At 39.3% G+C, this 72,089-nt stretch overlaps 2 protein-coding genes across 2 annotated transcripts in view; both read left to right on the plus strand.

Annotated features, from left to right (window-relative positions):
• The first annotated feature begins 401 nt into the window (after window positions 1-401).
• Window positions 402-41,984, plus strand: MTCL3 (MTCL family member 3). The gene is made up of 6 exons (XM_065888966.1): window positions 402-1,502; window positions 1,971-2,195; window positions 4,001-4,159; window positions 33,721-33,792; window positions 39,262-40,437; window positions 41,874-41,984. Exons 1-6 carry the CDS (start codon window positions 402-404, stop codon window positions 41,982-41,984), a joined length of 2,844 nt encoding a protein of 947 aa, XP_065745038.1.
• Window positions 41,985-59,256: 17,272 nt separating this feature from the next.
• The window catches only part of KIAA0408 (KIAA0408 ortholog), a 16,032-nt gene continuing 3,199 nt past the window's right edge, over window positions 59,257-72,089 (plus strand). Inside the window, exons 1-4 of the mRNA XM_065888967.1 lie at window positions 59,257-59,391; window positions 69,086-69,445; window positions 69,534-69,613; window positions 71,633-72,089. The exon at window positions 71,633-72,089 is cut by the window's right edge and continues 876 nt beyond it. Of these exons, the coding sequence (XP_065745039.1) occupies window positions 59,257-59,391; window positions 69,086-69,445; window positions 69,534-69,613; window positions 71,633-72,089 (1,032 nt within the window). The remainder of the gene's footprint in view (window positions 59,392-69,085; window positions 69,446-69,533; window positions 69,614-71,632) is intronic.

The raw sequence follows: 72,089 nt of genomic DNA on the forward strand, positions 1-72,089 counted from the left end.
CAAACAAAAAACTCCCTTCCCATCAATTCCTTTCTGATTCCATCCTTGCCATAACCTGCTACCGTGAGAATGGGAGGTTCAGCGGCTTTCAGATCTTCATTTTACTGAGGTGGCGTGAGATGGAGATAGCGCCTCCCTGGGCAAAATGAGAATTGACAGTTCTACATCCTAGTTCTAAAGTCTAGTCTTCTATTAAGCGCCGTCCAAACCTCATTTTCTAGGGCTTCTCTTGTTACGGAAAATCACTCTTTGCTCTGTAACAATGCAGACACGCTGTGTGCTTTCCTTCTTTTGTTTCTGTCCCAGATTAGAAAGGAAGGTTGCTGGCAGTGAGGAGGGAAGAGAGTGATCTGGTGATAGACTATTGTAAATCGCCTCTGATAGATTCTTCCTAGACCGCAATGAGTCAGCCACCGACGGGGGGCGCTGCCCCTGCCACAGCCGCAGCTTCTGCCGCCACAGCTGCCACTGAGGCTCGCTTGCACCCGGAGGGCAGCAGCAGAAAGCAGCAGCGTGCTCAGTCACCCGCTAGACCGAGAGACAATTCGGTCCGACAGACCACCGCGGCCACCCGGTCCCCGGTAGGGGCTGGTACTAAACTCAATTCTATTCGACAGCAGCAGCTGCAGCAGCAGCAGGGCAACAAGACCGTGAGCCGCACGGCGCCGCCGGCCAGCGCCCGAGGAAGCGGAGGAGGGGCGGAGAAGGCCGCGCCCCTGGCGCCCAAGGGGGCCGCGCCGGGAGCTGTCCAGTCCTTGGCTGGTGCTGAAGTGGCCCCCGTGGCGACCCTGGCCCCGGTGGGTGTCAGGAGGCCTGGCGCGTCGGAGGAGCCGCCCCGGGAGCTAGAGCCCGCGTCCTCTAAACTCGGGGAACCCCCTCCTCTCGGAGAAGGAGGAGGAGGGGGTGGGGAAGGAGGAGGAGCCGGCAGCGGCTCTGGGGAAAGGGAGGGGGGCGCTCCGCAGCCGCCGCCGCCGCCCAGGGGCTGGCGAGGGAAAAGCGTACGCGCTCAGCCGAGGGGCGGCAGCGGCGCGGAGGGGGCCTCCCCCTCGCCATCCACCTCCTCTGCGGGCAAAACCCCAGGCTCTGGCAGCAGAAACTCTGGGATTGGCGTTGTGGGGCCTGGCAGCGGTGGCGGAGGGAGCTACTGGAAGGAAGGATGTCTGCAGTCTGAGCTCATCCAGTTCCATCTCAAGAAAGAGCGGGCGGCGGCGGCGGCCGCCGCGGCTCAGATGCACAGTAAGAACGGCGGCGGCGGCAGCAATCGCAGCTCTCCGGTCGCTGGCGCCCCTGCCATTTGTGAGCCCCTCGCAGTCCCTCCCACCTCCCCAATGGCGGCGGCAGCAGAGGGCCCCCAACAGGGCGCAGAGGGCAGCGCGAGCGGCGGCGGCGGCATGCAGGCAGCGGCGCCCCCTTCGTCGCAGCCGCACCCGCAGCAGCTCCAGGAGCAGGAGGAAATGCAGGAGGAGATGGAGAAGCTGCGGGAGGAAAACGAGACTCTCAAGGTGAGGAGGGTGTGGGGGACGGGTTGGAGGAGGGGAGGTGTGGGCCTCGGAGCATTAGGGCGTGTCCTGGCGGGAGTGAGAGGCTGCTAACCTGTTAGGGAGCCTTCAAGAGGGAGGGGAACAGGAAATGAGGGGAGGGGGTCCCTAGGCCCTTTCCGGATCTAAAAGGGCTTTGCGATCAGCAGCGTTAGGTTTTTATTTAGATCCAAATCTGGGCCTTCGTTTCTCCGATTATTATGGTTTGGCTCACTTTTTCACGGACAGAGCTGGAGTAGGAGAGCGAGGGAAGGCCTAAAGAGGGCCCGTTTTTTCTAGTTTCTTCTTGTTCATTCAGCTCTGGGTCATTCCTGTCTCATGGAGAGGGAGCAGTAAAGCTGAGAATTTGGAGCTGGGATGGGGTGTAGACGGTGTATGTCCGAGGGGTGGGAGGCGAAGCTAATTTTGACCCGCGGCCTGTCACCGCCTCAGAACGAGATCGATGAACTGAGGACCGAGATGGACGAGATGAGGGACACTTTCTTCGAGGAGGATGCCTGCCAACTGCAGGAAATGCGCCACGAGTTGGAGAGAGCCAACAAAAACTGCCGGATCCTGCAGTACCGCCTCCGCAAAGCCGAGCGCAAAAGGCTCCGCTACGCGCAGACCGGGGAGATCGACGGGGAGCTGTTGCGCAGCCTGGAGCAGGACCTCAAGGTCTGCGGCGCCGGGGCCCGGGGGGCGCGCGGCAGGGGCGGTGGGTGGGGACTCAGGTCACGGGCGCTTTGCGTTAAAAGGCCTTCAGTGGTGATTGGCAAAGAGCTCTAGGGGCACGGAGTTTCGCAGCGCCAATCACAGAATGTCAAGGTCCCGGAAAGGGAAGAGGAAAAACGGACAGGTGGGTCTGAAGAGCCCTGTGTGGGGGGAGGGTCTTGCAGAGAGCGAGCTCTGCGGGCTGCCCTGGGAGCCACGGTGACGATTACAGAGGTGGTGGGAGGAGGGCGCCTCCTTCCGCGGCGGAAACGGCGTGGCCGAGCGCAGGCCTTGATCTGACTTCCAGAGACTGTCCTCCAAGCGCAGGCCAGATGGAGTCAGGCCCTCTGGAGCAGCGCGGTGAAGACTCCTTCAGTGGAGTTGAAGCCCAGAATAGGAACAGCACTGGGAAGATATTAGAGTTAAGATTTCTCTCTGAAAGCCACCCCCGTCCCCAACGCCTTCTTCCAGAACTCCTTCCTTTCTGTAATTACCACTTAGATAACTCCCAGAAAGGAAGACTGTCCAGCTTGTGGTCCCTTTTGGAAAAGTAAAGGGAGAGTGCGCTAAATGAAAGAACCATGTTTTTAGGGAGGTTGCTTCTTCAGAGTCTCCCCCAGTGGAGAAATTTCAACTTTGAAGTGCGTTTTTTAGGTAGGTGTGGTCTGTTCGTTTGGTTTTACTGTAGGCAGATTCACTGACAACGCAAATCAGATGTTATCTTCATGGTCTGGGACAGCAAACGAAATATAATTTTAATTGTATTAATTTCATGAAGATTTAAAAGCCGAGTGTAATTATCTTGTATTTTTTTTAAAAGAAAGCCATGGGAAAACATTTTATGAAAGCCGTTGTATCATTTCTCTTTTTTTCCTTTTTCTGACATTTGTCAAGTGTTGACTAGGCACCAGGCACTGTGGCAACCATTGTTACTCATATTATTATTTCATTTAGTTCTCAAGGAGAAAAACCTGTAAGGAAGGGATTATAAATAGCATCATTTTACAGGTGCCCACAATGAACCTTTTACGAAAGTTAAGTGCCCAGCCCCTAGCCCTGGAACTTGGCTAGTAGTTGGTCAGGCTGGCTCCCCACTCGGTCCAAAACCACAGCCTGTATCCTGAGCTACAGCACCAGACTGCCCCACTTTTCTTCCAAACCCTAAAATTTCTGAGGTAATCTTAAAACAGGAGGCAAAAATGCACACACTAATTTAAACAAACAAACAAAAGTCTCAAAGACTAAAATATTTCTTAAAACTAAGCACCTGGAATGTTAGGATCAAAATTCAAGCCCCAGACCCTACCTGGGAATATTTTATTTTCTAGTCTTTAAAATAAGTGATAATGGAGGCATCTACCTCATAGTTTTGTTGTGGAATTAGAGACTTGTGAAATCTCTACACGTGATAAAACACAATTGAACATTTATAACCATGATGTCTTGTAGACATTAAGGGAACAGAGTGGAGAGCCAGACTACCTGGCCACTTGTTAGCTGTGTCACCTTGAGCGTATTACTTTACCTTCATGAGACTCAGTTTTCCTCATCTATAAAACAGGAATAATAATAGGATCTATTTCATGGGATTGTTGAGAGAGTTAAATGGTTTATGTATGTGAAATGGCTTATATGTAATGCATCTGGAATGATGTCTGGCATATGGTAGACACTATATACATATTGGTTCTAGTACTTTTAATATAACTTAAGCCCATTTGTTGTATTGTCTTTAATTACAGTTTATTGTTAAAAACACTTAAATTTAGGTAGCAAAGGATGTATCTGTGAGACTTCACCATGAATTGGAAAATGTGGAAGAAAAGCGAACAACAACAGAAGATGAAAATGAGAAACTGAGGCAACAGCTTATAGAAGTTGAGATAGCAAAGCAAGCTCTGCAGAATGAACTGGAAAAAGTGAAGGAGGTTAGTAATCAGTTATCTCATGGCGTGCTATATATATTTAGCTCTTCAAAGAGCGTACCAAAGACTAATATGACTGTTAAAATAATTAAACTTTTTATGATTATAGGACATTTTGTTGTTCTCACCCAATATAGTAACAGATACATGATTTCATACTAATAAATAAGTAGCAAAGAAGAAATTCTGACCTCTACCCTGCCTCTGACTTGACATATATGAGCTGTGACGGATGCTTCGTGTGTGATATCTAAATGGATGTTAATTAAATAAATTACACAGCTATACCAAACACAAAGGATATCAAGAATATGAAGGAATAAGCCTTCTGTTAGTTGAGGGGAAGTGCTAATCCTGTGAGATTACTACTGACTTTCAGGATGAAAAAGACCATAAAGGCCATTCAATCTAATCTGATCATTGTTTGATTCCTTCTTATAACAAAGCCCCCAAATGGTCTAATACTTAGAACTTCACCAGTGACTAGCCCTTAAGATCATCTCCAGCAGCCAATTTTATCACAGCATAGCTCTGTTTAAGGTTTTCTTTGTTTTGAGTTGAAATCTATCTACTTGTAACTTTAATAAATTCATCTCAGTCCTACCCTTTCGGGTACAAGAGTCAGAGTTCTCTTCCACATCAGCTATTAGAAAATTCCTACCATGTTTCCCCTGAATCTTCTCAAAGCACAAAATCAGTATCAAAGAAAATAACGAGAATAAAAGAAACAGAAAGATGTATCGAGAAATAATTAGAACTAACACACCATTGTAGAGCAATTATACTCCAGTAAAGATGTTTAAAAAAAAAGAAAGAAATAGCTTTGTGAAAAGTAACAGTTTGAATTGAAATAATATTCTTCCTTGAAAACTGCCTGAAAATGTACAGTGCAACTTGTGAAAACCATTATTGAGAATTAGCAAATACACACGTGGTCCTCTGGACACTTCCTCTGCTTAAATATGCAGAATTTAAATGAAAATCCTAATCTTCCCATAGACTAACTGAGATATTGGCACATTCCACTGCTGTGTTTATCTCGAAATGGTATAAAAATATAACTACCGTTTAACAGTGAAAATATCAGTTGTCAGTTAAGAATGTGTGGCAGGAATTTGTAGAACACTGTTTCAGTGGGGCAACCTGTTTTGTGATCTAAGTTTCTACTTATATTATCCTGAATTTAAACATTTTTAACATGACAAATTAGGGCAGAATCATTGTACTGGGGCTTCCCTGGTGGCGCAGTGGTTGGGAGTCCGCCTGCCGATGCTGGGGACACGGGTTCGTGCCCCGGTCCGGGAAGATCCCACATGCCGCGGAGTGGCTGGGCCCGCGAGCCATGGCCGCTGAGCCTGCGCGTCCGGAGCCTATGCTCCGCAACGGGAGAGGCCACAGCAGTGAGAGGCCCGCGTACCGCCAAAAAAAAAAAAAAAAAATCATTGTACTGATATGTGATTCTTAGCTAATACCTAAGGGTGGCTGTGTGCTACAGCAGAAAAACATGGCGACTGGGAGTGGTGGGACTATCTTCACCAGTAACTAATTGGGTGACTTAAAAGTCCTCTAACTTCTACTTGCCTCAGTGCAGTTATAAAGTGTTATTTTCAATGAATCTCCACACCTCTTGCAGCTATCATGACTTTTATCATGAAGTCCAGGACATTACCATTAAAGAACAGCATAGATTTTATGCTAAAGTTGAGAGATCAAATATTAAATTAATATAAATATAAGGATAGGTTTCTTCGGTAATAATGTACAGTTGAAGTTTGTGAAAAATTGAAAGTTTGAAAAAATTAAGTAGGTAGCTGTTATTTGGTGGGGCTGTCATAAGAAAGTACTACAAACTGAGTGGCTTAAACAATAGAAGTTTATTTTCTCACAGTTCTGGAGGCTAAAAGTCCAAAATCAAGGTGTTGTCAGGGTTGGTTTCTTCTGAGGGCTGTGAAGGAAGGATCTATTCCAGGCCTCTCTCCTTGGCTTATATACATGCATCTTCACACTCACGTGGCATTCTCCCCATAGCTGTCTATGACCAAATTTCCCCTTCTAGTAAGACACCAGTCAAATTAGATTAGGACCTGCTGTAATGGCTTTATTGTAGCTTGATTGTCTCAGTAAAGACCCTCTCTCCAAATAAGGTCACATTCTGAGGTACTTGCTTGGTATTAGGACTTCAACATGTAAATTGGGGCAGTGGCACAATTCAACCTATAAGAATAGCTCTTAAATACCTTCTTATGGACAAGCAAGAAGAAAGCTCACTGTCAGTTCCATAAGGCTCCATTCCATATTCAGACCTCACTTGCCTTCTTCCATACTCTTTGTTTATCCAATTAAAAATATTCAGGGCTTCCCTGGTGACGCGGTGGTTGAGAGTCCGCCTGCCGATGCAGGGGACGCGGGTTTGTGCCCCAGTCCGGGAAGATCCCACATGCCGTGGAGCGGCTGGGCCCGTGAGCCATGGCCGCTGAGCCTGCACGTCCAGAGCTCGTACTCTGCAACGGGGGAGGCCACAGTGGTGAGAGGCTCGCGCACCGCAAAAAAAAAAAAAAAAAAAAATTCAAGTAAAAACAAACTTCACTGATTATGAGGGATAGAAAAATGCCTCGTGATTTGGCATTATATCAATGTTTTTCAAGTGGATATCTGGAAAGTTGGATTTAAGAATGGCATAAGAGCTTTCTGATTTTCATCCTGTGTCCAGGAAAGGGGGAGATTCCTGTAGACTGGCTGTCCATTAGCCAGAGAGATGAGACTTTTCCCATCTTAAAATAAAAGCCAAGATAATCTGGCTACTAGAAAAAAATGACTGGAATCTGGGGACGTCCTCAGGAGAATCATTGTAAAAATGCATTTCCATTTGTTTTCCACACTTTTTCTTATAACTATTTCCTCCGTCAGGGTTCTAACTCTGAATTAGGAAGATACTCTTGCTGCATTAGGCAGTGTGGGTATATGTTCATGCCAAAGAAGAAATTCTCATCCTCCTTGGACTTATAAAAGCCAAACTCCAATCCCTAATTAGAGACTGCAACAATAAAAGTGTAAAAAATTTAGGAGCAGGTATGCAGGACGTTGGCTTTTAAAGTGACCTTTTATTTTTAAAATGGGCTCTAAAATAGCATTCACAGTTTGAGTAGGTAAGTGGTGATAGGGAAAAGAAATGGAAATAGAGAAGAAGGGAGAGAAAGCAGAAGTTAAATATCTGAAGGATTCTAAATGGTCCAATAAAGGGAAAATGAAATATATTCTGGCAGAAAAGTTCCATAATCATTCACTAGAGGTTGACCTTCATAGTGTTCAGAAATAGAAAAAGTAGTTTAAAAGTAGTTTAGAAATCAGAAATGTTTCATTAAAATTAAGATTTTTGTAATGGTGATTTTGTTATTCTCCAAAAAAATGAATATAAAAACTGAATTGCGGGGCTTCCCTGGTGGCGCAGTGGTTGAGAGTCCGCCTGCCGATGCAGGGGACACGGGTTCATGCCCCGGTCCGGGAAAGATCCCACATGCGGCAGAGCGGCTAGGCCCGTGAGCCATGGCCGCTGAGCCTGCGCGTCTGGAGCCTGTGCTCCGCAACGGGAGAGGCCACAACAGTGAGAGGCCCGCGTACCACAAAAAAAAAAAAAAAAAAAAACTGAATTGCAATCATAACTGGCTTACTTTGTGCGGTGGAGGTTGTGAGTTTGAAGCCTGACTTGTCCCCATCTAACTTCAACAACTTCAGTTAATCATCTGCTCTCTTGTTTGTAAAATGAAAACATATTCAAGTCCTTGGTGAGTGTTAACCACACAACTTTTATCACTTTGAGGCGTTCTACCAGTGGAGAAAACATAACCAGGCCAAGCTTTCCATTATGAAGAAAATGCACTAGTTATGGAGTAAAATCATAAAATGCCCAATAGAATACACTACAGAGAAGCAATCCTCCAACTCGCAGATTTTAGTTTCCTATATGGAGTCATATAGATGTAGAACAGCACAACTGGGAACAGTAGGCCATCTGCTGGAGTTTGGAAACCATTTTCTAAGAGTTGAACTGGCTTCAAGGGTGTTGGCCAATTGCTCTCAGGGCTGGTGGCTGCACAAGGTCCTGTGCACCTGCTCACATCCATCTGCTTGTCTTCTCCCCCTGAGAGCAGGGAGTCGGTACTGGGGGAAAGAAGAGTTGAGCAGAGGCAGGATGGAGGTAATTAGTTGACTCTACTACTACTCATTGCTTGTGTTGAACAGCTGATGTTCTGCCACCTGTAAACCGGAGGGATCTCTTAGGATGCTGCCTTAGAATCTTAATGGCATTCTCATCCTACTTATAAAACATTGATTACTACTGGCATTATGCTTTCTTGCAGTAGAAAAATGCCTTTACCTTTATGTAACCTGGGAAAAATGCTTTTCTATCTTTCAGCATCACAAACAATCAATGAGACAGAAGTTTTTGTAAAAGTTATTTTATGGAAACTACAACTAGCTCTTTGAATGCCAGGATGGGTTAATGCACACGTAATGAGAATATAGAGTAGGCTATATACAGTATGGAGGAGGTTCTATGAGGGGTGAGTCTCTGCTACAGTTAATTGAGGATCACTGCCCTTTCTGAAGTCCTGCTGCTGTGGGAACAACCTTTATTTTCAAAGCTTTGAAAGCCCTGTGCTCTTCAGGAGGAAGGCGTCTTCTCATGTCACCTTTAAAGTCTGGTACTTGGAGAAGCACTGCTGACAGATATTTGAGAAAAGAATGAACCAACAGAGGATCTTTAAAGATGGAAAAGGAAAAAAGAGTAACAGTAACTGAGATGATGATGATGAGAACTCTTTGTTAGATCTTTTTCAGTTCAGAATCTCTTTGTGTCGTCTCATCCCTCACCCCGACCCAAGAATCTTAAAAGAAAATAATTTTCTTAGCTTTTACTGGCCTTTGCTCTAGGGGGCTGTTAACTGGCCTACTGCAATAGCACCATCTATCTTGGGACTTCTGTTTTCTGTGCACTTGGTTAATATGTCCTATGTATTACAATGAACTTTCATTCTAGAACACAAAAATAATTAGTACTATAAATTTCAACAGTCGTGCCTCTGTTTTTTAAAAAAAAATTTTATCGAGTACATAGAGAATATATCTGTTTACTCAGACTCTGTACAGGCAGAACACTTTAATAAACAAATGCTTGTCCTGACTGTTTACAACTACCTACTTATTTTCTTTTCTTTTTTTTTAACATCTTTATTGGGGTATAATTGCTTTACAATGGTGTGTTAGTTTCTGCTTTATAGCAAAGTGAATCAGTTATACATATACATATGTTCCCATATCTCTTCCCTCTTACGTCTCCCTCCCTCCCACCCTACTTATTTTCTTATATAAAATAAAGAACTGATTGTAACCATACTTGGTTTTGATAGGCCATGTTTCAGTTATAAAGTGCAAAAAGAAATACTGAGTGATAAATCAGCAAAGAAGCAGCCCAAAAGACAGTTTAAATGGGGAATTTCTTTAGCATTCAAGTATTTTCCCCTGGTTCTGGTAGTTAACTTATAATTTGAAAAAATGGAACAGTAATCATTGATATTTTTGATGAAATTACTATAAATATTTTGAAATGCATCAATTAAACACTATGACGTTAGTCACATCTTCTCAGAGGCAGTAGTTTGTTGAATAACATAGGCAGGAATAAAAGAAATTAAATTAAAAGCAAAGAATAATGTACCAGGTAAGCATAGAAAAGCTTGTCTTCCAGGTCACCAATTGTTGCATTTTTAAAGATATATTGATTTCGGAATTATAAACCTTATTGGATTTTTTAAATGAAATTACATATGCAATAATATGCACTTTGAAGTGATTCCCAAGACTCATTTGGGTAAATGGCACTTTTCTTTTACCCTGATACCGAGTTCTCAGTAAAAGTGAAGTAGTGAACAGATCAGAAAATCCCTGTTGGCTTATTTTGTGAAAAATATTGATTTTTTTATTATAAACCTCAAATTTCTGGGTTTTGTTTTACATAAAAGTACACATCAGCATTACACACCCTGTACAATGGATCAGATTTCAGTTCTTTTCTTGGCTGGAATTTCAAACTTTATATTCTTGAAACAGTAAGGCACTGTGCAAATGATGAACTCTTACAATAATGGACTAAGCACTTCCCATTGAGTACACATGCAGTTCCCATGGCTTCATAGAAATTGTTTGATAAATGTATTTTGAAATGGTTGTTGCACTTGCTGATAAACCATATCCATGGGCGCTAAGTCTCTCACCCTGGACTCTGCCAGTTTAACAGAGGACCTGGGGCTTTAGGCCGAACTTTGAGTGATCTGCCTCTGAAAACTGAGCAGCTGATCTGTGTTTCGGTATCTTCATGGAAGCATGTTGCCACATAGTTACTGAAGAGTTGTTTACTTCTCTGACTTCTCTATCCAACCTACTTTATTTTTTAATTTATTTATTTATTTTTGGCGGTACGCGGGCCTCTCACTGCTGTGGCCTCTCCCGTTGCGGAGCACAGGCTCCGGACGCGCAGGCTCAGTGGCCATGGCTCACGGGCCCAGCCGCTCCGCGGCATGTGGGATCTTCCCAGACTGGGGCACGAACCCGTGTCCCCTGCATCAGCAAGCGGACTCTCAACCACTGCGCCACCAGGGAAGCCCTCCAACCTACTTTAAAAAGGGGTTTGAAATGGTTCTTGGTAAATCATAACCATTGAAATAAGGGTTTAAAAGTTTGGTCACAGAAGAATTCTGGGAACATGAAGGAAAACTTAGTCCAGGGGATGTACACTGTTAATCTAAGTTTAGTAGCAGTCAAGTCAGGGAGAGAAATATTGAATGAAATTCTTACCTAGCTGTGACCTAATATGGAGGTAACACCAGGTTTCATGAGAGGTCTCCAGAATAACCATGAAGAAAATCAATTACAGTACAGCAGAATGTTGACAATTATAAACAGACTTTATGTGATGATGGATGGCAACCAATGGATGGATGAGCCTTTGTAAAAATTGTCAGTTCTCACCTTTGTAAAAATTGTCAGTTCTCACCTATACACTTAATAAATTAGGAATTTAAATTTTGCAGAAAATAAACTTAAGACATTTTGTCATTAGCTGCGAATTTGAGGGTGACTTATTAAAAATCACATAATGTCATGGAGTCTAGAAACTGACTTTAAAATCTCACCTCTCATTCCCTGTTATGTTGAGCAAATAATTTGAAATTTTTAGGCCTCAGTTTCTTTATCCATAAATGCAGAAATTAAACTGAATGCTCTCAAAGGTCTCTATGAAAATGTCATTTTCGACATTATCAGTTACCCATCTCTGTGCTTCCTGAAAGTTCTGTTCATAGTCAGGATGCCACTTCATATCACTACTATTATTTTATTACTGTAATTTTTTGTATATTCAATCAACAGGTATTTATTGAACAGTAATTTATTATCTGCTAGAATGTGACCATATGGATACCATGGAGGCTACAAATATACAGATATCAGGGGATTTCCTTGGTGGTCCAGTGGTTAAGACTCTGTGCTTCCACTGCAGTGGAATATATACACTGGGCAGAATATATACACTGGGCAGTAAGTATATACACACACACACACACACACACACACACACACACACACACACACACACAGAGATATCAGAATATTGCATTAAACTGAGAGTTTGCACTCACTGAGGGCTCTGCTGAAGGGTTTTCAACCACAGAGACCAAGACCTACAACACTCTCTCTGGTTGTTGCTACTATTCAGCATTCAAGGACCTGGTTTAGTGTTGAAATCAGAACTGAAGACCCGATGTACAGGGCTGAGAATAAGTGAAGCTTTCTGAATAATCTGAGCCCCACTTTGTATGTAGTCTTAGTTCTCCAACCCAGGAGGCCAATAAGACATCACGATGACCAAAGAATTCACCATCTTTTCCAATAAGAAATAAACCAGAGTATTGAATGATGGTACCTAGACATTCTAGGTTGTGCGGAAGGTCTCTGAGGTGAGTTCTTTAAACGTATGATTCTCTGCAGTGAAATCTGCCACCGGAAGGCTGCCAGGTTCTCACCCTATGGTGTGTGGCACAAGTTAATGAGTGCTGGTCATCAGTTAAACATCCATACATTTGTCTTTAGCTATTATTAAAATAATATGAGATTTCTCTGATGTTTTTTGAAGGTGAAAGTCTTTATGTTTCCAAGAGCATAATAAGAATCTTTTTGAGGTCCTTTGGCCTTTGTTGTGTGTGTGACAGACAAAAACCTCATGTAGAACCAGCCCCCATTAAACAACCTAGTCCCTTCCTTACTCAGGGGTGTCGTTGTGACCTAACTTGTCCCTGTGGTGCTTTTAGGCTTTGAGGCAGTAATTATCAACACTGTTCTCTACCACTGCCGTCTACCCACGGCCACCCTTGGCTGCCTGAGAACGGCCCTGCCTCTAGCAGTGGCAGAAAATAGCATCTACTCTCTGTCTCAGCCTTTTCCATGAGGCTAAAATCCCAAGACTTTGATCTGACTTTAGTTTAGCAAATATTTTTAAACAAACGTTTACTGAGTATGTGTATAGTGTGTATAAGGGAATAACAGTTAATGTCGCCATGAGAGTAGTAGTCTTTCCTATCAGAAAGTTAATTACTTTCTGATAGAAAAGACAACCTTGTAGAGGTTGTATTTGACAGCAGAGTATTTGCTGAATACTGAGTACTGAATACTTTGATGTTCATTGTCTCGGTGTGGTGAACACTATGAAAACAGGGCCCTACCTATTTTGATCACTGTGGCACCTTCAGCGTCCAGTTCAGTGCCTGGCTTGTAGTCAGTTAGATCATATATTCTGTAATATTATAACAACTTCTATTTCATATTTAATTTGTCTAGAACTTTTTCCTGCACTAGAGTGTAAATTCCCTGAGGTTAAGGACTAAATCTGTCTTACTCATCATTGTATCTACAACAACCAGTAGTTGTTGACAAAATTTGACAAACAACAAATAATTTTGAAAGAGAGAGTGAATGGAAATTAAGAGAGGTGTTTCAGGCCCTATTTTGCAGAGAGAACAAAAAATGTGACTCAGAATCAGGGCTCTTTCCATGGTGCTGAGGCTATACAAATAAGATGAGAAGGAAGCAGATGACTAACTCCAGCCTCACCCCACTTCCAGAATTAGAGGTCTCTTGAGATTTTTGCTACCTCCTAGAAATTTCCAGGCTTCTACCTTGCTTCTCGCAAACCCCAGTTATTCTCCAGAAGCAGCAACTCTTCCCTGAAACAAGTTCTCATAGGCTTCTTGGGAGGGGGAATGAGGACGGGAGTTCAAAAACAAGAGGACGACTCTGATATCCGGGGTATCAGTTCTGCAGTTTAACTTCTGTGTTCTTTGGTGAGAAAGTGTGAACTGCATGTTTAGAGAATGGGAGAAGGCTGCAGATCCTTTCACTCCCCAAAACTGTCTAAATTTGCTTTCAATTTTCAATGTTTGGGACAGTCAATTCAGCAGTTAATTTGGCTGGGGAGATGTGGAAAATTACCCCAGGGCTGCAGTTGTTCAATAGCTACCAGTGTTGAGTACTAATTATAAGCCAGTCACTTTATGTATCATTGTGTTGTTAATAGTTTCATTTTAGAGCTGAACACTCAATGCTCAGAAAGCAGGCCAGGTCCACACTAGTCCGTCTGCCTCCAAGCCCATGGTCTCCACTAGCCAGCTTGGCCTCACTGCAGGGACTCAGGCTGCCCCTTCCGTCTTCTTCCTGACCCACACATGACCTGCCCTCGGTAGGGACCTCAGTACTCCTAGAATCTTTAAGTTCTGTACCTGTAGCACACATTTAGGGATTGCTCTGGGCAGGCTTTGAGAGAATACTTCCAAGGTGTGTCTATAGGAAAAATCTATTTTATCTCACAAAAAGGGAGTCTTCGGAGGAAAAAAAAACAAAAACAAACAACTAAGAACATAAAGCTAGAAAAATGTTTTCAGGTCTGTTGATCCTGGCTCTTCTTTTTACAGATTTAATACCTGTGTTACTTCAGATAGGTTATTTAATGGCTGATTCTCAATTTAATCACCTCTTAAAGGAAAATAAATATTTTCCATATACAGTCTATTCACAAGGATAACAGGAGGTAACATGGATGAAAGTGTGAAAAACTGTAAGGTATGATATAGACATCAGATTTTGTTGTTGTTAGTATAAAAATATAATATGTGTTAATAATATTATTATCACATAGCTCTAGATTAACTGATTGAGACAGCTCCTAGAAAGAAATTTTAAGAAAAACTGTAAGGTATGATATAGACATCAGATTTTGTTGTTGTTAGTATAAAAATATAATATGTGTTAATAATATTATTATTATCACATAGCTCTAGATTAACTGATTGAGACAGCTCCTAGAAAGAAATTTTAAGTCCATGAGGTTGAAACTTTAGATCTATCTAGGGTGCTTGTTCTTTTACACAGGCCTTTGAAACACTTTTGCTTTCTCTTTTCCCATGAATGTCTGCTACTTTCTGAAGTTCCCCCTTACATCTAGCTTCACTATGGAACCATTCTAACTTCAGTCTGTCCTGAGGTATGAGGCATGGGGCATGTCGGAAGTCCTTGCTGCTTCACCATCCATTAGCTCACATTTGCAATGGTTTTGGGGACATGCTTACAACAAGGCTGCACTGTCTGCCCCTGCATCCATCAAAGGGGCTCACAGCACTAATTTGTCTGGATAAATGTTTCTCTCCTACCTTTGCTGCCCTATAAACATTCTTCTTAAAAAGAAACATCTTAGCAGGGAGTAGAGGGCTCTTGTATTCAAGCACAAGATACTTTAGATTGTTTTGTAGCTTTTGTTGACTCCACAGCTAAATTCTATGCTCTCTGAATTTAAGAACCATATTTCATTTAATTCACACACACACACACCGTTATACATACAAAAGCTATCAATAAATGCACAGGCAAGGGAAGCAGTGTTTCAGAAGACATGATTGCTGTCAGAAGAGCCCAGCTTTAGCTCCTAAAATTAGAATTTACTTGGTTCCTCTGTTTTCCAATACTTGTGTTACATTTGAGTAAATATAACATGCAATTTCACTGTATATTAGGAAGTATTTTCCAAATTTAAAATTCAGTCATATATTGAATATTTTATACTTGATTGCATTTTAATGGAAATACAGTCACTTATTTGATGTCTGTTCTGATTCTGATTTTTACATTTCAGGGTCAGTTAAAGTGATCTTTATCCAGATGGTAAATGACATTTGAAGATGACATTTAAAGATGTCATTTAGCTGCTCTCCTGACATTTTCCATTTTATACTTATATATTTTACTTAATGGAGCCATCTATATTCAGCATGACAACTCAGAAGCGCTTAAAATTAAAAATTCAAAGTGTTCTATATTCATCTTCTGGCTAGCTCAGTTATTTCTAATTTGTCTAGCCCATCAATCATAGTGGTAAATAAAATTAAGTACATTATTTTTTCTTTCCTTCACAAAGTAAGCATTCTTACATTGGCCAAGAGCCTTGAATAATAGTAGAAATAATTAGACAACCCAACTGATTATTGCATTCAAGTGCATAATGAGTGACTAATATGTTGGTATGTGATTATATCCACTGCCTCCTTGCACATGGAAAAAGGGTTTTCATAGAACTTTATGAAACGGTAGCCATCTGTTTGTATTTAGGAGGATCTGTTATATGGAAAGTATTGTCCTTCAAGGATAAAATGCAATTATCAAATTCATTTACTTAGAGATAAGGCTAAATTAGAATAATTATGTTCTACAGTGATTCAGAAGATAAATTTTTAAAAAGTTTTAAAGACATTTTTAATTCTACTAGTGTTAACTCTGAGTTTTGTTTTTTGTTTTTTAATACATAGCAAACAGCTTTAATACAACCAGTTAGCATTTGGTTGACTTCACATAGGAACACAGAATGAAATTTTTGAGTCAAAGTTTTTTCTTCTCATATTATATATTTTTTTCCATTAGCTTCTGGCATTTGTTTTGCAGTGGAGAAGCGTGTGATTGGTCTGACTTTGAGTCCTTTGTATATCAAATTATTTTCTCTCTGCATGTTTATTTTTCTTTACCCTTTGTGTAAATCAGTGTCCTTCAGTAGGAAGTAAAATTCACCCTAGATGGCGCAAATGAATAGGATTATTCACAGTGGTGTAGGTAGGATTAAGGGAACAAACGCTTAATTTGAGCTGGTGAGGCATTCAGAGAAGACTAGCAACAACACTTGGAAGCCATCAGTACCTCTAGAGATGAGGACATTGCTGAGGAAATAGTGTTACAGGGGCCAGTAAAAGCTGGAACTGTGGAGAGGATCCACCTAGTGGGAGCTGTCATCTGGAGGGGTCTTAGCTACTACTAAGATGTGGTGTTGAAAAAAGTGAGGGAGCAAGGAGAATCCCCCTGAACTCTCTCTCTTCCTGCCCTCTATCCCTCAGCATTTCTGCCAGTGCCTTCAATTGGCCAAACCCAAATAGAAGGTAATTGATAGGGGAAGGAGCCTGGGTAAAATGGTCTGCAAAGGTCAAGTTCTCAAAGAACAGAGCAGGGCAGAGAAGGGGCAAGAATGAATCTGGACAGCTGAAGGAGAATAACCAGTTTATAAACACTGCCAGGGCATATCTAGGTGATGGTCTTTGTAATATACCCAAAATGTATAGACCCTTTAATTGGAAAATTAACATCTATTTATTAATTATTTCAGAGGAACTTTCTTGTAGTTTAAGCTTGATAATCACATATGCTCTATTTTTTCCCTAGGATTTTCTTTACTTTGTACTTCTTATACCTATTTTTCTCATCCTTTCACCTTTTTTATCCTTTTCACCTGTGTTGGATGATTTCTCAAGTTTGTTCTTAATATCACTGAGTTAATTGCTGTGTTCGTCACGTCATGCTCTTTAAAGATTCCAGTGCAAAATTTAATTTTTGCATTGAATTTTAGTGTCCTTTGTGAATTTTCTTATTCCCAACAGCTCCCTATTTCAGAGATGAATCTCTTCTATGACGTTCTATTTTTGGTTCATAGAGGCCATATTTATTATCATATTAAGAGTAAGATTATTAAGAATTTATTATCATATTAAGCAGTTTTCAAAGCTGCTTTCTGTACTTTGAAAATTATTTCAAAATAATATTCAGACCGTTTTTTTGTTTTTTTCCTTTCTTTTTATCTGAACTTTTTCTTTTCTTTTCTTTCTTTCTTTATTTTTGGCCATGCCGCATGGCTTCCAGGATCTTAGTTCCCCACCAGGGATGGAACCCAGGCCCATAGCGGTGAAAGCACTGAGTCTTAACCACTGGACCGCCAGGGAATTCCCGGAATAGTTGTTTAAAATTGACCCAATACATTTTATTTTAACAGCTTTATTAAGGTGTAATTTACATATCATAAATTCGCTTGTTTTAAGTGTACAATTTAATGTTTTTTAGTAAATGTGCAGAATTGTGCACCCATCTCCGTAATCAATTTTTGAATATTTCTATCACTGCACAGAGATTCCTAGCGGCCATTTGCAGTCACCTTCTCTTCTCACCCCTGACCTCAGTCGAGCACTAATATGTTTTCTACATCTATAGCTTTGTATTTTCTGAATATTTCATATAATTGTAATCATACCATATGTGGCCTTTTGCATCTGGCTCCTTTCACTTAGCCTAATGTTTTGATTTGTTTTGTTTTATATTTTATTAAAGTATAGTTTATTTACAATGTGTTAGTTTCTGCTGTACAGCAAAGTGATTCAGTTATACATATATATACATATTCTTTTCCATTGTGGTTTATTACAGGATATTGAATATAGTTCCCTGTGCCATACAGTAGGACCTTGTTTATCTATAGTAGTTTGTATCTGCTAATCCCAAACTCCTAATTTATCCCTCCCCCACACCTTTTCTCTTTGGTAACCCTAAGTCTGTTTCTGTTTCTTAAATAGTTCATTTGTGTCATATTTTATATTCCACATATAAGTGATATCATATGGCATTTGTCTTTGTCTTTCTGACTTACTTCACATAGTATGCTAATCTCTAGGTCCATCCATGTTGCTGCAAATTAACCTAATGTTTTTGAGCTTGATTCTTCTTGTAGCGTGTATCAATACTTCATTCCTTTTTATTTCCAAATAATACTCAATTGTGTGTGTGTGTGTGTGTGTATATATATGTATGCATCACATTGTTTACCCATTCATTAGTTGATGGACATTGGATTTTTTTTCATTTTTATTAATAATGCTGCTATGAGCCTTCACATATAAGTTTTTGTGTGAACCTGTGTTTCAATATCTTTAAATAGATATCTAAGAGTAGAATTTATGGGTCATATGATGTATTTATGTTTAACTTTTTAAAGAAACTGCCAAACTTCTTTTCAAAGTGGCTGTGCCAACCACTTTACATTCTCACCAGCAATGGAGGAGAGTTCCAATTTATCAACATCCTTGTGAACACTTATTACCTACCTTTTTTATTATAGCTATTTTATTGAACGTTGAGCGGGATACCTTTGTGGTTTAAATTTGTGTTTCCCCAATGATGCTGAACATCTTTTCATGTGCTTCTTTTCCATTCATATATCTTTTGTGCAATACCTATTCAGTTTTCTGTTTATTTTGAATTGGATTATTAGTCTACATATTCTTGAGTTCAAATTTAAGCTCTTTATATATTCTGGATACAAGCCTTTTATCAGATGTATGATTTGCAATGTTTTCTTCTGTGGATTGTCTTCACTTTTTTAATGGTGCTTTTTAAAATCCAAAAGTTTTACATTTTGATGAAGTCCGATTTATAAAAGTTTTCTCTTTTATCACCTGTGCTTTTGGTGTCACATCTAAGACATCTTCACCTAACCCACAGGAAAATCATCCTATTGGGTTTTTTTTTTTCCTAAGAGTTTCCTAGTTTTAGAAATTACACTCAGGTCTACGATCAATTTTGAATTAACTTATGTGTATGGTGTGAGTTAGGTTTCTAAATTCATCTTTTTGCATGTGGAGTTCCAGTTGCCCCAGCACCATTTGTGGAAAAGACTATCCTTTCCCTATTGAAGTGTCTTTGTCCAATGCACTTTCGTCTCTTTTTCTAATTTTTGTTTCTTTTTAGAAACTGTTATCATTGAATGTCAGATTTTCTTTTTAAATTCAATCTTGGCTCAAGACACTCACTGTGTAACTTTTTCTTAGTCCCCCTTGGTGCCTGTTCTCAGATCCAAAGCTGTGGTGCAACTTCATATGCACAACTCCAACCCAATTTCTGTTGGCTAGTAGACATTCATCTTTTTGGCCTATTCTGAAAGAACATAGGAAAGTCTACTACTGCAGCACTCAGGTACACTGACTATGAGGAAAATTTGAATCTTAGAAACATTTGAAGCAGCTTGTAGTTGTTCTTTGCCTACTTTAGTGTAAGAAAAACAATAAACCCCAATATAGGTGCCCCCAAGGCTTTTCTGTGTATGCTTCTACCCATGATGCCCTGGATAAGGAAAGAGTATATCTCTTGATTCATTACACAATTAATTATCTAGCTCCTTCCCTACTTGGTTCCTACTTGTTTTGGAGTTTTAATAACCAGAGAGCTGCTGATCGCAAAGGGGCCAGGCCATTTCTCCAGATACATGGTAAAGTAGAGCTTGTGCAATATTTTTGCGTGTATTGGGGAAAGTAGGGATGTGGAAGTGTTGGCTGCCTCGTTGTTTGGGTTTATTTTAATAACTTTATTGAGGTATGTTTTATATATCATATAGTTCAGCAGTCCCCAACCTTTTTGGCACCAGGAACCGGTTTCGTGGAAGACAATTTTTCCACGGACCAGGGTAGGGGGGGATGGTTTCGGGATGATTCAAGCACATTACACTTATTGTGCACTTCATTTCTATTATTATTACCTTGTAACATATAATGAAATAATTATATAACTCATCATAATGCAGAATCAGTGGGAACCCTGAGCTTCTTTTCCGGCAACTAGATGGTCCCATCTGGGGGTGATGCGAGACAGTGACACCCAAAGCGTGTTGCTTATGTCCAGTCTACTCCGTAAGATGCAGCTTCATTGTCACTTGCCACTCACTGTTAGGGCTTTGATATGAGTCTGCAAACAGCTGATTTATTATGGTCTCCGTGCAGTCAGACCTCTCTGCTAATGATAACCTGTATTTGCATCTGCTCCCCAGCGCTAGCGTCACTGCCTCAGCTCCACCTCAGATCATCAGGCATTAGATTCTCTTAAGGAGCGTGCAACCAAGATCCCTCGCATGCACAGTTCGCAGTAGGGTTTCTGCCCCTATGAGAATCTAATGTCCCCACTGATCTGACAGGAGGTGGAGCTCAGGCGGTAATGCGAGCGATGGGGAGCGGCTGTAAATACAGATGAAGCTTCGCTCGCTCGTCTGCTGCCCACCTCCTGCTGTGCAGCCCGGTTCCTAACAGGCTACAGACCTGTATCAGTCTGTGGCCCGGGTACTGGGGACCCCGATATAGTTAACCCGTTAACAGCTGTACAATTCAATGTTTTTTTCTTTAGCAAAATTTCCAAGTTGTACAATTATTACAATAAATCGGTGTTAGAACAGTTTTATCACCTCGGTAGGATCCCTCATGCCCATTTACTGTTAATCCCCAACCACTAATCTACTTTCTATATCTATTGACTTCCCTTTTCTAGACATTTCATATAAACAAAATCATACAGTGTATGATTTCTGCCTGGCTTCTTTCACTTAACATAATGTTTTTGAGGCTCATCTGTGTCATATCATGTATCAGTAGTTCATTTTTTATTACTGAATAGTATTCTATTACATGGATACTACACTTTATGTATCTACTCATCAGTAGGTGGACATCTAGGTTGTTCCCATTTGAGCTATTATGAATAATGCTTAATATTCTTGTGCAAGTCCTTGGTGAATATAAGTTTTCATTTTTCTTGGATATATACTTAAGAGTGGAATTGCTGAGTCATATGGCAAACTTGTATTTAACTTTTAAGAAACAGGGATGTCTAGTCCTGATTCATCTGCAGCTCCAATTCTTTTGTTTCAGACCGTAAAGGCTACATATAAGATACAGTATTTCTTTGTTGAATTCCACTGATGCTATCACTGAAGGAAAATTTTCTCAGATTCTGACAAATGCTTGACCATTAATCTTAGTTTCCAGTCTTACTGCATGTACATTTTAATCTTTGCCTTCAAGTATATTTTAATAGGAAGAAAGAGATAGCTTCGTGTCATGTTATCCCAAATTCTTTTAATTAGAGTAACAATGTGAACAGGGTAGATTTTCTTTAAGAAATAATACGTTAGGAAATGAATCTGGTTCATCTGTGATTACCTTCCATAACTTCCTTAATATGTGGAATATTTTCTTCCTATTCCGGTGGTAGCTCGTGCTCTATGTTCATGCATGTATCTTCCAGGTACTTATTTATTATTTATAAAGGGACTAATGTATATGTAGCTGTTAAGTTGCTCTCATGTCTAAAGAAGATGTGTGTGAATATATGTGCATTCTTTAACATTGTATTAAGGAATTAAGTAAATTTATTTAGCCTAAAATATGGTACTTGTTTTTGTTCAAATTAAAATTTCAGAAATTTAGTGATTTTCCGTTTATTCCAAAGTAACTTTGAAATGAGCTGATTTGATCAAAAACAGTACACTTCCAAAGGATATCAAGATATCCCTTAATATAAAGTAAAATAAGATTATAACTTATTTCAGTGAGCGTGTGTTCTCATATCTCTAATAGACTTCAAACTATGTGTTTGGTATATGGATAGAGGTTACAGAGATTCTGACTATCTTTGTGTTTTAGAATTCACTGAGCAATTTTTAAGATGTGTAGAAATTCTTTCCAGGACCTAAAACACATACATGTGTACACATGCACATACTCTCACATGGTCCGATGCATACACACACATATTTACATATGCATGTATGCACATAGACATACACACACACTCATACTCACTTGCTCTATGAATGTGCATATATACATGCAAACAAAACAGTCTGTGGATGTATTATTTGCTTTTAAAAGTTTGGATTTAGTTCTTTGTGCTTTTAAATATACTCTGTGAATTTTTTTTAAACCAATTACTTCTGCTTCTACTTTCTCTATCTTTAAAAATGGTAAAAGGCCAACTTCCCAGGAATAAGTTGATTATCATTGAATTAAACCATGGAAACAAGATTTTTTTCCAATCCATTTAAGAGTTGTGGAGAAAATATTCTATGATTATACTTTATTCATGATTTTTACTTGATGCATGTGTTGAGGTTACAGAGATTTTGATTGGCATGCTCTATTTATAAATGTTTTCATGTTATTTCAACTACATGTCTAGTACATACCTATTATATTCTAATAAAAGAATATGTAGGCAGAATCTTCTTGTAGCAATCAAGAAAAATACAGGCAAGGACAGAACAAAAAGAATTGTTAGCGTACTAGACCAGTAAACCCAAATTAATAATGAAATTTAATATGAATAAATGTGATGTCTTACAATTTGATTTTTTTTAATTTACAGAAATACAAAAAGGAGAGAAATATATTCATAGCTATTTACACAAAATAGGCTTAGGGAGTTAAGTTGACTGTAAGCTAGACATGAAACCATGTCACACGATGAATGCTTGAAAGTACTGGGTATTATATACAGATGTGATCACTCCCTTCTAAACGAAAGGATTTAATATAGAAGATAAAGTAGATTTATTCTTTGAATCACTTTAAGTGATTTCTACTTTAAGTGGATTTGAGATGAAAATAAAGACATTTTATCCATTAGAGCCATTTGTAAAGGGATTGTATTGCCTGCCTCCTACTGAAGCAAGCTCCTGGAAGAGCACAGGCAGGGTCTAGGTGGTATAGAAAGCATTCCTGTAAGGTACTGAATGGAAGATTGAGTTTCCTGGGCTCCTTCCACATATGTGACCTTAGCAGTCCAGAGCAGAGTTTGATCATTCTGCTGTCACTCGGGGGTCAAACAGGTTATATGAATGAGTGAGGCTATCTGTGTTGAGTGATGGGGCTAAGTGGATATTGTGTATGTCTCAGTAGTCAGTTCCAATCTAAGGTTGCCACGCCATAATCAGGACCCAACTTTATCAGGTCTTCCAATTTTTCAACTGAAACTAGAAATCTTAATTTTTAAAATGTAAACTGTCCACATTTTAAAATTTAGCAACTAATTCCAAAATTTTTAAAGCACAATTATGGGCTATCACTTTTTAACTTAGTTTAGGAATTATCTCAGAAACTTGCTTCTACTCCCCCGCCTCCGAAGTGCATTTTGGGAATTACTGAATACTCTGACCTTTGAAATTTTATCACGAAATATCTAAATGTATGACTGTGTAAAGAATAATTTTAAAGCACCTGTGTAATACCCACCCCTTAGCATCCTGTCATCTTTAATGGCACATCAAACATATTTCTTACAAGATTCTAAAGTTGATACAAAAATGATGTTAATATCACTGCATTAATTAAGTAGAAGATGGTCGATACACAATATAAAAACTGGACAAATCATTATTTTAACGTACAAATGCTGGCCGCGATTTTTTTCTTTGCCTTATTATAGAGAAAAGCCATAAGAAACTGCTTTCACTGCCCAGCCATAATTTTCTAAATGCATTTTAATTTCTAACTGCATTTTAATTACTAAATGCAATGGTGCTTAGAACTCAATTCATTAACTAGAGCAAATTAGAAGGGAATATAAATCTCCGCATTTGCTGATGACATTCATCGCTTAGTAAGCATGCATTTACTGTGGATCAAGTATCTAAGACAAAATATTTTTTTAATGATTATTACTTCAAAAGTCATTAACCAGGCTCTCAGATTTAAAAAAAATAGTCTCAACTGAGAAAGCTTCCAGTCCTGTATCTATTCATTTGTGTGGGACTTTCTGGGGCCTTTTCAGGATATACCTATCCAAGTGTAATATGTGATATGAGTATCAGAGAAGCACTCTTATCATGTTGCCTTTGCTTTTTTAAAGCTAGGTGGTCTTGTTTGGGGATCAGTTTATTATTGATAATTTGGAAGACCTTCTAACAACCTACACCCTACTCCAATAGAGGATTTCTAAAATGATGTAAGAGATTCTTGTATCAGAAACTCTCTCACCAGTAGCCTTGAACCCTTTGAATATCTTCAAGTAGCTTAGAGAATACAGAGACTAATTCTGTCTAAGGAACAGGAGGTGTTTGGTCATATAGTATAAGGCACGCAATGGAAGGCAGGGAATTATTGGGTCCAAACCTAACTTTTAAAAGGGATGTTTTTTACAAAGATTTTATAAGCCCCAACTATTATGGTATTATCTCCAGTTTCCTCCCCATTTCATTTCCTCTAGTTCTATAGCAACCACATCCCATTAATGGGAGAAACCTTCATTTTTTTCCCTTCTGACATCACATGGTCCTCCAGACCTTTTGGATTTTCTGGAGTTAAGTTCAGTATTTTGCTTTTCAAGTTTCTGGCTTACCTAAATTTCACTGTACTAATTATGGAAAATGAGTTCCAATCTAACAACATTTAAGCACTAGTAACAAGTAATATTCTAGGAGGAGAGCAGAAGAGATCTAAAATAACGACTGGCACCAAAGAATGACTTTTAAAAAGGAAAGACACTATGCAGCTCTAGAGCCATTCAAAGCCACGTGGCCCTGAGGAGATAATCCTGACTCCCACGTAGGCAAAAGTTCTAACGTTTTCTCTTTCGTTGGTGGTTTGGTTTGATAGCATGCTCTACAGAATTCACACATTAAGATTCTTTAGCAATAAAGAATTTATACAACTCTATATTCAGTCTGACCTCTGTTTTGGATATCTACATCAGCACAAAGGGAGAAGGATGAAGGAGCCAAGAAAAGGAAAATTCATCAGATTCTTTTATTTTTAAAAAACCCTTTAAATAACAAGGGACATGATCCCAGCTATTTCAATTTGGCATTGGTTCGAAGTAGAGCAGAAAACTAGCTTTTCCAGCTTTTAAAAGTGTTTACTTAGGCATTCACTGTAGGTAAGAAAATATAAGTTTTGAAGCCTCATAACTCAGAAGGGGCCTGGGCTTATGGGACAGAAGGAGAAGATAACCTTCTGGCAAAAGAGGGTTGATTTATTCTTGCAGATGTGGGTCTCCACCTCCATGACACACACTCTGTATGCCAGATACACCTCTCCATGTGTGACATGTACCTCTGTGATAATATTCAGAAGGGGATCCCCATCTTCCCCAAGAATGAAAAATGCAGTTTTTTAAATAAATACTAATACTAATAAATATTAGTATTTTCTGGGAACAAATCCCAGATTTAAATTGTTGATGAATTTTCTTCCCCAATTCTTCCCAAGTTGTTTCTTGGAATAGATTTATTAATGACAACTTTCTTTTCCTCTCTTCTCTATTCTATTCCTTTCTAAATTCTGGCTTTTTAAACTAACAATCAGTAGGAGTTTGGGAAATCTAGTCCTTAAACTGCAACTGAGAATTTTCTCAATACAGCTTTCTTTGAATTGTTTATGTTTCAACTCTGTAAATTGACTTAATTAGGAAGTTTTGTAAAATTATTTTTCTTCCCTTGCCTAAGAAAACTATAGAAACAAAAGGACAAATAAAATTGACAGATATAAATTAGAAACCTAGATCCAGGGAAGCACTGTAAAGATGTATACATCACTTCTTCTGAAAAAGGAAGAATAAAAGCTAAGTTCAAATAGAAGAAGTACTTCAAAAATGTGCTGAGCCAGACCCTGTATTAAGCTTGACTGTTAGGATGAACTTTATTAGCATTTAACTTGTATCACGCCTTCGGTGCTAATTAAACACCTTCTTCTATTAAAAGAAGCATCTTAAGAGAAGCATCTACCTTTTAGAACTGAAAGGGAAGCTTTTATGATAACTTATTTAAAGCTCAGTTTTATTAAAAAAATATTTTATGGAATCAAAATATTGACAAAAGTAGGGGAAAAATAAAAACAAAGAAAGTACATTGACTTGCTTTTATTCCTATGTTTTGTGATCCTCCCTTCAGCTCTTTTACCTAGCCTTTTACGTATGTCTTTTGTTTTTCTGGGATTTGAATAAAGGATTTTTTAAAATAAATATCAACTGAATATTTTTCAAACTCAATGATGAAAAATATTTGGTAAATGTAATAGCTGTTTATGTGCAACAAACTATCACAAAACTTAGTGGCATTAAACTATCATTTATTTGCCTAATTCTTTTGCCCTCTGTATGGATTATTCTGGTCTCAGTTGGGTCCCCGAATATATTTGTGGTCAGCTGACAGTCAGTTGGGAAGCTCTACTTCTGGGAGTTGGCTGGCTGTTGGCTAGGACAATGGGAATAACTAGGCCATGTGACTCTTTTCATCCAGCAGGCTATCCCGGACTTGTCACATGGGGCAGCATGTTTCCAAGAGAGAATGAGCAGAAATGTGCACGATCTCTTGAGGGTAGAGTCAGAACTAGCATGTCATCTTTCCCACCACATGTTACTCCTGCTGTATTTTATTGGTCAAAGCAGGTCACAAGGCCAGCCCAGTTTGAAGAGGTGCAGAAAAAGACTCTGCCTCTTAATGGGGCACATTGTAAATGGACTATTTACTGGGAGGGGAAAAATACAGCCAGTTTTGTAAACAGTTTTACTGTGGAAAGCCTTTATCACTAATAAAGTCTTAAGTCTAATGTATAAGAGACACTGGTAGGAACCCAAAGGTTAGGTTCCTTTATGCCCATAATTTCCAGATTATGTTTTGTAAATCCTTGGTGAATTATATTACATGGGAAGTAACTTAGTTCACATAAGAATTATCACATTGATGTTTCTCCAAGGCTAGGGAAAGTGAAAGAGTATGGAGAGTCATTGACTTGGTTCCTTCCACGACTGAGAGCTAAGAAGAGGTCACTTAAGAATGCACTTTGGTGTAGAGTGTCTTGATCCGGGCTTGAGGGCAGGAAGAGAAGCAGAGACTCTGTAGACTTCCAGGGCCAGGGGCAGAAGAGAAACTGTTATATAGAGGTGCTGATGAGAAGAAGCCACAAAGGCAGATAGGCCATCAAAGAGTGTTGGTACCAAATATCCTTTACAAAATGATTTTGAGACCTAGAATCTTAATTTATCACGCTGGGAAAGTGAATTGGTAAAAATCAAAAAAAGTATTAGAACAGAGCAAAGGTGTATCATATGTCCCATTTTAAATACTTTTCAGCTCATACATTTTTTACTCTTTATGTTGAAAAGGTTGAGACACTTTGTTTTTCTAAGCTTTAAATGGAACTTTTAAAATGGACTTATTTGTTTGTTTTAACCTACCAATTTCTTGGATTAGGATGCTTCAAAAACAAAGCTACGTAAAAAATAAGGTCGAAGTAGCTGTTTTCTCATTCAACTGACATTGTCTGAGCAACTCCTTTGTGCCAGGTATATTTCTAAGAGCCAGAGCTATCACAGAACATTACAAAGGCCCTGCATGGGTGGAACTCACATCCCAGAATGAGACAGACATGAAACAGATACACACGTCAGAGGGTGAGAGGAGGTCTGGAGAAAAATAAAGCAGAGTTAGGAAGACAAGGAATGTGTGGAGAAGAGAGGAGAGGAGGTATTTTATAGGGGCTTCCCTGTTTTTTTATACCAAGTGGTCTGGGAAGGCCTCTCTAATCAGGGACCCTGAATGAGCTATGGGAGTGGGTGGTGAGAGTGTATGAAGGAAGAGTGTTGCAGGCAGAGGAAAGGCCCAATCTGGAGCATGCTTGGCATGTTTGAGGAACCACAGGGATGTTGGTGACACTGGAGCCGGGAAAGCAGAGGAGGAGTGAGGTGGGGGTGAGGCTGGAGAGCTTGTTTGGGGTGGGGGGCAGGGCTGACCACATAGTGCAGGGTTGTGGTTCAGAGCCAGCTGTACATTTTACCCACTGTGGGAGCTTGGAAAAAATTCCTGAGCCCAACCCCAGAATCTATTGAAATTTGTCTGGGTTGAAGCCTGATCATGTCTTTTTAAAATGGTACCAGGACAAATCCAGTGTGAGTCAAGGTCTCCTGTGCCTTAGTAAAGCATGGCTCTGACTGAGCGAGCTGGAAAACCACTGGAAGATTTGCCAAAGAGTCACAAGACCTGATCATCCTAGCATGCCTCCTTCACCCACATTCCCTTTGCTTCTCAAGATCATGTCTTGTATAAAGCTTGGGACCCTGCCTCATACGTTGAGGGGAGAGAGTGGAGAATGTGGTCGTGGGCAAGATCTCTGGGTGCTCTTACCTGCCCCTCCTCTGCCAGGTGTCAAGGATGTAACACACAAGGCAAGGAGGAGGACTTCTAGGGACAAGAGCCTCTCCTGTTCCCTTTCAAATTGGGTTGCTATAACAAAATCCCACCGACTGGTTGGCTTATAAACAACAGAAATTTATTTCTCACAGTTTGGGAAGTCCCAGCTCAGCATGCCAGCATGGCCAAGTGAGAGCCCTCTTCCAGGTCACAAACTTGTATACTTATATGGCAGAAGAGGCTCAAGAGCTCCGTGGGGTCTCTTTTAAAAGGGCGCTAATCCCATTGTTGAGGGCTCCACTCTCATGATCTCAGCACCTCCCAAAGGTCCTGCCTCCTGTTACCACCATCTTAGGCATTAGGATTTCAACATATGAACTTTGAGGAGACACAAGCATTCAGATGGTAGCAGAGCCAGAGTTCCTGGCTCTTCAAGTTCTCCTCCAGCCTTCAGTCAGAAATCCCCATGCCTCACTTTCAATGTCACCCTGAAGTCACAAGCATTCACAGGATGACTGTGAGAACCAGTGAGTGTGTATGTCACTTCTGCTGACTTCTGTGTTGACAATAGAAAAACACATTGCTCATGTGTAATATATATAAACTAGTGCCTCAAACCCATGCAGCTATGATGTAATAGCATACAGAAGGATATGCCCAGAAATAATATAACCCTCTACTTGTTTTGGAGTAGCAGTGGGATGTAATTGTTCAGAGCAAAAGCTGTGAAGCTGGATAACTTACATCCTGGCTCTAACACTTGCCAGCTAAGTGGTTTATCCTTTGTGTGCTTTGGATAATGGTGGCACACTCCTAAGACTGGTAAGATTAAATGAATGGATACATATTAAGTACTTAGGGAAGTACATGGCACACATTTAGTGCTCCATAAATCCTATATTAATACAGTTATAGTTTCCTTCTTGATTTAATCACCGTACAAATGGATCCCTCTTTAATTTTATTAAAAACATAGGAGATTTTTGTACAAATAATATGTATAAAAATAACATTTTAGACGGGTTCTTCTCTGTTGTTTAATTGCTAAAAGCACAAAGAGATCACATATTAAGAAGTGTACCAGATTTTAATCGAGAAAGAAAGTCAGTCTCAAAACATTTTAGAACACAAATCCAATTTATATAATTGCTGTGCAAACAATTTTTGGTAAAACTTTCTAATTCCTGGCCTTCACGTGGATAAAAAGAACCGCAGTCTCTTTTGGATAGCTGAGGATGGGAATGCAAAGGATTAAGACGTGGGCAAGACATGTTTTCAACATATTTATCTAGAGAGCCACCTGAAGTGCCTACTTTGAGAACAAAGATGAAAATGTGAGATTTAGCTCTAGCCTCCTAAACTGGTCCCCTTATAGAGGTTCCTAGATTTAGTGCATGAATGTGGGATGGTATGATTAGAGGGGGCGGTGACAAAATTTTATCCTCATGGGAAAGAGACTGTTTAGACTTACCTTATTTCTCCAGCTTTCTCTTCCCAAATGAATCTCTCATCTTTGTTTCATTGGGGTCAGAAAGTTAATAAAAACTTATAGGAATACGAAAAGATGATTAAATATTTATTGAAAATTTAAATGTGATACTTAAAGGTACAGGTAGTCCTGGGGGTTCATTAAAGGCAATATATTTTTATTTAGGGGGAAACCTTCTCTCAGAGCTTTATTTGAATTTGACCCACCACTTGAGTGATGTTTAAATAAAAGTAAAATAGAAAATGCCTCTTAAGAAAGGATGGCCTAGTTTGAGCATTTCTCCTGTATTAATTTAGAGGGCTCATTTTTTGTTTGTTTGTTTGTTTGTTTTTTTTTTTTTTGCGGTATGTGGGCCTCTCACTATTGGGGCCTCTCCCGTTGCGGAGCACAGGCTCCGGACGCGCAGGCCCAGCGGCCATGGCTCATGGGCCCAGCCGCTCCGCGGCATGTGGGATCTTCCCGGACCGGGGCACGAACCTGTGTCCCCTGCATCGGCAGGCAGACTCTCAACCACTGCACCACCAGGGAAGCCCTAGAGGGCTCATTTTTACATTGCCCACAGGATAAAATCTAAATTTCTCATCTCCACAAGCTGGCCTCAGTCCCTGAAGCGTCTTCTTCTATCTCATCTCTATAGTGTCTCTGTCTCCATTCATCTGTAAGGCATGCTTATTCCTCCACACCTTTGCCCTTGCTGTTTACTTGGTTTTATTTCTGTTGAAATGTTGCACGTCCTTCAAAGGTCAGCGCTCTTGGGTGATTTTCTCTGATTTCCCCACATCTGGAACCATAGCTGTTTCTTTGCTCTCTCAATCGTTTGTTTGTTCTTTATTCATAAATGCTGTTAACTCTGTCTACTGTTTTAACTAATTATCTGCATTCTTTTTACCATCATAAACAGTTAGCTCTTTGGGAGGAGAGTAAAATATTTCTCATATTTGTATAACCATACTGTACCATATATATGCCAGAACTCAACAAATATATGTGGAATGAATGAAAAACAAACTCCCCCACAAAAGTTCTCAGAACCAGAGCATACTTTCCCTCATTTCACTTGCATGTCATCCCTTTACTTCATGGTCATTTGGACTACCACCTTTGTGTCTTTGTATTTCTTCTATGACAATCTGATTATGGATACTCCTTTAATAATAATTTAATAATGAAATTTAACTAATCTAATAATGTAATTTAATCATGATTTAATTTAATTATTCTAATTAATTGGATAATTAAATTTAGTAAATTAATAACTTAGTAATTAAACCTCTTAATACTTCTAATTGACCTTAGGACAATAATTTGACTTGATGAGGTAAAATCCAAACTTTATTCAATGTCCTTCAAGATCTGATAGTAAATCCCATGTCACCCTCTCCTCACACTTTGTTACAGCCATCCCAAATTTCTTTGTGTTCCAGAAATGGTCTACGTGGAATGCTTTGTTCTTCCCTTCGACCTCCTCTCCATCTTTAGGTGTGTTAGTCCTCGTCTACCAGATTCAAGATAAGCTGTTACTTCTTTCTGGAAATCATCTCTAGTTCCCCATACCATCTCCAGCCCTAGACTGGATTAAGCCTTTCTTCTTTGTGATCTAGTAAATAATAAAGATCAGAAAGACTTGGGTCAAGATCTGATGTTGCTACTTACCAAGTAGTGAATTTAGACCAATGCTTCTCACAGTTCATCATGCATCAGAATCACCTGGAGAGCTGGTTAAATTGTGGCTCACTAGGCCCCATCTCCAGAGTTTCTGATTCAGTAGTTCTGGGATGGGTCCCGAGAATTTGCATTTATCACAAGTTACCAAATGACACTGATGATGTTGTTCTGGGGATCGTACTTTGAGAACCACTGATTTAAATAATCTAGTTAATCTCTCTAAGCTTTAGTGTTACCATCTGCAAAAGGAGACTAAAGGGGTGTTTTAAGAATTAGTTGGGGTAATGTATATAAAGTGTTTGACATGAATTAGTCCTCAATCAATGCCAGTTAATACTGCTTCTGCATTATCATTGCTTTCATCACACTGTATTAAATTGCAGACTGAACTGACCATTTGCCAAGTAAATCAGGAACTTCATAATGAGCAGAGACTGTGCTGTTTTTATTATGGTACCTTATGAAGCGCATTAGTAAGCGCTAAAAAAACATATAATGGAGTAAATTCAAAGTGAGAGCATTCCATAAATATTTAACAAAATAAACTTAGGTGGTTCTTTGTAGGTAGCCCCTATACAGAATGTTCCAGGATTCCCTAGTTCAGCTCTCACTATATTCTTGGTTTTCTTGAGACTGTTTTTGCTGCTTGGTTCCTAAATCACTTTTGGTTATGGTGAATCAGTCCCCACAGCTTCTGTTTCTAAGAAAATTATACAAGCAACATGGAGAATGTCTGTGAACTAGAAATAAATAACCACGTAGACTATTCATTCGGCTCTGTAGTTTCCTTTTTATACTGAATGAAAGCAGTTGCAGCACGAACGTATGCCAGCCTTTAACACTGGAACTGGGTTAGAAATGAACACGTGAAGAATTTAATTTGCAGGTCTTGGCAAATTCATGAAGCCTGCTCTTTAGAGAAACCGTGCCTCCTTTTCCTGTCAGCCTGTACCGCTGTCCTCCTCTTTGACCTCAGAATCTCATGTTTCATATGCACTCATTAGTTCAGCCAATATTGTTTTCAACGTCTGCTGTGTGGCAGCTATTACTCTCATGGTGGTGATGCCACACTAGGACAAAGTCCCTTCTTTACAGAACCTAAAGCACGGCATTTGCCAACTTGTACCTTGTTTGCATCCCTGTCTCCCACGCTAAATTGTGAGCTTACTAATGGTAGGTACATTATTTAATTGTGTATCCAGCTCAGTATTTGGTACATGGTAGATATTCATACATGCAGTTACTGTTCATACAGAGGAACTTTAACAGTGGTGAGAAATGGAACTGAGCACCAGAGATCAATACTGCTGGTCCATGAAAGGATTTGATACTAGATGTGTATTTTTTGACCTACAAAGTGTTATTTGTTTGAATTTCAATTAGAGCCAGCCAATAAAATGGGGGAGATTTTACGTAAAAATCCAGATCTCCGGCTTCTTTTGAAAAAGCCTACATTCCTAATTCCCTCTCAGCCGGCTCCTTTAGATGGAGCATGCCATCTCCATTTTACTATAACCCCTACTATTCCCTACTGTATTACATGTGTGTGGAAGAGTGTATATGAACATGTGTATCATGTTTGTCTACATGCATATGTGGTGAGGAAAGAATGAAATTGTTCAAATTCTACATAAATCCACTGAAAGTTTGTCTTTATAAGCTTATAACAACCTAAGTCCAACTGCAAATAATACCGTATTCCTTTCTTTTCTTTAATGATGTAGAATGCTAACAAGGATTTCTTTCATTTGAATAATATAATATATTGAGTTATCAATCTAAATTTTCTCCAAATTGCTTTTCTGCGTTTTTATAGTAGGTTTCCTGTATTTCCCAAATCACCTTGATAATTGCCAGCTACTCTTCTATTGTGATATATATCCCCATCCAAAGTAAAATATATCTAAATCTATCTGGTTTGGTTTTCTTTCCCTCCCTTATGGCTATTAAACTAACACTTTTCATTTGGCTCGGTTTTATCATAGGAAATTAGGATACTTAAAAATATAAAATTGAATTAAAATTGTAGTTTACCAAACTAAATCTATTCATGCTTTATTTCAGCTATCTTTAAAGAGAAGAGGAAGCAAAGATTTGCCAAAATCTGAAAAGAAGGCTCAACAGACTCCCACAGAGGTATGTGGAAATAAAATTTCAGCTAGTACATCAAACATCTCTAAATGTATATAATAATAAGCTACCTCTATAAGTAGACACAGTAACCAGATACACTCATGTAAAACAGAGTTAAATTATGCATATCAATTCTGTAGCTGTAGATGCAGGAGACAATATAAAGCATTCAGTATCTTTTCTTTAAAAGCTAGCGCTAACATCCCTGTTATTATTGCTTTTGCATTGTAAGCACACAGCAGAATGTCATTAGTACTTTATGTGTTGCTACATTTAAGAACTGTACCCATGGTGCTGATCTTGTTCACTCATAATTAATAAGGACAATAGAATAGCTATTCCTATAGTATCAGGAGAGAGTAAAGAAAGGAATGTTGTAGGAAGGGTGGCAGAGGGGAGAGAGAGACTCCTGATGGCTTTGGAGAGTCCTAGAATGAAGTAGTTCTCTCTACCAATGACTGGGGAAGCAAAAGAAAGGAAATTAAATAATAAAAATAAAACTTAAAACATGTCTTCAACATGGGCTTGTTAAGAGACTTAGAAACACAGCCACAGTAAAGACTAGGTCTACTTTTAGGGTGAGCAGAGGTGCTGGTGGATGTAATAAAGGAGATTTTAAAACAGAAGAGGAAATATTTAGGGACAGCTATGATATTATGGCTCGTTAAAAATACTTGGCTAGGGCTCCCCTGGTGGCACAGTGGTTGAGAGTCTGCCTGCCGATGCAGGGGACACGGGTTCGTGCCCCGGTCCGGGAAGATCCCACATGCTGCGGAGTGGCTGGGCCCGTGAGCCATGGCCACTGAGCCTGCGTGTCCGGAGCCTGTGCTCCGCAATGGGAGAGGCCACAACAGTGAGAGGCCCGTGTACCGCAAAAAAAAAAAAAAAAAAAAAAAACTTGGCTAGATACTGATTTTTAAATGTGTAAGTTGGGATCTACAGGACTGTAGCATATGTACTTTTTTTTATTCTTACAAGGGGTTTTCTCATTAGATAATAATTTTAACTAAAGCAATACTTAAATATTCAAAATTTGAAAAAGTTCATCTCACTCATTTTTTTAAAAGCATAACATATTAATTGTTAATTTTCCTCTTCCTCGCTCTCCCTGCTCTGTCCTTGGTTAATTTTTCCCCTGGTGCTGGACATGAACATTTATAGGCCTCAGCAGTTCTAGAATTCCAGAGTCTCCTACCAAAATCATCTTCTTTTTGCACCTTTCTCATCATCCCCTTAATAAGTTCATATATGCTCTGTCACCACAACTCTCCCACTGTGTCTTTGCCATAATTTTATGCATCAGTTCTCTTCCCCACCTCACTGAGGGAGAGGTGCTATATGCTCCCCATTCTAAAAATCTTAAGTCAGCTTTAATCAACAGTTTATTTTTTTTAACTCATGTTTGTCCTATTCTTTTGTCCTATTCTTATACTTCCCATGGTAAAGCTTATTTATTTTTTTCAACAGCATTCTCTAATCCAGGAATTCTTAACTGTTTGTTCCTGGCTCTGTGGACCCCCACTCCATGTGTACAGGGGCACTTTTCTGCAAAAGACATATGCAGCTTTCATCAACTTCTCAGTGGGACCTGGGGCCTTACAACAGTCAAGACACGTTGCAATCCACCAGTTTTTATTTCGTGCACATAAATGTCCTGGGAAATTTGCAAGGACGCTATTATGGCCTTTGAAGTCCCTGCTATCATTTTCAGTTCATTTATTTTCAGAGGTTATTACCTGTCTTTTTTCAAAAACCCACCCCAGAAGATTGACTGGACTGTCTCAGATGGGAGATCTCAATTATAAAATAGTCCATAGTTGATTCTATTGCTCGGTCAAGGCTGAGGACCATTGAGTCACATACTTACGTTAGGGCAAGCATCCTATATTGTTGTAACTCGTATTTACATATTCATCTCCCGTGCTTAGCCAGGGCATATTGTAGGCGGGGGCCATCTTACTCAGCTTGCACTCATCGGTGTCTAGTGTCTGGCACTCTGCAGCGGGATCAATATGCACTTTTGAATACTCCCATGTCCCCCTTTTCTAGATGAGCCATATGAAATTGCAACATGCTGTTGTTCTGACCTACACGAATGGCAATTTCGTATGGTTCAACCTGCTATTATTTATGTAGCTTTTTATTTCATTTTATTCAGTTTCTTCTTTGTATTCCTCACATGTTCCTCCAGCAGCACAGTGACTTTATATACTGAGAAATGGTATTGCATAGCAGTTAAAAACAGTAACTTTAGGGTCAGGTTGCCTACATGGGAATCTCTGCCACATACCAGCTGCATGGCCTTAGACAAGCTGTTTCCTCATCCTTAAAATGGGGTCATAATAGAGAGTTGTACAGATTAAATGAGTTAGTATATGTAATTTATCAGAGTGCAACTTAGCTTCCAGTAGTGGCTAGGTTAAAGCCAAGCTCAGTTCACTGCTTTGGGCCCTCATCATCTTTATGTTCCCCTTCCTCTTAACGTCATCTGTATCTTCTCAAGACTGAGTCTTTAACATACACAAAAATAAGAGACAGCTTGCTTCACATCTCAAAGCTTTGTAATGTTTCTTGACTGGCATTCACTGTGAAAAACAGGAGCAAGCGTTTCTGATCAGTTACATTTCAACGAGGCACTTTCCAAACAATCTCTGATTTTAATGATTTCGCATTTATATATGGGATTTCCCTGCCCAGTTCCAAACGGAGCCTACAATAGTTAGGTTATAGGATGAGGAGGCAAGGCACATTGGCATACAGGATTCTTAAACCTTGGACATTGCGGAAACTACCATACTTGGTATCTTGAAAAGACTTCTCTTAAAATAAATAAAATAATCATCATGCCCATCATTCTCCTTCCTTCTTTATCACGGCTTTGTTACATGCAATATAGGTCCAACTCTTAAAATACTTTTCATGTTTTCATCCCTTTGGGCAGGAGAGCTTACACGTACACAAATCAAATATCCTCCTCTTTTATATTTGCTTTACATAGTCCAGCGAAGTGTTATTCTGTTCCAGTCTGTGATTTATATCACATCCATTGCCGTTTTGATTAGATTCAAAATGCAGTATTATAACATTTTTTTTTCTTACTAGCAAATAAAGGCCTTGCCTTGCAATCAAGGACTTTGATAGAACATGCAGTCCAGCTAGCTTCCCAGTCTCACCTGCTCTTACTTCCCAGCAGAGCCTAGTCTAGATAAAAGCAGATTTGATATGCATATTGTTGGACAACTTTCTATTCAAACATTATTTCTAATTCTGGCTTTAGTGACCTTTGACTCTCCTGCTCTGTGCTCCAACTTTTAATCATTTCTTCTCAGTCTCCCTTTCTTTTTTTCTCCTCTTTGATTGCCTCTGAAGCCATTGCAATAGCTTCAATCATCACCTCTATGCATCTCATCCTCATGTCCTCCCCTCTGGGCCTAAGCTGTCCTCTAGGTCCAGCGCTGTAATCTTGGTAATCTTGGGCCTGAGATTCCACATGCCTGTTGATAGATGTTTCCACTGGGTATCCCTCCACCGACACACCTCAAAGGCAGCATTTTAATGTACTTAAATCCATATTCTTCCCATAAAACTTGATCCTCTTTGTTCAGTCTCTGTCCCTATTATTGGCAACACATCCATCAAGACACCCAAGCTCAAAACATTGGGGTTATCTTTGACTCTTCTGCTGATGTGATATTAGACATTGTAATACGTCCTTGGTTTCATCCTCACAGAATTAGTTCAGGGACCCGAACACATAGTCTCTTGCAGGGCAGCTTCTTTCTTTGCTTGTGAAACGGATTCTCACATCGAATCTATCTGTGACATATATTCTTATCCTTTTTCACTATGCTCCTGGAGTTCTCTCAGTTCTCTGTGCTTCTCTCTTTTCTTCTAAACCCCTTCTAAAGGGAAGCATACAAGCCAGCACATCTGATTTTGTTATTTCACCTCATTGCCCTACTTTTTTCCTCTCATGCATCTTTTCACGCAACATGTGCAGTGGAAAAAATATGATTTTTGGAATCAGTCTGAATACAGATGTGCTCTGTCACATTAATTTGCGCTCTACCAAAGTAGACATAGCTGCCTTGTCTGCAAAGTAGACATAGTATATCATCTTCCTCGTGGGGCTCATGTGAGGATATAATGATATAAGGAATGTGATATTCAGGCTCTGCACACTCAGCAACTCTCATACTAATTCTTATTAGTGGATGGGAGCATAGGAGCCCAGTGCCCTGCTCTCCATCTCTTCTCTCGCAAAAGCTCTGGGCCACATTTATTGAGCATCTCTGGCAGGAGCTCATTATTCTCCTCACCTTCACCATCAGTGGTTGCTACTTTTTTACCAGAATTCATCTCAAACACAGCTGACTCAGTGCTGGAAAAGAACGGCATTTTTAAGTCCACAGAAGTTACATGGTATGCCCAAAGTGCATACTTAAAAGAGAGTTTTGGGAAATTGTCTTTGGGAAATATGTCCTTGGATATAATAATGTGTTTTTATATTAGCTCTCTGAGAAAGAGTTGATTTCCATTTTTCTGTTTGTAGTTTTCCGTTTAGTTAATGATTAGGGTTTGAAGGTTGTCCTAGAATGTGTGAGAAGAACTTCTACAGGGTCTACGCCATCATCCTTTTACCAGGCAGAACCAGTTCTATCCATTTCAGACTGATGGAAATAAATCCAATTTTAAAATTGATCTAGATGGAACACTTACCAATTTCTTCTTGGATGGACCATTCCAAGTGTTAAACTTTCCCTACTTTAAAGCCCTTTAAAAACAATTCTCCCTTGAATAAAGATGGGGGACAGATGACTTGCTGTATGGCCGAGTGATCATGTACCGAACTAAGCTTTAGTGTCAGAACCGAATTCCAGTTTCATCTTTGTCCTTTGCCACTTATGAGCTATGTAACCTTGAACAAGCTATCGAACATCTTTAAACCAGGAATTTGAATACCTACTCATAAGCTTACTCTGCACGTTAAATTAGGTCATACGTGTGAAGAACTTTACAGTATCTGGCTGAGAGTCAGAGCTCAATAAAAGGCAGTGAGTACATATTAAGCTACATGCTCCTTCCAGGGAAGAGGTTTCATATTTACTACAGTCAGGGGAACTCAAACCATGAGAAAAACAAAACAAACAAAATGAACATTGTTGAAAATGACAGCCAAACAGTTGTATGCAGTGAGAACGTATAATTCTCTGAATAGTGATGACCACAGTTTTTCTTTTTATATTCCCTTCTCTTTTGGTTTCCAGGATGTAACATTGTCCTAGTCTTTCCTCTGCCAAAGAATTTAAATGATTTGGGAAAAATGTACAGCATCTACTTCTCTGTCTCTCTGTCTCATTAAATCTTATTTACAAGAAAAAGGAGTTAGTTTTGCAGGTGTCCCTTTTTGGTTGTTTTATTTACATAAAAATGATCTCCTGTCCGCTTCCCTTTTTTTTTTCCCCAAATGAGGAGGACAATGAAGATCTGAAATGCCAGCTGCAGTTCGTGAAGGAAGAAGCTGCTTTGATGAGAAAGAAAATGGCCAAGATTGATAAAGAAAAGGACAGATTCGAACACGAGCTCCAGAAGTACAGATCCTTTTATGGGGATCTGGACAGTCCTTTGCCTAAAGGAGAAGCCGGGGGGCCTCCCAGCACCAGAGAGGCTGAGCTCAAGCTGCGGCTGAGGCTGGTGGAGGAAGAAGCCAACATCCTCGGCAGAAAAATCGTCGAACTGGAGGTGGAGAACAGAGGCCTGAAGGCGGAACTGGATGACCTGAAGGGCGACGACTTTAACGGCTCGGCCAACCCCCTCCTGCGGGAGCAGAGCGAATCCCTGTCGGAGCTGCGGCAGCACCTGCAGCTGGTGGAAGACGAGACGGAGCTGCTGCGGAGGAACGTGGCCGACCTGGAGGAGCAGAACAAGCGCATCACGGCGGAGCTCAACAAGTACAAGTACAAGTCGGGCGGCCACGAGAGCGCGCGGCACCACGACAGCGCCAAGACCGAGGCCCTGCAGGAGGAGCTGAAGGCGGCTCGCCTGCAGATCAACGAGCTCAGCGGCAAGGTCATGCAGCTGCAGTACGAGAACCGCGTGCTCATGTCCAACATGCAGCGCTACGACCTGGCCTCGCACCTGGGCATCCGCGGCAGCCCGCGTGACAGCGACGCCGAGAGCGATGCGGGCAAGAAGGAGAGCGACGACGACTCGCGGCCGCCACACCGCAAGCGCGAAGGGCCCATCGGCGGCGAGAGCGACTCGGAGGAGGTGCGCAACATCCGCTGCCTCACGCCCACCCGCTCCTTCTACGCCGCGCCCGGGCCCTGGCCCAAGAGCTTCTCTGACCGGCAGCAGATGAAGGACATCCGCTCGGAGGCCGAGCGCCTGGGCAAGACCATCGACCGGCTCATCGCTGACACCAGCACCATCATCACCGAGGCGCGCATCTACGTGGCCAACGGGGACCTGTTCGGACTGATGGACGAGGAGGACGATGGCAGCCGCATCCGCGAGCACGAGCTGCTCTACCGCATCAATGCGCAGATGAAGGCCTTCCGCAAGGAGCTGCAGACCTTCATCGACCGCCTCGAGGTGCCCAAGTCCGCGGATGACGCCGGCGCCGAGGAGCCCATATCCGTGAGTCAGGTACAGTTCTGCCTATTGCGAGCCACGGCGATGGCGAGGCTGGTCCGCGGAGCCGCGGTCCCTGGAGGGGCGACTCCGCGCACCGACCTCCAAGCCCCGCTTTAGGGAAGTCCCAGCTCAGAGCCTCTCTGGGCTTGGAAGCCCCATGGCGCACTTGTTCTTTCGCACTGTCCTTCTTCAGGCCTGAGGTTTTCGTAATCCAATCAGCAACTATTCTCCCTCTGTTTTGCTTAAAAGGGAAATTTACCCGCCTCCCCCTCTCTCCACCCCCCACCCCCAGTTTTTGTGTAAAGATGAAAGGATTTCTAAAATATATGATTATTGAAGGTCCACATTTTCAATATTACTCTACTGATTCTAACAGATTGAGCTGCAAGAAGATTCCGAATAGAAATCTTCAATTGCTCATCTGTGGTTTTCGAGCCGAGATTCAAATTAAGCTTAAAATATTTTCAAATCACTAAATGATCAGGATTGATGCATAACTCCTGGAAAGAATGTAGAAACCAGAGGTAAAGAGAGATGATATTGTGTCTGGATCCCTACCAAGAGGAGCAAATAGGAGCCGCTGATGTACCTACCACACGTCGAAGTAACATGATCTTTATTTCTAGAGAAAATCACTGTCGGCTCTATAACGGAGAATCTCAGGACTGGGGAAGGAGTGTTATACCTTAGCTTTAAGGCAACACTAATTCAGAGAAATAGTAATAACTATTCCCGAACAGGGAAAACCAGCATTTTTCCTTCATCCTAATTGTAGAGGCACACCCGATGAGTTGGACTGATCTGCTCTAGCCAGGTATGGTGGCCAAAGACTGATGCATTTTGTCAGGGTTAAGCACGGAAGAGAGTTTATAAAGCAAACAGGCAGTGCTACTCCTCTAGCAAGGCTGGTATCTTGTATCCGTTGGAGAACCCACGGAAGAACAACAGCATGCATGGCTTTTAAGACACGCAAGAGGGTTAAACTTAAAAATCAGTTTATACACAGAAGCATGATATTAGATTAACTGCCTGTTAGTCACAACTAGAAAAATTGCAACCCTATCGCTTATCTATCTCGCATGCTGCTTTGCTTTGCTATTTAAAAAAAAAAACAAACTTTTATAATAAAACTTGTTGAATTTCGAAATAGTAAAGATTTTTTTTCCTCTATGTATTATATCACATAGTTGGTTTTTAATTTCCTAGTTTCAGATTTTTGAATACTTTGAGTATGTGGCTTTTCAATTATACTCTCAGGGTGAAGAGATAGAAATCAGAGTGAGAGAAAGTACTGTACATAATAGTAGGTTTTCAGACTTTGTAAATATATATAAGGGAGGGTTCTCTATTGTAAGTTGAATGAATGCTTAGATTAGTTGATATAAACTTAAGTTTTAAAAATTATTATTAATGAATTCTTCTTTTTGTCTTTGCATTTACCTTCCCAGATGTTCCAGCCTATCATTTTACTTATTCTCATTCTTGTATTATTTTCATCACTTTCTTACACAACAATATTTAAACTTGTCTTCCTTTTTACACTGTTTTTTGTACTGTAAATCTCTCATCATTTACCATTCATTGTAGTATTTTCAGTTTGTTTGTTTTGTTCACCCTTCAAGACAAGAAGTAAAAGAAGTATAATTTCTGTAGTAACCAATGCTGTAAAAACACTGAAGACTGCTTATTTCTTTAAAAAGACACATCTTACCACTACTAAATTCAATAAGAAGCCTGAGCATTAAATGTTTCAGGTAAGGGAGTAAGTATGACTTCTCTTTTTATAAATCATTTTAATTTTTACTTCTTTCTTTTACATCTTGATTTGCACTCTTCTTAAATCACTGTAAGAATGACTGTAAAAATTGCCTAGGTCTCTCAATTATTTCTCAGTATTTGACTATTATGATAATTCAAAAGCTGGACATTCACAAGTTGGTCACATCTTAGAAAACATATAGACTTATAAAGTACTTTTACTAGGTTGCAACAGACTAACAACATAATTTTGATAACCAATAAATATCAATGAAAATTATGGTGAACAAATGAAATGTGACCATCATGGGAACTAAACTATTTATTGTGACACTGATGGTGTTCTGTCTAAAAAGAGGTGTTTGGAAGCATGAGAGTGGATTAGGCCTTAGTTCATTGAGAAAGTAATTGTCTGCATCCTACTACATTTAAACAGCTTCAACCATTCCAACCAAACCAACCATTTCTGCATTTACCTGTTATACTTGGAGCCATATATTGCCAATCAAGTTTTTGCCTGGAGTCCTGTCCTCTATAATAGGTTACCACACAGACCTGCTTCTGGGGCAGGAAGTATGCTAGAAATACAGTATATTAAATATTTTGAGTAGGGAAAAGAATAGTCATTCTGTAGAATTTCATTAAATCACAGTCCAAAGCCAGTAGCATAGTTCCAGTGGGAGTTGCTCTCTAGACAAACTTACTTTGGTGAACCTCAACATTATCCTTTCTCCTCCTACCTAAAGTGGCCTGGATAGGTTTCCTGTACCCAGAAGGTCCTATTCTGCCAACCTCATTGGCAATTTACAGAGTGGAAAGCTGGACTGCACTACCGTCACCAAGATTCAGAAATACTAGCACTCGTTGACGTCACAGACGTAGAGATACTTGTATGTTGGTTGGTGGATATGAAAATCTGTAGTAAAGTGAAGTGTCTTGCCCTCAGCATAAAAAATAATATATGGAAAATCTTTGCTCTAATACAAAATTTGGTACTGGCAACAGTCTTTTGAGTCCTCATCCCCCAGCACGTCAGTTTCCCTTTGAGTATTAATTTAATAAAAAGAAAAACTACATAATAGTTTAAAATTTAGTTTATAATACCTGCTCTTAATATCCATGGTTTTCAGTTTCATTTTGGTTTTCATTTTGTTTTGTTTTGAGGGAAGGAGAGACCGGGAGTGAGGAGTGGTTGACCAACAGTTCAAATCTGTCACTACGGACTTGCGGCTTTTTGTCTTAGAAATTCAAATGGCTAGATAGAACGTCATGACAAGAACAATGAAATAACATAAATGCTATACTTAATTATTCAAGTGTTACTTTTTAAAAATTTTCATCTCAGGAAAAGCAACCACTTTAAAAATCAAAATTTGTCTGTTAGATCCTTGGTCAACCCCTAGACCACCATCTCAGAGGAACCATTTTGGCAATGGAAGTGGAACTGAAGGTAAATGTTTGAGGCTGAAATTTATCTGAAATATTTATTGCCTTGGGAGCCAGATACAGCCAGCTAAGCAATGACTCTCAGCTACCTATGGAGCATTTGGTAGCTTATGGAGGTGTTGCCAGTTCCAGTCACAATGACTGGAAGCTCATTGGCATTTAGAGGAAAGGGATCAGAATTTCAAATAATTGTCCTGCCCAGATTCCTAACATTATCCCTCTGGGGAAGCATGGCATGCAGTGCGCTTGTTCACTTCAGAAGGATCGTGGATATTCAGTACCCTGTGTGGCTTTAAGAAACTGGCTTTAGAATTGAAACTTTCTTTACCACAAAGAGAATCAAGAACTAAATATCTAGATCAGTGGTTTTCAACCTTAGCCATACATCAGAATTCCTGGCATGCTTTTAGAATTGAGACCCTACTTCACACTAATTGAAACTGAATGTATGAGCCCAAGCATTTATATATGTATTTTTTAAGCTCCCGAGAACTAATTCTTTAGATGTTTGAATTATCAAAAATATGTAGATACAACTTATACCAAGGTAATAGTAAACCATGTGATAATAGCTGTATAGAATCATCAGTTGTCTAGGTTTTAGTAGACCTTAAAGTTCCAGGCATTCATTAGATATCCGTATCCTCTCTAGGGCATTTCCACCTTTGTCATATAGCCTTTGCCACAAGTCCTCTAATGACAAAGCAGTTCTCTTTCCACACTGGTGATAGTGTTAGAAAACTCCCCTTTCATTCATACAGGTGTTTAAAGCGAACAATATCAGAGAAGACGAATAGGAATAGTACATGACAGAAAGGAGAACCGAGGTCAGTATTGTGTGTGTGCAGGGTCACACACACACTTGGAGATACAGACACATGTGAATGCTGAATTAAAGCCTCAAGATGATCTCACACACACACCCCAACAAACCACCACTTTGTCATTATACAGTCATCTCTGCTACAAAGCTTCCCCATGTGATCCACAGAGAGGATATGGTGTCCCAGCAAGAATGATGGATGCCAACTGATTCTACCCTCCAAACCCAGACGAGAAAGCATACAAATGGAGCAAAAAGATAGAGCATGGATCCTTTGTCTACCTAACAAACTTTTTTTTTTTTTTGCGGTATGTGGGCCTCTCACTGTTGGGGCCTCTCCCCTTGCGGAGCACAGGCTCCGGATGCGCAGGCTCAGCGGCCATGGCTCACGGGTCCAGCAGCTCCGTGGCATATGGGATCTTCCCAGACCGGGGCACGAACCTGTGTCCCTTACATCGGCAGGAGGACTCTCAACCACTGCGCCACCAGGAAAGCCCCTACTTAACAAACATTTTGAAGTGTCCCTATGTTAGGTATAGAGGAAATTGAGGTTCAGTTTCTACTTTTTCACAGCTTTCAATTGATTGATTGACCAGGACAGACATGTAAACAGCTAACTCTGACAGGTACTATTATTGAAGTGCAAAAAAAGGTTTGTGGTTGAAATTTATTATTCATTGCATACCTGAGAGCATGTTAGATTTCCCTAAGAGAACACAATAAAATCCCTAGGCATTCTTGGATGGAATAATACCATAAATCAATGCAGGGCTGGTACATATACCTCAACAATATCTTGTGACCTGAACAAGAAAGGAGATGCCAACCAAGGGATGGCTGGGCTAACCAAAACACCAGCCTTGCCCTCAGATCTCTTGTGAGGAATTAAAGTCATCCTGGCAACAAGGGTATTAATCTTACCTATGGCTTCCTAAGGCGTTGACTTTATAGAAGAATTTCATGACAATTTTGAACTCCATCCAGGCTCTTTATATATGCAACCCCAGTAAGATAATGATGAGGGGAAACAGGACAGACAGGAGGCTCTTTCTAACTGTGCTCTACCCACTGCATAGCCGGCTTCTCAGTTTGTGCCTGTGTGTACGCACACACCTCTACACACTGTGGTGTACAATAGGAAATGCACCTAGTGTCAGAGAATTCAGACCTGCATCTATCTTAGGGGCCTGCTGGGAGCCGGTAGTTGGAAGGTGGTCTCAGCAGACTGCCAGCAGGCACAAGGTGACCTTGTCCCTTGCTTTCTTCTCCCTGGCACTTCAGGCTGTTCTGTGAGCACCAAGGATCTAGGGTGCATCTCTCCCTTTCACCACAGGGCATAGTCACGGGAAGAAAAGTTAACAAAGATGGCACCCAAGACCTCAGAAAGAGAGTCCCCAATATCTCCTTCCCCTCCCCTTTGATCCTGTTCCTTGCATTATCTTTGTTGTATAAAGCTAGCTCTAAAAGAGGAACACCCAGGCTTCTTTGTTCATGAAGAAAACAAAATCCTCCAATTATTGAGACAAGGAATCTTCTCATATTTGCACCTTTGAATCTGTGCTATTTAAACATCACACTGAAAATAAGTTCAAACAAACAAAAAATTCCTTTGTGTGCACATTCTTGGGTGTAGGAAGGAGTGTCTTTGGTAATTTGGCCTAGATTTAAGAAAAAAAAATTCAATTGGCTACTTTTAAGCAGAACAGGCTCAAACTCATAAAACAAGGGAAAATTCAGTGCTCAGCCTGGAATGTGTATTGGCTTGCATTCTCCAGCCTTCATTTCAATCTGTGTGGTAGAGTGGGATGCGGTTATTTCATCAGCTGCCGATGAAGTTTGGAATGTCAATTTGGTAGCTAAGCCTTAACTCTAAATATTCACGCAGTGTTGGTAGCTATATTCTTATAGAACCACAGCCCACTTTCCTCTGGTAGAGTCATGCTTTGGGTGAGATGCTCTAATTGAATGTAAGGATTGAAGAGAAAGTGGTAGAGGGTAATATCAGAAAGTGGGAAAAGCTGACAGCACTTCTAGGAACCACTTTCAAGTAGAGTGCTGTTATCATCTCGCTTGATCAGAGAACAGGAGCAGCAAAGGCAACACTTGCCTGTTAAAAATAAGGAAAAATCTCCACCTTTCACTTTCCACTGTCAGACGAGGCTGTGATGTCTCAAAGAACCTCATCTTATCTTATGACTCAGATGTTTATGTTTACTAAGCTTAAATGTATTGACATTTCTTGATTATTCAATTTCATTGTTACAATTATAAAAGGTTTTTTTAGTTCATAGTTATCTGAGTTTTCCTATAGCTAGATCAAATACCATGAAAATCCAACATCTGAAGATAAAATTGTAAGATTTTATAAATTCATAAAATTTACTATAAGAGTATATAATCAGTGGTGTTCCGCAGTTTTTCAGCCTTTCAAAAAATATTCATGTAACTGTTTTGACTTGTGGATGAGAATGTTTCTTTGAATGTTGTCTAAACCAAAATTTCTGTTTAGGGTATTTCAAGTTCAGTTCATAGTATTTTGCTTTTGTTTTGATTCTTTTTCTTTTAAACTATCAGAACATTTTTGGGCATATTGGGTAAATAATTTAAAAGTTTTCTCTTGTACCAAGATAGATATTAAATAAACAGTATGTTGGAGGATTGCACTAATTGAAAAACTAGAGCCTTTCAGAAACGTTTAGAAGAGTTAGTTACTCATTTCACAAAATGGGAAGGGACCCTGAAGTATTCAGGAATGATACGACTATTTCAGGAGCTTTGTTATACTGCCGACTCCAAAGATGGAACTCTGGAAATCATTGATTCTGAAAAAGTGTGCTTTACATGTTTTTTTTTCTGTAGTCTCTTCTGAGTGTTTTGGGTTGAGCTGCTTATAAAATCTGTGTTAACAAGCAAGAGGCATAAGTGATCATTGAAGGCTGACAAACATTTGTTCCTTTCTGAGATTCTTCATAATGTACCTGTGAAGTCAGCAAGTCAGCTCTTTGAGTTCATGTTGAAAGTTCCTGCCTTAACCTACGTGTTTGAAAATTTAAAGAGTCTGAGGGGCAGAGAGAAGCTCATCAGTTTGTCCACTTGCCTCAAATGGCTTAGTAAGGAAAGAGAATTTAAGAGCTTTTTAAAAAAAATACCTTATAGTGTCTTTTATTTGTTAATGTCAGAAAACTCAGTTTAGCATCTAGTTTGTAATTCCCTTCTTTATCATGAACATGTGCGATTTTTGTACAATCCATTCCCTTTGTCATTCCCTCTGTATTATTAACTCCTGGACAGATAAAACAGACTTAGACTATTTAAATAGACATCCTATGTGTCAGCCTAGATCAGTTGTTTAGAACTTTGAAGGGGGGAGGGGATGGTGGTTAACATAATGAATCAGCAAAATTAATTTATTCTGGATTTTGGAATCTGAGCTCCTTTACCTGAAAGGAAATGTGTATCTGCAGAAGCACCAGAACCACTGCATGGAAGGTCTTAGCATTATTCTACCTGCTTAGACTCCATGTAGTGGAAAAAGCCCCAGGAAAGCAGCCAGAGGAGGTAGTTGAAGGAAAATGAGGATCCCCCAGCAATGGACCTTCAAATCTTGGAGTGAGAAAGCTCTCCAGGAAGAGAAACTCATGCCTCTGGTCACACTTGTCACTTTCGAGGGAATGTGATTTATTCCCAAGTAGCTATTTGTTTGAAGTACTCATATTTGTGGAAAGTAGATGGATTAAAAACAGTAGGGTAGATGCAAAATAATTGGAAAAGAAAGAATGAAAGAATCTTACTGTACAAAATATTTCAGTGGCAACGACAACAAAAGAATATAGTGTAAGGGCCAAGCATAGGCGTCAGGGCATTGTTAGAGTCTCTGTGGACTTAACTAAGAGATCTTGGTGTAGAGAGTGGGTCCAGCTGTCTCTGCAGAAGTCCTCTGATTGGAGTGGACCCAAGGCTACACTGAAGTGTGACTGTGGGCCTCCCTTCCTGGACCCTCATCTCCAGATCCTTTACCATAGCCTTCTCACATCATGATGCCATATTCCTTTGCACCTGGGCACCAAGACCTCTCACATTAGCCCCTCAAAATCTAGCACCACTCATACAGTTCCTCTTTTTGATCTTCCGTCTCTCTCCCTGCTCCACGGCCCACGAATGAAAAAGACTACTTTCCCCGGGCTCCGATCAAAGCTTACCTATATTGACTGTTCCTTCCAGCCCTTTTGTGTGTTAGCTGTTCCTTTTTTTCTTTTAGATGGGTTTGTAATCACAGCAATTGAGTTATCTAAACTTCAATTGGTTCCTCTTTAGAGTTTCTAGTTCCTTGTTACACTGCTCTGCACTTCGATCAATCATCTTTCTTACTCCTTTAGCATTTTTATTACCTCCTCTTTGAACTAGGGGTCTAGTAGTCTGGAGAGATGTTTCACTGTTTGTTCTTTCAGGGGATTTCTCTTGTTCTTTTAATTGGGAGTAGCAGCTCTCCTTTTCTGAGCAAAGTTGTGACTAGCCAGTAATCGCTTCCTTTGTCAATGGCATTTGATTAGACAATTACTAAAAATATAATGCTGTCTCCTATTTCTGGTAGAAGATATAGGTGGGGTAGCAACACCCTTGGATGGGGCAGGACGGGGAGAATATGGATCAGTTCCTTTGTCCTTCAAATTATACTCCCTAAATGGCCTCTCTTAGCCCTGCTTTCCTGCTAGAACTTCCTAACAGAAGTGACTCAGGGTGGCCCTCTTGTGGTGGAAAGGCATTCCCAAGGCCCTTTTCTGGAATGAAATGAGAGGTAGCCCTACAACAGTTCCTGTATCACTTAGCTTTTCTTGTCATCATTATCAATATCTCCCAAGTAAAGAATCTGGAAATAATATAGTGAGATGCTAAAAACAAATTTGAAAACTGTAAGGAAGATCTGTCTCTAGTCTTAAATAGCTCACGTTTAAAAAATATTTTATTGTTTTGTTTCTTCAAAACATAGACCAGTACTTTAAAAAATAAAATAAAACAGATAGTTTGAAACTGTTTCTTTTGAATATTTCTGTCATCTGGAAATGCCTGTACATAATCCCCATGACAGATTTGCTTGGCTAAAAAATCTGTTGACATGTCACCATCCCTCAGAATAGGAGAGACAGCCAGCATCCCGTGATTCTAGGGAAAAACATTCAGCACTGGGAAAATAGCACGTTAGCTGAAACACAACAACCTAAGCATGTAACGTCCATGGATAATAAATACTTTGTGTGTGACTCTCATCATTTTATAATCTAAAACAGATTCTGCTAAGTGTCAACCTATTTCTTTCACTAACACAGAGTCCGAACTCTGTCATTCTAGGACTCAAATAACACAGGACCAAGTTTCACAGACTCAGCTGTAGAACTTTATAAAAATTAAGAAAACTGGGCCTCACCACTGGATGATCTAGTTCAGAAAGTGGAGGAAAGTTCCAGCTTTAGGAACTTTTAAATAATTCTTTGAGCGATTGCAGGGTGCAGCAAGGCCTGAGAGTAACACAACACGGAACTGTGGTCCCCTTGGTGGAACGCTGTGGAGATTAACAGGAGAAGCACCCCACATTTGCTTATAAGTTTGTTTCAAGGAATACTCAGGAAGTGGACAGTCATGCTGCAGGTCACATTTCAGGGATCTTCAGAGTTGATGGAGCTTGTTGAGATCAAAGATTTGTCTTATTCTTCTTCCAGTCCTCAGGATCTAACACTACAGCTGGCCCAGAGCTGGTGCTCACAAATATTTGTTAAGTGGAATGTTAATTGGAATGCCCAAGACCTCTCCCTAAGAATGGAAGATCGTTTCATGTTCAAGAGAGTTCTGCTAAACAACTGAGATGTATCGTAAAGAGCTTTGAAAATTGTAAATGCCACATGTAATAGCTTCTTTTTTTTGGCTGCGTTGGGTCTTCGTTGCTGCACGGGCTTTCTCTAGTTGCAGCACGGGCTTTCTCTAGTTGCAGCGAGCAGGGGCTACCTTTTGTTGCGGTGCGCGGGCTTCTCTGCAGTGGCTTCTCGTTGCGGAGCACGGGCCCTGGAACGCGCGGGCATAGTAGTAGTTGTGGCACACGGACTTAGCTGCTCCGCGGCATGTGGGATCTTCCCGGACCAGGGATCAAACCCGTGTCCCCTGCAGTGGCAGGCGATTCTTAACCACTGCGCCACCAGCGAAGTCCCCTACCTTCTAAATTATAATATGCTATAAGAATGAGTTCCGTTTTTCAAAGTAATCTCTTTTCCAATTTTTTCCGTATCGTTTACAATGAAAATAGAAATACAATACCCCTTTAACTGGTAAATATGTTTAAAGAGTAAAAGAAGAAGGGGCTGAAAAACTATACAAGCAAGAAATCAGAAGCCACCCAGTGTAAAGAGATTAAATAAATAACTGCTTCGTGGTGCTTCAAGAGCATCCTTCAGACAGAAAACTGTAAATTAAATGTGCAGTGGGATACTAAAGGCAAAGTTGGTGCATTTATCCCTAGATTTTCTTCTATCACTAATTTAAAATTCTTTTGTCTTCGTATTCTGACCGAGGATTTACATTATTGAAGGATACAAACCTCTTTAAATAAATGGCCATGAAGATAAATACTCTGTTATATGACTCCTGTGTTATACTTGGAAGATGAAGTATTAGCTCCCTCATTTAGGACTTAGAAGAGAACTGAATTTAAGATTTAATAAAGCCAGAAATAAATGTCTCACGCCTCAAACTCTTATCCCTGGGTTCTATTCCCTTCCTTGAGCTCCTTGGAATTTTAAACTTTAAGGCACTCCTCCAGGAATTAGAAGACCTGGATTCTATTCCTGGCATTGCTAGTTAGTGCCTTTGTGACCTTGAGCAAATGGCTTAACATCAGGGCCTCTTTCCTCAGCTGTAAAATTAGAAGCGTGGCTAGATGATTTCAGGGGTTCTTTCTGGCTCTAAAATTCTGTAAGTCTGGAAACACCTGCTAGTGACATTTATGCACTCATTGCTCTTTCCCCCTTTCCAAAATGTTTTAGTTTGTGGCTTAATAACATCATTTATATAGATCTTTTCAAACCCTTTCCAGGATTTTCTTTTTTTGTTTCTTGATAGCAGCTCGTGTTTCTACATTTACTTTGCATTAAGAATTGTTACATGCATTTCTTTACATATTTGTTATACACTGAAATAGGATTAGTATGACATCAGATATGAATGATTCCTCCAAATTCTCTCTAATATATAGAGCAATAATTTGAGTCACTTTCGTATTTGAAGGTTTAAATGGATTAACAGTGACCTGGATTGTGCAACAAATTGCATTTTTTTCCATAAGGCTTTCAGCCATTTGACACCTGCTTGAAAATGTCAGGCGCTTCAAGATGTCTGAATATCACTATAGGGCTGGGTATACCAGCATCTGTTTTCAAAATCCATTCGTTTTATGTACATAACAGCAGGAACTTTTTAAAACAAGGCTTTCTTAGAAGTTTTTAGTGGAAAGGTTCAGAAATACCTGAGCTGAGTATTTATTGCCTTTGTATGCAGTCATCTAATTGCATTGCTTTATTTCTCTGGGGTATGAAATATAGCATGGAAATTTTAGCTAATATACATAAAACTTATTCAACAGAAAGGGTTGGTAACTACAGTTAATGGTAGACTTGGGAGAAATTCTGTCAAGGTTTTTTGTGCCTAGTTTTTTATTCTATTTTTGATATAATTTGAGGTCAACTTTACCATGACAAGAAGCAGATGAAGCACCTGCAATAACTAATTCCTGGGACATCCATGAAAAAGGGCATTGAAACAGGTACTATTGAGGGATGGTATAGAGGATAGCACAGCGTAATTCCTCCTGTAATTAGCTACAGATTATCTGAAGTTCTGATGGGGTGTAGAAAACAGTCTTAATTTGATTTACCAATGACACATGGAAATTAAGAGGTCTGGAGCGGAAGAGAGGTCCGGAGTGTCCTGATAAGGGCAAAGGCAGAATGAACTAACATTTCTTAAGTGCCTGGCACTGTAAGTACCCCCTCATACTCTTACAACATCCTTACAAAGTAAATATAATTATCCCCTTACAGAAGTAACAAACTCGAAGTTCACACTGATAAGTAGTGGCAGTAATTTGAAACCAATATCTCTGTGACAAAATTCCAGGGTCTTCAGTTAGAGAAACCGGTTCCAAGACCTACTTCTCTGCGTGGTCAGTTTCTGTGAATTTTGGCAAGATACTCTGCCTCCTTGAACCTTGGTTTTATCAGTAAACTTGGGTTAATATCTACAGACACATTTTCTGTGAGAGTGAGCTAAGATAAAGATACATTAGATATTAGAAGTACTTAGCACAGAGCCTTGCAGAGAGCTGTCTCTCCATGAGTCATCACCGTTATTACTCTATTATTGTTGTTGTTATTGCTTTTGAGATTTGGGGCCAGGGGATGGCGGCTGCTTTTTTTTTTTTTTTTTTGCTTTTGATGCCAGGCTTTCAAAACACAGAGTATGATTTCATTCAATTGTCCTACATGTGCTAAAGTCCTACTATGAGCAGGTTATTCTTAGTAAACTTTTTAACTCCCCATGAAATATTTATCTGGAATCTGGAAGCAGGCAAAAATAATGTGACAGGGATTATTAAATGCTTTAATGACCACACAGACTTTAGACTTGAGGATGAGCCCTTATTATTTAAAATTTTATGTAGCTTATTTGCTGAATTAGGTTGCAGCATACCTTCATTGAAAACAAGTACATGGGTATCTCATTGGTTTTTTCCTTACCACAATAAGTATCATCCTTTCCCATGGGCTCTGATTTCCACTAGCAGAAAGACATCACCATCACTATAGATACAAGCAGCAAGCTGCCACAGAATCACAAAGAACTAGAAGGCTGGTCTTCATATATGCTATTTCTACTTTATTTCAAGACAGAAGTTTGATACCTTTTCACAAATCTTTTGCGATTATATACATAAAATTTCTGCACATATTCTGCCACATCCAGAGACCAACTTCCAAAGGCACCGCAAAGTACATTTTGAAAAGGGGAAAGAGAGAGGTAGGCAAAGAGATGATTCTTGCCTGTAAAAAAGGAGTTAACTTTTCCAAATAAATGGAATGTAAAATTGGCCATTGTCATTGTGTGATATTAACACCGGCTCTTTTGGCAAGTTTGGAAATACTGGGCTCCCTTATAAAAGTTAAAAATGTCCTGGACCTGGAGTTGTTTACCCAGAGTGGGAGCTGCTCTAAAGTTACAGAGCTCTGGTTGGAAGAGATGGCTTGAAGGCCGCCTCCGAGAAACTGACGTCACAGTAGCCTCAGCTGCTGCTGTGACATTAGCTGAGCAGCTTTTTGATCTGTGAGATGGTGGAGGTTTCAAAGGGACTTGTCAGTATCTCTCTGTTGAATGGTTGGACTCATTTTGCATCCCCATTTTGTGCAAAGAAGCAAGAGTCACCGTGCTGAGACTTTTCTCTTTTAAAACAACCGGCTGTCCTCCCATTGCTAGATTGACCAGTGGTCGGACATCCATAGGATTTCTCCCCAAAGCAAAAAGGTATGTTTCTTTCTGGCAGTTTGAAAGCGAGTGACTAATTGTGGCAAAATATAGAGGGGCCGCTGTTGACATATTTGAAACTGTAGATACTTGTTTAAGTAGAGGGTGATTTCAACATCTGCCTGATTCAGTGTCTGTGTCTTGGCTTAAAAACAGTGGGGCAGGGTGTGTAACGGATTTTACTGACTCCCAGGGAAGAGAAGGTCCAGCTGCTGTGAGTGGATTTCCTGACTCCGGACTGATGGTACCATATGCTCTCTGAGACTGTTTTTGAAACACTGCTTCCCAGTACTTTGAACACCACTTTCCCTACCATAAGATTTCACTAAATTTATTTTTTAGAACACTATTTTCATTAGGATGAAGACTTTTTAACATTTGCAAAGTAAAGTTCACAACCCTTGAAATTGCTGGTATTTGAAAATTGCAGTGAAAAATAAGTCAGTGAAATTTCATCCAAGTTGATGGTTTGCTTACTGCATGATAAGTGTTTCTGTGATTTGAGTTGAAGTGCATGCCATTCATAATGGGTTAATCTGCAATTAGGAGGGAACCTTACCACTACAGCTTCTACTGTTTAAGCTGGTTAAGTTTAGGTGTTTGTTTATCCAAGCCAAATGCGTCTTTCAAAGCTTTTATGAGCTAAGAGAAGTAAAATCGGTGCCCCTGTATGTTGGATATTTTCTAGTGTGAATATATAACTGGAGAGAAAACAAGGAGAAGATAATAAAATGAAAAGGCAAAATTGATTTCTTCAGAATTGCATGTGGTAGTATTCCTTTGACCTTATTGGAATATGAGGAACGATGCTGAAGTAGCAAGAAATAGCAATTTCTCAAAATTCCCTTTTGCTTTGTAACAAAATCAAGTCATAGTTTTCTTTGCAAAAATGCATTCGCCAGTGAACAGTAGGGGAGGAATAAGGTCTTATAATCAGTTGAAATGATGCAAGTGATTCATAATAGCCTAGAGAAAGGGCTAGAGAATCTTGGAGGCAAATGGTGCATAACTTTGATGGGTATAGACCTGGGAATTCCTAATTCTTCAAAGTTAAGAGGAAGCAAAGCATCTCCAAGGCAAATGATGGTTCTAGGAATTGTGAGATTGGCAGTACCTACTGTGTGTGGCATTCCTATTGGAATATGTAACCTCCTACAAGTGAAAATTTTTCAATTATATGAAAAGCAGTATGTTTATAAAAAGGAAAGCAGAGAGCAAGAAACAAACACTCTGAACAAAACTCTCAGAAGAGAGAAGTTACAATCGAGTCAACTCCCCTAACGCTGTTTCATTTGTTTGGCTAAAGTCCAGTTTTCAATGGGGGAGATGAAGGTTGAAATGGTAACAACCAAGGTGTAGTAAGAAGGGAGCACCCCTCAGACAAAGAAGTGTTACCATGACCTACTTGAGGCTAACATGGGAAGTAGAAATGATTTATTGTGAAACTCCTGTGTTGATCTTAAATTCTGCTTCCTAGTAGGGCCGGAAGGTTAGCAGAACTATTTTCCTCCCATCACCATACTTATGCAACCCACTCACAACCCTCTACAATTCTGGCTTCCGGCCTTGGGGAGGGGGAAGTAGGTTAAAATGGATTATGTAATGCTCACTTAGAGTTGTTGGGGGAAGAACGTGTGCATGACTAAGTAGTGCAGCTCCCTCTGTCCTTTTATATTTGCTCTAATCAAATTTTATTCTGAATGAAATTCTGGAGGGAGTGAAATGAAATGGAGAGTGAAGGGTGCAGATTGCAGAAATTCTTCCTTATCTCCCACAGAGATACCAATATCTGTGGGCGAAAACAAGTGACAACTAGGAACAAAGAGAACTTTTATATTTGCCTCAGCAGAAAGCACTGAAATTGAGTTTTTGAATCGGCTGAGCCATTTTACCCCATAACTTATCATTACAGAACGTTATGTCCCTACAAGATTGCTCTATTAGTTGGATTTTTTTTCACATTTAGGGAGAATTATAACAAAAGCAGTTTTATATAAGATTTGTCTATTCAAATTTTTGCTAACAATAAAAACATTTCCTAAATATTTAACCTGCCTTGTATTCTTAAAATATTTGAAAAATACTGAGGGCAAAGGAAAACTGTTAAAAATATGAGTTCACAAAATTACACTTGCTTCTGTGAATTTTCTAATGAAATCAAAATCAGTTTTATTCTAGAGGAAGATAAATAAAAGGAAGGAGGGTAGGGGGAACACAAAATAAAAGGAAGGAGGGTAGGGGAAACACAAAACAGGAGGGAGACAAGGGCAGAAGGAAGAAACCAAGAAACAGGCATTTACTGAGCATCCATTATGATCCAAAACAGTGTTAGTCGCTTTGATTAAGCATTCTCTTTCGTGCACATTTAATTCTCCCAAAACTCTATGGACCCCACTTTATTTTTAGAGAAAGCAATATATTCAGCCATATTACATTTGACATTTATGACAAGTCATAGATACTAGAAAGGCGAAATAAACCCTCCCACAGAAATTGGCACAGATATTGCCCTATAGGAATTTTCTTTCCAAGGCTTGTTTTTTATCCATAACCATTACATTTTAAGGCACTCGATACTGCTCTGGTCCTGGAAAGGGGAAGCCCTGTAGATTGGCCCTTCTTCGTATTAAGTGATGAATTTGGCTCTTTGCAATTAAGTGCAGGATTCTGTCTGCTTCGGGAACATTATCTGGGTTCATGTATAGTCCTGTTACCAGGAGCAAGCCTGATTGAGGGTTTTCCTGGATGATCTCCTTCAGGTAGGTAAAAACGAAAAGGGTCTGGTGCCCTTTCAACCTGACCTGGAAGTGGTTCAAGAAGAGTTAGAAATAAAAAGAAAAATTGGAGCCATTTGCTACATAATTGTAGGAGAAACTTCATGATGATTTCTGAACATTTACAGTGTTTAAAGACAGAAGGAAACATGGAGTATCATAGCACCTCTTCTCCAGGTAGCTTGAAATTAGTCTGCTCTCTTTCTGTAACACCTTTGGTTAAATCTGCAACTACCTCTTGATGTCTTAAACCACTTCACTCTTCCTAAGAAGTTTCAATGTTAAATACCTGCTAGTCAGCAAGATAGTTTCAGCTCACAGTTAATTACATATAGTTTAAAGCAGTCTGCAGTCTCTGAAAATTAGCACCATCTGCATTTCCTGCAAATACTTATTAGATGAACCTAGAAATTAATAGGTAATCAAGATCAATAACAGATTCACCAAAATACAAAATTCTGTACATTCTTTACTATCTTCATTTTGTTATGTCTCCATCGACACATTTATTTTGGGGCAACTTGCATTTGCTTTGGCAGGTACTTGTGGTCACTGTCTCACAGGATTGGAGGGTAGCAAAAGGAAGGAAGGGTGACAAAGAGGATGGAAAGTGAGATTAGAAAAAAGACATGGCTGAGTGGATAAAATGAGACGTGATAGTGTTTTTAATGGCTAAATCTGACATTACTTGTTTTTCTTGGCTGAATTAGTCATAGTTTTGTGAGTGCCAAAGAAATAGGTAAGGATGATCAAAGTATCTGTAGCAAAATTTTTGAGAGAAGAGTAACCATATAGATCCCAATATTATTAGGCTGTTTTTGAGGGTGGAGCCCTGCATATAGCACTGACATTTTAAAATCCTTGTTAGTCTATTATAATTCATTAATAGATTGCAACTCAAAAATACATGCTTGGAACAGTTTACCACTTGGATATGCATGTTCAGAGCAGTCTGACAAAACTTGAAAGTCTTCAGTGTTTATCTTATATTTGGGATATAAAATATGCGGCCGTCTTCTATGACTGCAGAATGGGGCTTGCTTCCTGGTTATGTGGGCTTCGTTAGACAATGCCAGAACCCAGGCAGCTACTGAGTCTCGAGAACTTTGCTCAAAATTAGCATCAGCTACCACCTGGTAAGTTAAGGCATTTTGGTCATGGCCAAATTGGCTTTTTTTTGACCAACTCTTCAGCTTTTTAAAAGCTAAAGAGTTAAGACTTCTTATAGGCGTGATTATCTTAGAAGGAGATTCAAACATTTTAAATGTGCTTTTCTACCCATTAAAAAATGTATCTGACTTTAGTAATAAAAATATTTTCAGTGGATGTCAGCACAAGATTTTTTAAAGCAAAAAATAGGGGAAATTTTATATTTCTCAAACCAATTTGCAGTCCATATGTCATTTAATCTTCGTAATAACCCTGTGGATACCCCCCATTTTAATATAAATAAATCTCAGAAATTTTAGGTGATTTATAACAGAGTTACCAATCAGGTATTTTAAAGTGCATCTTCAGATCCTGAATGAACACATGCCCTAAATGCTAGAAATCTAATTATTTCAGTCACTCCTTAATATGATCAAGAATTTCCCTGCAAACTGATGAAAACATTTTTTTTCATTTCTCCGTATTCAGTATGAGAAGATAGGTTCTGATATATAGTCTATTAGAAGGAAAAAAGAGCATGGATAAATGTTAACATATGGCTTTCAGGATAATTTTGCTGCTTTTACATTTTACTTGATGAAATAAAATAATGACAATTTTTTTTATGCTTTAGTTTGGTGTCTTGCTGATACGTCAGTCCCAGACTTACTACCAACATTGGGGTCTTATTGATACAGTAATCACGTTTGCCACAAGCTTGAACTCTATGAGTGTAAAATTGAGATTGTAGCCCAAAACCGCCTCAGGACTTTAAGTCACGGAAATGTATAATCTGGTTGCATCAGAACAGAAGGAGTAATTCCATTGCAGCAGAATCTACCACAGTTGTGTAGATGTGACTAAATAGTTGAATTTCATACTTCCACTCTTAGATATTCATGAAAAGTTCTATGTTTAGATTAGGTGGTGAGTTAAAGGAATACTTAATATCTCACACATGCATTTAACTGTCCTGTCCACTGTAATTTTACTGTCTGGTCTCAGAAAGGGGAAGAAAAAAAGTTTGGATCATACTTTTTTCTTTGACTGTGTTAGTTTCTCCTTAGGCAGATATTTTTGTCATCTCTTCTTTTGAGTCCAATTTTCCTAAAGTTTGTTTATGTCAACGGCTCTTGACAAACTGATAAAATGTTTCCAGAAAGCACGTGGATTTGGAACTCTCTCTTGTTATGTTTATATTAGGCTTTGTTTTAAAGGCAAGTGAGACTGCTTCAAATAAAACAACTCCAAGCTTCCAAGAAACAGTTAAGAGAAGGCAGAGACGGGCAGAAACACCCCTTCACTAACACTCACACGGTTGCCATGGACCTACATAAGCAGTGGGAGAACACAGAGACTAACTGGCGCAAGGAAAAGATGGAATTACTGGACCAGTTTGACAATGAAAGAAAGGAATGGGAAAGTCAATGGAAGATCATGCAGAAGAAGATAGAAGAGGTACAGGTTGATTTGTTTTGAATGCACTGGAAACTTAAAACTCAGAATGAAAATTCTGTTGGTTTGTTTTGTATTGGAAACTAATTTTACTTTCCAATTCCACCTAAAAGATGCATGTCTCAGTGGTATTTACTAGACCAAAAATAGCATAACCTAACCCAATGTTAGACTATGCTAATTTATAGCTTTGCATGCAAATTAGAACTTGAAGTGTCTTTCTGAAGTGTATCAATTTATTATTTTCTGACTAGAGTGCTGTGGTATCAAAAGTGAGGGATGTATTTTGCATACGTTTTCAAATTCCGGGCCCAGGATGAAAACAGAAGTAAAACATAATTGGTGGAACATATTTTAGTAAAATTATAACTGGGCATTAAAACACAGATCTTTTCAGAGAAGACTTATGAATAATGTCTACTAAAGGCAGTTATGTATTAGATAATTCAGTATAATCAAAACGAGCATCATATATCAAAAAGAAAATGGAGGTGGACATGGTATTTATCCTGGCAAGGTGTGGCACATTTATTGGCATATTTATTTGGAAAGAATTTATAAAAAATGACATGCCGAGACTCTGATACAAATAATAATTTTATTCCTTCACGCTGTTTGGCCCAGAATATTTCCTTTAAGTATCTGCATTGATGTATATTCAAGCTTGTTCCAACTGAAAATTATTTATACTTATCTTGCTTTCTTGTAACATTCCCTCCTGTTGACTTATATGGTTTTGTGCACATTGCCAAGGCAGTTATTTTAACAGACTCCTTGGCCTTTATTCACAGACAATCAAAGCTGGTGATTTATGTGTTTATAGTGCAAATATTTTTCTTATTAACAGCCCTATAATTGGTTATAAATAAAATACAAATTGGCATGCTAAAAGGAAAAATAAAAAAGAATAGCCATGTGACTATTCTAAAATAGAGCTGAGAAGGCAGGCATGTAGCAGATGATTACAGATTGAAAGGAGAATTTACTTCTCATCCTTCTATAGTTTGGAAAATGCGTTTTGCTTGCTCTCTTAACTTCTCCACCCAGAGGCTCAGATTGGATCAACAGGGAGATGGCTAGGTCAAATCAAAATCCACAACTCCAATTCAAAACCTGAACTCATTGGCTTCCAAAGGTTTGGAAGGTCCAGTTAGTAGCAATCTCAGATAATTCTAGCATCCAAGCAAAATAATTAAGGGAGTCAGGATTAGTCTAGCCAGTTGTTTAAGCCATGTAGCTAAGATATTCTGCTGTCTGGTTAAATTTGTTATTGTCAAATAATTATTCTGACAGCTCTGTAGATTCCATCTATGGAAAATATTAACCTTATCAATTAGCAGGCGTTAAACATAGATGATAGTCCATAGAAATACTGACAGAAGGGCTGGAATATTTTTTCTTTATCTTGGATAGTAGCTGTGCTGCTATTTATGTCATTCTGCCTGCAGTATACAACACCATACCTAGGAATATGTTTAGATAATGTGCTTACCCAAACTACCCACTCAGAGATGGTTCTGTTCAATACCTGAATACTAGCATTGTGCTTCCCTTATCATACTAATATAGTTGTCCCTCAGTATACTTGGGAGATTGGTTCCAGGAGCCCCTGTAGATACCAAAATTCATGGATGCTTTCAAGTTTCTTATATAAAATGGCATAGTATGTATGTATTTTTCCCACTCCCAGATTTGTACCTGTAAGAATGTAACTTCTTCGAGGCTACAAAGCTGGGAGTAGAGAACAGGAGGAAATTGTCCTCACGTGTCACAGAAAATCAAGACAATATTTTTAACTAAAATTAAAAATCAACACTTGGAAAAAAATGTAACATGCCACAAGCATAATAGACTGTATTTCTTTCTTATTTATCACTAAGCTCTGTATTAAATCAGAAACAACTTATTAAGCCACATATTAGAACATTATACATTTCCCGGTGCATGCATATAACTTCTGTGATTCCAAGTAAAAATGTCATTAGTGAGAGGATCAGTGCTGGGTATTAAGATGCTAATGATTCTTTGTTCAGCGACTATCCACAATCATTGCATTTGCTATTACAAAATGAAGATGTACGTACTTGGATCTTTGAAACCTAGACTAATCCAGATAGATACCCTTAATAGAGTTAATAGATGCCTGGCAATTTTTTTTTATCACATTGCCATCTTTCCTGATTGTCTCCTTTGATCAGATAACCATTGAAAACAGCTAGGTACCAAGTAACACAGATTTCCTTTTACAAAATAAATGGTTTTCCATCATTAATATAATGATATTTGTTTATTCATACTTCACCTAAGTCCCCAAGAGAATTTAGGATGTCAAATAAAATTATATGTAAGGTAAAGTATTCCAAAACTAGAAGAGAAAGATGAGATGAAGACAAGAGGAAGGATCCTTTGTGAAATGCGTGCAGCAAATCTGTCTTTCTAGTAACTAAAAATGATCAAATGCATATTTCTCAGTATTCAGAAAACAAAAGCAAACCTATTTCCCAGAAATAGCACTTTCGTCCCGATTTTGCAACTAAAGCAATTTTGTTTCCACCCATGACTCTTCTAAAAGAGGACAGAGCTACCAATAGCATCCTTAGATTTAGCATGGTGTTTTGAGGGTTACTTCTTATAATGTCCCTCAAATTCAGCCAAAATTATAATGGCCACAACTGTTCAGTACAGGTAATTTTACAGGGGCCAAAACAGTTGATTCATGGCTGCAATTTGATGCTATCCTGACTTCATCCAACTACAGATTTGTAAGTATTTAGGGCATAAATGCACGGCATATCCTTCAGGCATTAACTATGTTATAGTGCTTCACTCATCTGAGATTTGGGTAAGTATTGAGCAGCAGTGAATCTGTTATTCTTTTTTTCTCCTTTAACATCTTTATTGGAGTATAATTGCTTCACAATGGTGTGTTAGTTTCTCCTGTATAACAAAGTGAATCAGCTATACGTATACATATATCCCCATATTTCCTCCCTCTTGTGTCTCCCTCCCACCTTCCCTATCCCACCCCTCTAGGTGGACACAAAGCACTGAGCTGATCTCCCTGTGCTATGCGGCTGCTTCCCACTAGCTATCTATTTTACGTTTGGTAGTGTATATATGTCCATGCCACTCTCTCATCCCAGCTTACCCTTCCCCCTCCCTGTGTCCTCAAGTCCATTCTCTATGTCTGTGTCTTTATTCTGGTCCTGCCCCTAGGTTTTTCAGAACTATATATATATATATATATATATATATATATATATATATATATATATACATACATATATATATACATATATATATATTTTTTTTTTTTAGATTCCACATATATGTGTTAGCATACAGTACTTGTTTTTCTCTTTCTGACTTACTTCACTCTGTATGACAGACTCTAGTTCCATCCAGCTCACTACAAATGACTCAATTTCATTTCTTTTTATGGCTGAGTAATATTCCATTGTATATATGTGCCACACCTTCTTTATCCATTCACCTGTTGATGGACACTTAGGTTGCTTCCATGTCCTGGCTATTGTAAATAGAGCTGCAATGAACATTGTGGGGCACAACTCTTTGAATTATGGTTTTCTCAGGGTATATGCCCAGTAGTGGGATTGCTGGGTCGTATGATACTTCTATTTTTAGTTTTTTAAGGAGACTCCATACTGTTCTCCATAGTGGCTGAATTAATTTACATTCCCACCAACAGTGCAAGAGGGTTCCCTTTTCTCCACACCCTCTCCAGCATTTACTGTTTGTAGATTTTTTGATGATGGACATTCTGACTGGTGTGAGTTGATAACCTCATTGTAGTTTTGATTTGCATTTCTCTAATGGTTAGTGATTTTGAGAATCCTTTCATGTGTTTGTTGGCAATCTGTATATCTTCTTTGGAGAAATGTCTATTTAGGTCTTCTGCCCATTTTTGGATTGGGTTGTTTGTCTTTCTGATATTGACCTGCATGAGCTGCTTGTAAATTTTGGAGATTAATCCTTTGCTAGTTGCTTTGTTTGTAAATATTTTCTCCCATTCTGAGGGTTGTCTTCTCGTATCTTTTATGGTTTCCTTTGCTGTGCAAAAGCTTTTAAGTTTCATTAGGTCCCATTTGTTTATTTTTGTTTTTATTTCCATTTCTCTAGGAGGTGGGTCAAAAAGGATATTGCTTTTGATTTATGTCATATAGTGTTCTGCCTATGTTTTCCTCTAACAGTTTTATAGTGTCTGGCCTTACATTTAGGTCTTTAATCCATTTTGAGTTTATTTTTGTGTATGGTGTTAGGGAGTGTTCTAATTTCATTCTTATATATGTACCTGTCCAGTTTTCCCAGCACCACTTATTGAAGAGGCTGTCTTTTCTCCATTGTACATTCTTGCTTCCTTTATCAAAGATAAGGTGACCATATGTGCATGGTTTTATCTCTGGGCTTTCTGTCCTGTTCCGTTGATCTATATTTTTGTTTTTGTGCCAGTGCCATACTGTCTTGATTACTGTAGCTTTGTAGTATAGTGTGAAGTCCCGGAGCCTAATTCCTCCACCATCAGTTTTTCTTTCTCAAGATTGCTTTGGCTATTCGGGGTCTTTTGTGTTTCCATACAAATTGTGAAATTTTTTGTTCTAGTTCTGTGAAAAATGCCATTGGCAGTTTGAGAGTAGTTTGACTGCATGGAATCTGTAGATTGCTTTGGGTAGTATAGTCATTTTCACAATGTTGATTGTTCCAATGCAAGTACATGGTATATCTCTCCATCTGTTTGCATCATCTTTAATTTCTTTCATCAGTGTCTTATAGTTTTCTGCATACAGGTCTTTTGTCTCCTTAGGTAGGTTTATTCCTAAATATTTTATTCTTTTTATTGCAATGGTAAATGGGAGTGTTTCCTTAATTTCTATTTCAGATTTTTCATCATTAGTGTATAGGAATGCAAGAGATTTCTGTGCATTAATTTTGTATCCTGCTACACTACCAAATTCATTGATTAGCTCTGATAGTTTTCTGGTAGCATCTTTAGGATTCCCTATGTATAGTATCATGTCATCTGCAAACAGTGACAGTTTTACTCTTCTTTTCCAATTTGGATTCCTTTTGTTTTTTTTCTTCTCTGATTGCTGTGGCTAAAAGTTCCAAAACTACGTTGAATAACAGTGGTGAGTGGGCAACCTTGTCTTGTTCCTGATCTTAGTGGAAATGGTTTCAGTTTTTCACCATTGAGAACAATGTTGACTGTGGGTTTGTCATATATGGCCTTTATTATGTTGAGGTAAGTTCCCTCTATGCCTACTTTCTGGAGGGTTTTTATCAAAATGGATGATGAATTTTGTCAAAAGCTTTTTCTACATCTATTGAGATGATCATATGATTTTTATTCTTCAATTTGTTAATATGGTGTATCACATTGATTGATTTGCATATATTGAAGAATCCTTGCATTCCTGGGATAAACCCCACTTGATCATGGTGTATGTTCCCTTTTTTTTGGGGGGGGGGGTACGTGGACCTCTCACTGTTGTGGCCTCTCCCATTGCAGAGCACAGGCTCCGGACGCGCAGGCTCAATGGCCATGGCTCACAGGCCCAGCCCGTCCACGGCATATGGGATCTTCTTGGACCGGGGCATGAACCCGTGTCTCCTGCATCGGCAGGTGGACTCTCAACCACTGTGCCACCAGGGAAGCCCCATATGTTCCTTTTAACGTGCTGTTGGATTCTGTTTGCTAGTATTTTGTTGAGGATTTTTGCATCTCTGTTCATCAGTGATATTGACTTATAGTTTCCTTTCTTTGTGATATCTTTGTCTGATTTTGGTATCAGGGTGATGGTGGCCTCATAGAATGAGTTTGGGAGTGTTCCTCCCTCTGCCATATTTTGGAAGAGTTTCAGAAGGATAGGTGCTAGCTCTTCTCTAGATGTTTGATAGAATTCACCTGTGAAGCCATCTGATCCTGAGCTTTTGTTTGTTGGAAGATTTTTGATCACAGTTTCAATTTCAGTGCTTGTGATTGGTCTGTTTATATTTTCTATTTCTTCCTGGTTCAGTCACGGAAGGTTGTGCTTTTCTAAGAATTTGCCCATTTCTTCCAGGTTGTCCATTTTATTGCCATATAGTTGCTTGTAGTAATCTCTCATGATCCTTCGTATGTCTGCAGTGTCAGTTGTTACTTTTCCTTTTTCATTTCTAGTTCTAGTGATTTGAGTCTTCCCCTTTTTTTCTTGATGAGCCTGGCTAATGGTTTATCAATTTTGTTTATCTTCTCAAAGAACCAGCTTTTCTATCATTTCCTTCATTTCTTTTTCATCTATTTCTGTTCTGATCTTTATGATTCCTTTCCTTCTGCTAACTTTGGGGTTATTTTGTTCTTCTTTCTCTAATTGCTTTAGGTGTAAGGTTAGGTTGTTTATTTGAGATTTCTCTTGTTTCTTGAGGTAGGATTGTATTGCTATAAACTTCGTCATGTTTTCATTGTCATTTGTTTCTAGGTATTTTTTGATTTCCTCTTTGATTTCTTCAGTGATCTCTTGGTTATTTAGTAGTGTATTGTTTAGCCTCCCTGTGTTTGTATTTTTTACAAATTTTTTCCTATAATTGATATCTAGGCTCATAGCATTGTCAGAAAAGATACTTGGTATGATTTCAATTTTCTTAAATTTACCAAGGCTTGATTTGTGACCCAAGATATGATCTATCCTGGACAATGTTCCTCGAGCACTTAAGAAGAAAGTGTATTCTGTTGTTTTTGGATGGAATGTCCTATAAATATCAATTAAGTCCATCTTGTTTAATGTATCATTTAAAGCTTGTATTTCCTTATTTACTTTCATTTTGGATGATCTGTCCATTGGTGAAAGTGGAGTGTTAAAGTGCCCTTTTATGATTGTGTTACTGTCAATTTCCCCTTTTATGGCTGTTAGCATTACCTTATGTACTGAGGTGCTCCTATTTTGGATGCATAAATATTTACAATTGCTCTATCTTATTCTTTGGTTGATCCCTTGATCATTTTGTAGTGTCCTTCTTTGTCTCTTGTAATAGTCTTTATTTTAAAGTCTATTTTGTCTGATATGAGAATTGCCATTCTAGCTATCTTTTGATTTCCATTTACATGGAATATCTTTTTCCATCCCCTCACTTTCAGTCTGTATGTGTCCCTAGGTCTAAAGTGGGTCTCTTGTAAACAGCATATATGCGGGTCTTGTTTTCATATCCATTCATCCAGTCTATGTCTTTTGGTTGGAGCATTTAATCCATTTACATTTAAGGTAGTTATCGATATGTGTGTTCCTATTACCATTTTCTTAATTGTTTGGGGTTTATTATTGTAAGTCTTTTCCTTCTCTTGTGTTTCCTGCCTAAAGAAGTTCCTTTAGTATTTGTTGTAAAGCGGGTTTGGTGGTGCTGAATTCTCTTAGCTTTTGCTTGTCTGTAGAAGTTTTTATTTCTCCGTGGAACCTGAATGATATCCTTGCTGGGTAATCTTGTAGGTTTTTCCCTTTCATCACTTTAAATATGCCCTTCCACTCCCTTCTGGCTTGCAGATTTTCTGCTGAAAGATTACCTGTTAAACTTACAGGGATTCCCTTGTGTTTTTTTTGTTGTTTTTCCCTTGCTGCTTTTAATATTTTTTCTTTGTATTTAATTTTTGATAGTTTGATTAATATGTGTCTTGGCATGTTTCCCCTTGGATTTATCCTGTATAGGACTCTCTGCCCTTCCTGGACTTGACTTTCCTTTCCTATATTAGGGAAGGAATATAGGAAATAATCTCTTCAAATATTTTCTCAGTCCCTTTCTTTTTCTCTTCTCCTTCTGGGACCCCTACAATTCTCATGTTGGTGTGTTTAATGTTGTCTCAGAGGTCTCTGAGACTGTCCTCAATTCTTTTCATTCTTTTTTCTTTTTTCTGCTCTGTGGTAGTTTTCTCCACTATTTTACCTTCCAGGTCACTTATCCATTCTTCTGCCTCAGTTATTCTGCTATTGGTTCCTTACAGAGAATTTTTAATTTCATTTATTGTGTTGTTCATCATTGTTTGTCTGGTCTTTAGTTCTTCTAGGTCCTTGTTAAACGTTTCTTGTATTTTCTCCATTCTATTTCCAAGATTTTGGATCATCTTTACTATTATTACTCTGAATTCTTTTTCAGGTAGACTGCCTATTTCCTCTTCATTTGTTTGATGTGGTGGGTTTTTACCTTGCTCCTTCATCTGCTGTGTATTTCTCTGTCTTCTCATTTTGCTTAATTTATTGTGTTTAGAGTCTCCTTTTCGCAGGCTGCAGGTTCGTAGTTCGCGTTGTTTTTGGTGTCTCCCCCCAGTGGGTAAGTTTGGTTCAGTGGGTTGTGTAGGCTTCCTGGTGGAGGCGACTGGTGCCTGTGTTTTGGTGGATGATGCTGGATCTTGTTTTTCTGGTGGGCAGGACCGCATCCGGTGGTGTGTTTTAGGGTGTCTGTGGACTTAGTATGATTTTAGGCAGCCTCTCTGCTAATGGGTGGGGTTGTGTTCCTGTCTTGCTAGTTGTTTGGAATGGAGTGTCCAGCACAGTATCTTGCTGGTTGTTGAGTGGAGCTGGGTCTTAGTGTTGCGATGGAGATCTCTGGGAGAGCTTTCGCTGTTCGGTATTTCATGGAGCCGGGAGGTCTCTGGTGGACCAATGTCCTGAACTCGGCTCTCCCACCTCAGGGGCTCAGGCCTGACACCTGGCCGGAGCACCAAGACCCTATAAGCCACTCGGCCGCTAGTGCTGGAGGGTCTCCTGCAGAGGCGGGGGGGTGGCTAGGGCTCGGCTGGGGCTCACGGCCAGGACAAGGATCTGGGAGCAGAAGTTCTCTGTTATTCTTTGAATAATAGATGTAGTGCAGATATACGTTGTGACTGTAAAACGTAGAGTCATTTGCTTTAATAGTTCTCTGAATGTCTTTGGAATTTGACAAGCTTTCCCAGAACACAAGCCTGAAGAGAAAGCCAGTAATAGCCTGCAGGTTAAACTGAACTCTCAAGAACTAATTTGGTGCCCACTTTAGCATAGACTAATAGATGATCAACGCCTTAGAGTTCTATTGTATTACCTAGGACAGGGTCACATTTGTTTTAATTACGACAGGAAACATTTTTTGAATGTATGTAGCCTTCGAAAAAAAAAAAAGTCTCAGAATTACCTGTCCCTCAACAATGTAACTTCCAAAAGTAACATATTTTGATTGCAAAATGTCTACTTAGGGACAGAATTAGCTGAGTTACTATATGAGATTGTCACCTATTTAGATAGTTAAATGTTGGCATATAGGATCATATATTTTTAAAATATGACCTTAATGTTAATTAAACTCTTGCTTCTCTCTGAAAGCAGTTAGAGAGCATTGCCAGTAATTGATTCGAGTCATTCCAATTTTGTTAACAGTGCTTCTGTATCATCATGATATCTATATATAAACACAGGTTTGTTTCATTTTTGAATGGGTTGATTTCTACTCAGAAGAATAGAAATTACCATCCATGCTTTGACCTACTGAAAGTAGTCTTTATGGTTCCTCAAAGTTGTTCCAGCTAATCCAGACTTTAGAAATGTTATTTGGAAGCATAAGCATTAATACCATGGGGTAGTATATAGTAATATGGCAAAGAGAACTCAGAACAGTATGCTTAGTATCAAAAATATTGAGAGAGTGGATTAGGGGGAAATTTTTATCTTTGTTTTCTTTACAGCTCTGCCATGAAGTAAAGCTTCGGAGGAAAATCAACATGAGTGAACGTGCGATTATTGATCTTGATCGTGAAAAGGCCATTCAAGACAAAATGACGGAATCTTCTCCAAATTATCCCAATTCAAGACAATGTGAATTTACAGGGATGAATCACAGGGATGGTCTGGGGAGAAAAGGTAAAACAGAGCACAGCTTACTCAGTGAAAGAAATCAAACGTGTAAGGAACAAAAAACAATCAAAAAATCAAAAGTAGGGTTAATGGATTCTATGGCCACAGACAACCAAAAGGAATGTGAGACCCAGCCTGACCTGAGGACTTCTGAGGAAGAGAACAAGAGGTGCTCTGGTGCCCTCAACACAGTAAGTAAGCCAGGATTGGCCTAGAACTGTTTCTAAAGACATATTTACATTTCAAAGGGCTAACATGCTATTGCTTATATGTATAAAGGCTCTTGAAGAACTTGCCAAAGTTAGTGAAGAATTATGCAGCTTTCAAGAGGAAATTCGAAAGCGTTCTAACCACAGAAGGTAGGCTGGTACATCTATGATGATTTTTATGTTGGAAAATCAAAAAGAATGTTGTTTTTAGTTAATGAATCCAAACTTCCTTTAGCATCTAACACTTTGTTAGTGAGAATTAATAATGCTGTTAAAATATGTTATCTTAGGAGATAAAAACTTAAATTGTATGTTTCTCTGTTCACTAATTCTTAAAGCAAATCTTCTAGTTCTCTTTGTAGTTTGACTCTTAGGTGTACTTTACTTTTTTGGTGTTTAGTGAAGTTATACTAACCATAATAAATTAACAAGTATACTCCAATGGAGTTCTTTTTTATTTTGAGTATTTGGCCAGTGGAAGAGTATACTGGGTTAATTTAGTTAAATACATCTTTAAACTATGTCAAATTTAACAATGGTGTTTTAATTATATAATGATGTTTTACTGAAACATTTTGAGCCATTTATTTTTCTACATTTATTATATATATAATGGAAGCATTCATAATTTTCAGAATAACATATTATAAATATGTACACACATACATATTTATATAGTGCTGTAAAACATGCTCTTTCAGTTCAGAAGCACCCTTATAACTGTAAGGGTAGGTTTTAGCCAAATTGAAAAATAAATTGGAATTCTCTACAAGTTAAGTAAAGATGGATTGTTCTAGGATCACCATTTATCTCCTAGTGGGGCAGTATACTTCTCTTAGAAGCTATAGGAATGTGGACCCTTATTTTTCTTTAGCTTTTTGGAAGCTCAGAGAGAATTTTTGTACTGACTTACAACAGATTTTCTTACCCAACCATGTTTTTTTACATAATTTTGCCTTCCACTTTTCCACTGAGCTTTTGCCTACTACTCTCTGCTAATGGGTATTTGTCTGCACTTTATTGTAAGCTATCTCGTAATATAAGTTGAAGAGATATAAATATGTATCAATATGATTAATTAATGTTAATTTGTGAACCCACATTCTTGCAATATTTAGGTTTTTGTTTCAATAATTCTTACTTGCCAATTTTTTTTTAACAAACCACACCTGGTATAAAGTTCTCACTGCCACTTATTGCCTTTCGAGAAAAGCTTAAAATCCTTAGTATGTAATTCAAAGTCATTACAGTTTGACCTAATATTTCTCTTTTATTTGCCATCATCTTTCCCACTTTTTTATATTCCATCCACACCAGAGTACTCACTGTTCCTTGAATAGCCACACTATTTGTACTGCAGCTCTCTTTTGCTTATATGTCCTTTACTCATAAAATTTAAAAAGAGATGATCACTTTTCTTTTATGCCCAAATAACACCTTCCATTTGGTATTGCTCATGTCTGTTTGCGCTTTGATTCAGATTTCTGTCACACTACTTAGAATGTTATTTCAAATTCAAGGGGAGGAGTTTGAGCTCAGAAGACGTTATAAATAGGAATTCAGTAGGCAAAGTGGATATAAGGAAATGGCAAGAGAAAACCTATAGAAGTGGGAACGCCAATAGCAGACACCCAAGAGACTACACACAGTCGAGTCTGAGTGTAGGTGAAGTTTAGGTAATAGAAAAAAATGAGAGACACAGTTAAAAAGGTAGCTTGGGTCAGACTATGTATATAGAGTTGAATACAACACTGAGAGGTGGCCTTTATGCTGCAGTAAAGGGACTTGAAGTTTTGTACTATAGGATTTATATAAAAATAATGTTTAAGGAAGTTGTGACTCCTTTTCCTATAACAGAATCCATTGCTTTAGCCCCAGTGTCTTTTAAGAGTTTATCGTAGGGCTTCCTTGGTGGCGCAGTGGTTGAGAGTCCACCTGCCGATGCAGGGGACACGGGTTCGTGCCCCGGTCCGGGAAGATCCCACATGCTGCGGAGCGGCTGGGCCCATGAGCCATGGCCGCTGAGCCTGCGCGTCCGGAGCCTGTGCTCCGCAATGGGAGAGGCCACAACAGTGAGAGGCCCATGTACCGCAAAAAAAAAAAAAAAAAAAAAAAGAGCTTATCATAAATAAAGTCATAACTAATATACCATGTTTTATAATTGTCTAGGATGAAGTCAGATTCTTTTCTCCAGGAAACACCAGTTGTAACTAATATGCCTTATGGAGATCACACGATCAACAACAACCAGTGCATTACTCCAACCAGTTTAGAAAAAGAGAAGAAGAAAAATAGAAAGAATCTGAGCTGTACTGATGTTTTCCAAAACAATTCTAAGAAAAAAGGTGGAATTGATAAAACTGATCTGCAAAGAAGTGAAACCCCACCAGTTCCTCCTCCAAGAAGTACATCTCGAAATTTTCCCAGCTCATGTTCTGCACAAGCCCATGAAAGTTTGAAGGAAAGTTCAGACCACAATGGCTGGGTGGCCCAAGAAGGTCAAGGCAAAAAGAACTGCAACCCTCATTTCCTCTGGAGGCACGACGAGATGCCTACGCTGTGTCTAAATGAAAGGAAGACTTTGAAAGATGGTATCGCATTTTCTTCTTTGGCACCAGAAACCAAA

This window comes from Phocoena phocoena, chromosome 12 (genome assembly GCF_963924675.1).
Source record: "Phocoena phocoena chromosome 12, mPhoPho1.1, whole genome shotgun sequence".
In the NCBI taxonomy this organism is placed as follows: domain Eukaryota; kingdom Metazoa; phylum Chordata; class Mammalia; order Artiodactyla; family Phocoenidae; genus Phocoena; species Phocoena phocoena.

Bases quoted from the DNA above. Each gene is read 5' to 3' on its own strand.
- MTCL3 (XM_065888966.1), top strand. From the start codon at position 402: ATGAGTCAGCCACCGACGGGGGGCGCTGCCCCTGCCACAGCCGCAGCT. The intron at 4,160-33,720 runs GTTAGTAATCAG...GCTTTATTTCAG, and splicing joins AACTGGAAAAAGTGAAGGAG to CTATCTTTAAAGAGAAGAGG. The intron at 40,438-41,873 runs GTACAGTTCTGC...TTACCTTCCCAG, and splicing joins AGCCCATATCCGTGAGTCAG to ATGTTCCAGCCTATCATTTT.